The following is a 72,089-nucleotide window of genomic DNA, read 5'->3' on the forward strand; positions in this document are numbered from 1 at the left end:
AAAATCTTAATCAGATCAGAAAAAAAAATGTTCTATACTTACTTTATTATTTTATGTGCAATTTTTATTGTTAAATTTCTTTTAGTTATTTAATGAAAGTTACATATTATTAAAATTAACCTTATTATAAATTTAATATGACCCTATTTGATAAACTTTTCTTAAATTAGTATACATATATAAGGTTAAAATTTGATCAGATCAAACCATTAAGTGAGATCAAGAAAAATAAGTTAGGATTTGATTTTGGTCTAACTTAAAATTCACTTGGCCACAAAGTACACATGGGAGTATGGGACATTGCTTTTTTTTTTTTTTTTTTTTTTTTTTTTAACCGAACGTCCATGCAGCGTTGGATAAACATTCAAAATAGTCCTAAAGTGGTATTAATTTGGGAGTGCATGACAAATGCGTCGATAAGTGTAATTAATATTTATCTTAATTTAATATTTCTATTTTTAGTTGTCTTATCCACTTCCGGAGGATATTCGTTAGCTTTTAACGTAATTCAATTATTTAAATGTTGACACTTAATTAATTTGTGTTGACCAATAACATTATGGAAAACCATTACTACCACAAGGAATCCACTGGAAAGTAAAGGGATCAATCGAAAAAAAAAAAAGTATCAGGAAGACAAAATATAAGTATCATTCAAGATATTGTGGCTAGATATGATATGAACGAAGAATGCTCCTAGTGGATGTTTCTCTCTATCTCTTTAGTTTAGATTTTATTACTTTTGTGTGCTTTTATTATTATTATTAATGTTTTTTTTTTTTTTTTTTTTTTTTTTTTTTTTTAAAGGTAAGGAGAAAGACCCTGACTGTAGCTCAACCCTCACGGTTTTTATTATATTTTAGGATAGTTCTATTGCTTTCTTGATTAGTGTTTCAGAATACATAGATCCCGTCAAACAAACAAACAAAAAAAAAAAAAAAGGTTTACATAGATACAGTTATATAAAATTCAAAATCAAGTCAGTTACATCCTTGTGCCATTACTAATCATGATTTAATAACAGTTTTGATTCTTGGTTTATTGACCCCCAATGCAAGTCAACTCTGTCCAACCCAACAAAGGTGCTGCTGCCCCCTGTTGCTGAAGCAAAAACTGCTGCTGCAATGAAGTGGAGAAAGCCAATGCAAGGGTGCGTTAAGGTGAACTTGGCGCATGTCCTGGTGGGGGTGTAAGGGGGGGCTAGGGGTGGTATTAAGGGACACTGTAGGTCAGTTAGTTGCAGATGCAGTTAAGGTGGTTCATTGTACAGCTCTGGATGTGGCAGAAGCAATGGTGATCAGATATGGTTTGCAAGTGTCAAGTAGGCTCGGTTATAATCAAATTGAAGTGGAGAGCGATGCACTAAATGCTACTAGTATCTATGATGTGAAGATGGTGAATTGTGGAATGACTCCAATTCATTTAGTTTATGATGATATTAGAAATGATGGGATGTTATTTGATGTATGTATTTTTGCTCATATCAAAAGATCATGTAATACGGTTGCTCACCTAGTGATAAGGTGGAAAATCATTGGTAACTCTGAGCTTGTTCAGTTAGGCTCGTTCCCTCAAAGCATTATTTCTTTGACGGATTTGAATCTCTATTAATAATATAACATGACTATGTTCATTAAAATAAAAATAAAAATCAATGATATACAAGCATATATACAGTGAGCTCAATTAAAGTTTAGAGTATTTACACAAATGTCATGTCATACATTTTTATACATTTTCTAAATACACCATAGTAGTGAATTAGTGATGCTGCTTTCCTGCTTTGAGGGGATGGGGTATTGCTCTCAGACCACATCTCCAGCATGATCATTAATATACAAGAGCATTTGTATAATCATTATATACATATAAAAACACACAAAAGGCAACACCAACAACAAGCTTATTGTGCACGCTCAAGTAACATCCGGCTCTGGGATGTCCAGGGAACAGATAGTGGATGTGCTAAAGATATCTGGACGCGTATCACCTCATAGACAGCCCCTCTAGATAGCACCCCCAGAACATCTTCTTGTGTGTTTGTAGCAAGGTTGGCCAACGATACCACACGATAATGAGATTCATCTCGCAAGCGAAACCCGTTAGACCATTGTCCTACTTTCCACCATTTTATTGAAACTTGTCTCTCAGATATGTCGGAGCATTGAAGGGCATCCTTAACATATTGCAGCTGCATAACAGTACAATTCAAAATAAATGTATAAGAGCTGCATAGTAGCTAGCATGAAGGTGATGAAAAACTCAAATTCTAAATCAGAAAGTAGTTTTCTAGTTTCATACAAGATACAACTGCAATTTCACTTAGCAGCACGATGGCTCAATACAAAAAAGGCCATAAGACTCAGAATACAGCAAACCAGGTTACACACAAGATCTTGATCAAATAGATGTAATCCCCCCATCCCCCTTGTTTGTTTGTAGACGATTGACCACACAATGAGACTCATCCCTCAAGCATCACTATGACTCAATAAAAAGGCCATAAAACTCAGGATTTAGCAAACCAGCACATACACAAGATCAAATTGATGTAATCGATTCCCCCCTGCCTCTTTGTCCTCTATCTGTTACTAAATTAGTCAGTTAACCAGCACATAAAACTCAGGATTTAGCAAACCAGCACATACACAACATCATTAACTTACTGTTTCATATACACCGCAACAAAATGGTGTAACTGAAAGAAAGAATAGAACTGTAATGGAGATGGCAAGATCAATGCTCAAGGACAAGGGAATGCCTAACAAGTTCTGAGTAGAAGCAGTTTATACTTCCGTATATCTTCAAAATCAACTCTCAACAAAAGCAATAGAAGGTCGAACACCAATTGAAGCATGGACGGGATATAAACCACCTGTAAGTCATTTAAAAGTGTTTGGATGTGTATGTTATACCCATGTACCTGAACAAAAACGTCATAAACTTGATGATAAAGCTGAAAAAGGAATTTTCCTTGGCTATAGCTCTCAATCTAAAGGATATAGGGTATATAATCCATATACTCATAAAGTTCAAGTTAGTAAAGATGTAGTTTTTAATGAAAATGCATCATGGAATTGGGAGCAAAATGATATTGACAGAAGGTATGTTACGACACCAACATTTCATCAAGAGCATCCTACACCACCAATATCAACTCTAGGTGATCGAACAGGTCAACATTCGCAGGAGGAGACTGATAATAATACAAATGAATCTGATAGATACGACTATGATAGTTCTACAAATTCACCTCCTAGAAGAACTCGAAGAATTTCAGACATATATGATAAATACTGAAAGAATTCCGGATCTTGATTTGGAACAATGTGAACTTTGTTGTCAAGCTACGCATGAACCAGTTAACTATGAGCAAGCTTGTCAATATGGAGAATGGAGAGCTGCTATGGAAGAAGAAATTCGCATGATTGAGAAAAACCAAACATGGGAATTGCAAGACAAGCCACCTAACAATGATGTCATTGGTGTCAAATGGATATTCAAGACAAAACTTAATCCAGATGGTTCGATTCAAAAGCACAAAGTCAGACTGGTAGTAAAAGGATATTCACAACAAATCGGAATCGATTATAATGAGACATTTGCTCCGGTGTCAAGACAAGATACAGTTAGAGTAATTCTTGCTCTAGCCGCACAACGAAAATGGAAAATTTATCAACTTGATGTCAAGTCTACCTTTTTAAATGACTTTCTTGAAGAAGAAATTTATATGGAACAACCTCCAGGGTTTGTAGTGAAAGGAAAGGAAGATAAAGTACTGAAGCTAAAGAAAGCGTTAAATGGACTCAAGCAAGCTCCACGCGCTTGGTATAGTCGAATTGATGGTTACTTTATTCAACAAGGGTTCAAGAGGAGTCCTAATGAAGCAACATTATACATAAAAAAGGATGGGACTAATGTCATAATCTTATCACTTTATGTGGATGATCTAATCACTACTGGAAATAATCCAACAATGATAGAAACATTTAATCAAGATTTGAAGAAGCAATTTGAAATGACTGATCTTGGTCTAATGAATTATTTTCTTGGTATGGAGATTAAACAAACCGAAGAAGGGATTTTCATAAGTCAAAAGAAATATGCTGAAAACATCTTAAGTTTAAAATGGAAAATTGCAAACCGGTGTCTACTCCTTTAGCTTAAAATGAGAAGTTAAGCAAGGAAGACGATTTTGAAGATGCTGATATTAAACAATATAGAAGCATAGTTAGAAGTTTGTTATATCTTCCAGCTACAAGACCAGATATGATGTATGTGGTAAGCATGTTGGCAAGTTTTATGCAAAAACCTAGCCAGATACACTCACAAGCAATCAAGAGAGTTCTTCGTTATCTAAAAGGTCAGATTATGGAATATGGTACAAGTCCATTAAAAATTCTGAACTAATTGGATAATCAGACAGTGATTGTGTTGGATCTATAAACGATATGAAAAGCACATCAGGTTATGTGTTTTCACTTGGAAATGGCGTATTTTCTTGGCTAAGTCAAAAGCAAGATACTGGGGCTCAATCAATTGCAGAAGCCGAGTATATTGCAGTATGTGCAGCAACAAATCAAGCAATTTGGTTAAGAAGAATCTTAGCAGAAATGGGTGAAGTTCAAAAACAACCTACAAAAATATTTTGTGATAGTAAATTTGCTATTGCTATTGCTAAGAATACAGTACTACATCGAAAGACTAAACATATAAACATTAAATATCACTTTGTCCGTGAAGTTGAAAGTGTAGGAAAGATCGGCCTTGTTCATTGTTGTACTGAAAAACAAATTGCTGACATATTTACAAAAGCACTTCCAAAATCAAGTTTCGACCGATTAAGGGGGAAACTTGGCATTCAAAGGAAGCTCTTCAAGGAGGAGTGTTAAAAATGAAAAATCTTCCTTCATTCTCTATAATTAACAAGCTATTTTTAGTTATTACTATATTACTATTTATTTCACTTTAATAATTATTCAAATTTTAAGTAAACTATTAACAATGTTTATGTAATTAATATTGCTGTAAAAGCATTGTAAAATCATAAGAATATATATCATATCAACAATAATAAAATTATACTTCCTTTAATTTTTTCCTTTTTATTATATATTATATTATGCACAATTAGCACTATATCCTAACATAGCCAAATAATTTTCTCAAAATTTTAACCATCCATAAAAAAAGATCACAGAAGGTGATGCAAGAATTATACTCCCTCCGATCCCATATGATTTTCAATGAAGGGGGTGCCTAAAATCCTAATCAAACTCAACCATAAAACACATGCAAAGTTTTAATCAAAACACATAAACTAATTAGGAAGTGACTTCCGATTCAAGACTTAAAAATTTCTCGTCACAAACAAGGCTGCACTTACTTTTTTTTTTTTTTCATTTTTATTAGGTGCAAAAGAGGCTGCACTTACTCTGATAACTCTGTTCCATGAGATTTATTTTAGGTTGGACGCATGAAAAAGAATCACATGAATGACCTATATAAGATTGCCAATAAGGGTTATAATTTAACAGATCACTGATATGAAAAACTGTATTGACTTAAATACTGGGAAACCTGGAATATATGATAATATATCAAAGATAATTGACTAATGATGAGAATATTATTTCTCAAAACTGGAATAAACAAAGAGGTTTTCTCATGCTACTTTAATAGTTCATCATTCTGAAATAAAAGAAGCTGTCAAGAGCTGTAAAATTTCCCTAGAATGAAATTGAATCACTACGACCCTAGAACATTGTTATATAATGACCACATGTCCACCTCTGCAACATCACTAGCTAATCAGCATAATATATTCACTGAAATTCCTGCATTATAGCTAACCTTTCATATTCAAGGGAGAAAAGTGAATTCATATTAACTCAATTTGTACATACAGGTGGAAGTCAGAGCTCTATTCATAGAAATGAATAATATAAGCTAGCAATATTGTACGGAGATTAAAAACTACAAAGGATGACACTTAACCTAACTACTGCGAATGAGTTTAAACCACTTGATGGATAAGGAAGAGCTGGCTTTTAAGTGCGGCAGCAGGCTAACTTGCTCTTAGTATGATCATAGTTGATTGTGTAGTCAATATAATAATTAACTACAGTTAGCTCCATAATCCATGTTTATTCTGTTAAATTTCTGTAATGTTCAGGTTCCTATTCATTACAACCTAAAATAAGCTAAACTTAGCTAACTGCATGACTAAACCACTTCCTAACAAGAAAGGTTACAAAAGATTTTACCTAAATCTATGATATGGGAAATATGCAGACACAAAATATGAATGTGACAGGTTAAAGAGAGAAATTAATAGTTTGTTAAGTTGGAGAGATAAGGAAGACTATAGTGAAAGCTTAGAACTATTTTGATCCCTTAGATTATCATGATAGAATGGTCTAGAAGCTTCCTGTATCATTACTGACACTTTCATAATTTTGCAATTGTCAATCTGGCTCCTGTTTTATTACTTTAAACACCGATTCCATTAACTTTTCACCTAATTTACTGATTATTAGTTTTTTCTTGACTTTTGAAATTATATTAACAAAAACTATCTAAAACTGAATTCAAGAATGAAAAGTTTGTTGTCAAAGTTTCTACTTGATTATTATTGTGTTTTCTTCATTGAGTTTAAGAAGTTGTGGATAAAGAAATGAATAATTTGGAATTTACTTTTGAATTAATGTTAAATGAGAATTATGGACAAGAATGGAAGTGATCTTACCGGCACTCCAAGCCAGTTGACACAATAGTGTAATCCTACCAAGTTCAGAAACACATTCAGCTCTTGCCTGAACAGAAACATCTGCACATCCATAAATTCAACCTGCATCGAACGGAGCTCTTCAATTGCTTTGAGATAGTCATGAACCTCCAGTGAAACAGAGAAGGAAAATTGCTCCACAAATTTCACAATTCTGCTTCCCAACTCACGGTGTCTTTTGACATAGAAATTTTTCCAACCCTATTAGGAATGTCAATCATAAAACAAAACCCATAAGATTGATACACGCATACACTGGAACCAAAAGCATCTCAAGTATAGCACTAATAGCAGGCTTTTGCATCATAAACTCCCATAGTAAGGCAACAGCTTCCCAAATAATCGAACTATAATTGCCTGACAGGACCAAGATGAGTTATGGACTTGTTAACAGCCAAAAGAACAGAAAACTGACACTTCACTACCTATATTTTGAGTAAAAAATAACCTATATCCAGTGGCATGTCAAGAAATCACAAAGTAATGAGGTGAATGAAATAGTAGAAACATTTTAAGTTTGTTTTTAACAAAATGCTGCAAGATGAATTCAAACCAATATGCTTTTGATCATCTTTAAGCTTCACAACAACAAATCATGATTATATTAAATTCTAAAAAAATCCCGGGTCATGATTAATATTTTCAAATGACTTTCAAAACAATGATAACAAATTGAGTTTAATTACAAAGGAAGAGGAAATGCATTACTGTTGATTATTTCTTAAGAGAAATAAAAGGGCTAAAGAAAAACATATCTCATTCCAGGATTGTCAACGCATTACCCTAATCACTAATATTTTTAAGTATCAATATGTAGAAATTATAAAAATTTGATATTGTGCAAGAATAAATTAAGCATAAATATGTCTGTTAGCTATATTGTGGAGAGGAAATGCATGACTGTTGATTATTTCTTAAGCCAAATCTTAAAAGAAGATTGATCATACGGGAATAGACACAAGTATAGATTATCAAGAAGTGAATTGCTATTTGCCACAATGAAATTACTCAAGCTATAGTATTAAAAGACTTTTATGCCCCTCATATTTTTGAAAATAACATAATAATCCAACCATTACTAACTACTAACTTTGTCCCACCTTGACCATACTCAAGCCTTAGCTCCACCTTGATCATCAGCTCCACCACCCATACCACCACTCACCTTGACTGTCCACCACCACGACTCCACCTTAACAACAAACTTGACCGATTCCACAACGGTTGACCACCAACATTGTACTTGCCGTCCAATAAAATGAGTCGACGACGGTATGTGTTCATATCGGAGACACTTGGTGCGGACGACGAACCTTCGACGCCGCCGAGTCCGGTATATGTCGGACTTTTTTTTCAATTTTCATTGTACCCGGTCGCATGTTATACGCGACTACACCATGGTATAGTCGCATGTAGCATGCGACTCTACCATGGTATAGTTGCATGTAGCATGGGACTCTACCGTGGTGTAGTCGCATATAACATGCGACTCTACCATGGTATAGTCGCATGCTATATGCGACTACACCATGGCGTAGTCGCATGCTAAATGCGACTATGCCGCGGTATAATCGCATATAGCATGCGACTATGCGCACAACATGAAAATAAAAAATAAACTTACCGTCGAATTGGCCGGCGATTTCCCCGCGTTTCCCGGCAAACGAACCCCCTTTCCACGCCGCGATTCCATTGTCGTCAGCCTCTTGCTTTTTCCGGTTGATTTGGTGTGGTAGGTGGTTGATTTGGTGTGATAGGTGGTGAGAAACTTGGATGATTCTGGCAATAGGTGGTTGATTCCGGCTACCTTCGTGGTGTACGTCGGAGGTAAAAGTTACAGCCTTTGGTGTTTAGGGTGATGGTGGTGGAAGGGGCATGATTGGTGAGAAAATTGAATGAGGTCAAACATTGAATTTATAAGGGTAGATAGGTCATTCAATACCGCGGCATGAGTAATTCTATTGTAGCATTTAGTTACCCCCATCAAGAATTCAGCATAATCAGATTTCACAAATTTCAAAGTTGCCAACTCTTTTAAAGACTTCCTAAATTAATGTTTTCTGTTTCAAATTAGATGACACGGTTTTTTAATCACATTTGTCGATACGCAAATTCAATCATAAATATCTTTAATCATCAATAAGTAAAATTTAAAAAGTTGATGTTTTGAAATACACCTGAAAAGAGATGACTTCAGCATATTTTTTCTTATTTATAAAATTACAAAAGCTAATTAAAGTAGAGTTTCTGAATAGTGTCTAAACATGTCATTGAATTTGGAACGGATGAAGTACAAACCGTACCCCATATTCTCTATCCAAATTTCGCAGTTGCAAACACGTTTTAGCATGAAAAAAAAAAAAAGAAAAAAAAGTTGTAATAAAAATAAAAAGCAAAATAAATTACCCTTAAGTATGATTCAGAAATTGAATTATCAGAGATTAAGGAATGATCAGATAAATTAAGGGAAGGCCATCTCCCTTGAGTCAGCAAAACCCATAGTTGATCCGCTCCACATAATTCCCTCCAGAATTTCGAGCAACTTCCAAGAGCACAAACATCTCGAACCTATTATATCAATCATATTATATACAAAGCAATTTAAATTGATCAAATATTTTAGAATTATCAAGAACACCAAATTTAGAACTAACATATGACTAGCAACTTAAGGAAAAAAAAAAAAAAAATGAAAGAATCAAAGTTGAATTAATTAGAGAAAAGAGAATTGTATTAGAAATTACTGGTAAGAAAGAAGCGACTTTGAAGGCGATGTCGTAAGGAGGATCAAAGCTAAGGGTGCAGGACAACTGCTTCATCTTCTTCAGGTTTAAGAAATGTCAAAATGGTGGACTTTCCATGTTGAGGGAATGAAGTTCCCAAATAAAGTGGGATATTTAATCGTCCTTTCTTACCGACTAGGACTTTTTTTTTTTTTTTTTTTTTTTTTTGGTGGAAAAAATAATACTCCGTATTTTCTAGCCCTATTTAGCGGTAGTGTTCTAAGTAGTTGTTAGTGTTTGGACCAAATTTAAATTTAAACGGTAAAAATAAGAGGGCTTTCGGTTCACACGGGTTAATAGAATAGAATCTGTAAAGGGTAAGAGAGAAAACTAAAGTAAAACCCTTTGATCTAAATTATTGTTTAAGAAATTTTTGGTATTTCACCTCTTTTTCTCCATTTATCAATGCACCACCATCTTATCACACATCCATATGCTGCCACTACCACCTAACCTGGTTGCCGCCTTGCCACCACCCTGCCTGGTCGTCGCCTTGCCGCCACTTTGCCTGGTTGTCGCCTCCACACTAGTCTCTTCCTTTTTCTTGCCGGCAGCTACTTTTCTCTCCTCTTATTGTTTCATCACCACCGTTAAAACCCAAATTCAAGGTTTTCATATTCATAGATCTAGAGTTTTTAAAGTCAAATTTTAACTTTTAAAGCTATAATCTTTTGGGTGTTCCACCCGGTTAACCCTTTGGGTTAATCCGAATTTGGGGATCAGTTTTGGGTGGTTAGGTTACACTCCCCTCCCGATTGTTGTTGTGGGAGATCGAACACGGGTCATCCCTACTAAGGGTAGTCCCAATCACCACTGCACCAACAACCAATTGGTACTTTTAAAGCCATAATTGAAGAGAGTACATCTCAGCGCATAGTTCCTATGTATTTACAAAATATATAGGAGGGTAAAAATGTAAATTTGGCAAGCTTTTGGAAAAAACTGACTCTACAGTGGTATATTATAAATTTATAATGTACTATTATATAGAATTATGCATGTGTAATGTACCATTAAAGTATAAGCTATCTGAATAGTACTTTTGTGTACTATTTTGCATGTAGTGGTACTTTTTACCATCCTATAAATTAAATATTTTCCCCTAAAATACTTACCACCTGCCACCTATTATAGATATAATGGTACATTATTCATCCTCTATGTTTGCTAAATCAATAGGAGTTATGCACTAAGGGTTAACCAATTGAAGATAACAAAAGGTAATGAGTCCTCCTAGGCGCATAGGGCCTATTTGTTTGGCTTGTAAATAGGAGGGCAATTTGGGATTCAATGGTACATTTTTTTCCCTTTTAATGGTATAGTGGTACATTTTTGTGTACTATTATGCATGTATAATGTACCATTAAAGCATAAAGTTGTTTGGATAGTTCTTTTTGTGTACTATTATGCATGTAGTAGTAAATTTTGCCATCATATTTTCAAATCTCATGTTCCCATTCTTTACAACAATGCCATCCTACATGCATTGCTTGTAAATAAGCCCTATGCAATAGGAGTTCTCCAAAAGGTAATACCTCTTTTTAGTTTTTACTCATTTTCTTTAAATTTTTTAGAGGGGCTTGGTTTTTGAATGTTAGTTTTTATTGTCAAAAGGGGTGAGTTTTTAAGGTGTGGGGTTTTTTCGGGAGGGTAGGTGATATGAAATAACCATGCATGGAAGATTGGAAGGAGGGGAATATCAACAAACAACAATTCCAATGCAACAACATAAGATAACCAATCAACAAGATCTATGAAATATGGGTTTTAGTCAGAGCTAACACCAAGTAAAGTTAGGATTAAAGTGTAACCACAAAGATTACAAAGAAGCAATCACAAAGAATACAAATAATCACCAAGATTAAGGGGAGAGAGAGAGAGAGAGAGAGAAAGAGAGAATCTTATTAAATTTAAAATTAAACAAAAGTCTCTTAGAACAAAAAGCTTAGGGCTTGTTTGAAATTGTTTTTTATTTTTAGTTTTCAGTTTTTTTTTAAAACAAAATACCAAAAAAAAGAAATAAGAAAAGGTGTTTCTACTTTTCTGTTGTCAGTTTCCAAAATAATCATGATTTTAATAAGTTTGACTAATTTTTTATTCATTATGACATATATCATATGATTTTAAAAAACATGAAACTAAAAAACAAAACCACAGTGATGCCAAATGAACCCTTAACATTATTTTTAGGGATTATAAACAAACCTAGAGTTCATAAACTTACAACCCTATGATTATAAGATGAATGGCCAAGATTAAACATTGAAAGTAAGAGGATAAATATAACACTCGTTTGCATGCAACAGAGCCTTTAGAGCGCCCGCTCCTCACCACTGTCACGACAACTCAGAAACAAATGCTCATAATTTCTTGATTTCTAGATCAAATTGGGCATATGACCCGCCAATGGAAAGATCTCAGACTCTACTTTCATATGCAATTTGAATCGTCTTCAAATTCATTGTTGTGAAGAAGGTATGACTAATTGAATTTGTTTAATGTATATGTGATCAAGTACAAGCCTTTCTTTAATTTCTCAACCTAGCTTGATGCGGGTGCATGGAACTTGGTGGAGGAAGTTGAAGACGTGCCACGTGTTGTGACACGTAGCCATGCTAAACTCCTTGGTGGTCACCTCTCGGGGTTGACTATCATCAAACTTGAGTAAGTTTGTTTTCTTAGAATAAAGCTCCAAGGATTCCATGTGTTAGCCAAGAAAGAAACTTATCAATGTATGATGTAACTACTTCATTCAGCCATATCTCATTCGTTACAAGGAATTTTTAGCTGATTCAAGTTGGATGTGAAAGTAGAATTCAAGAGCTTTCCAAAGACAGGTCCACATGCCAAATTTAAACAAAAAACGAAGAATTTATGAACGTTTGAAGTTGAGCTGTCCAGGCAGTCGTGAGAAGCGACTGCTCCCGATGCCCTGTTTCGAGCGGACACTTCTTTTCTTTTGTGCTTCATTTTGCTATATTTTAATCTTGCCTTTCATTTGTAATCCAAGGGTTGTAATTTAAGAACTTTATGATTTATTTGTAAAGTCTTTAAATAGGGCTAAGCTTTCTTTTGGGAGAAACTTTTGCTTAATTTTTAAATCATTGAGATTTTCTCTCTCTACCCATAATCTGATCTTTGTGATTATTTGCTTTCTTTTGTGATTGCTACTTTGTAATCTTTGTGGTTACACCTTAATCCTAGCTTTAATTTGTGTTATCTTTGATTAAGAACCCCTATTTCATATATCTTGGTGATTGTTGAGATAGGTTTGTCTTGTTTTGTTGATTTGAAATTGTTGTTACTTGATTCTTACCCTACTTTTCTTGGTTATTTCATATCAATTTGGTATCTGTAGACACCTAAAAATGTCTTCCTAAAACCAAACCCGATGATGAACAACCTTTCATCGCCATTATTGTTCAAGTTGAATATTTAACCTTTGGAGTACTAAAATCCATATTTATTCCCAATCCAATTCCTAGCTCATTTCCCTAAACCATAACTTACTTTCCACTTTTCGTGTCCACATCACAAAACCGAGAGAAACTGATTTTGTGGCCCTATAACTTGGATCCAATTATTATTTGTTTGATAGGTCTTGAAATAAGTTGTCCAAAAATATATCATAAGCCCAATTCAAATTTAAAACGAAGAAGATATGATCAAAATACTAAACTCGACCCAAAACCGACACCCTTTCACTAAAACAACCATATCTTATAATTTATAAATTATTTTATCCTGATTTTAATTGGGTTGTAAAGTACACTTGATAAGCTTTTCAATGATATATTATATGCATTATTCCGAGTTACGGATCAAAAGTTATCATAGTTTTAAAAACGCGTAAAAAAATTGAAATTACCTCGCAGCAGCTAAAATGCCGCATCACGGCAAAAGCTGACATGGCACGGTGCCTGCTGCCGTGACACGGTATTCTTCACCGTGTCACGGTGCTTTTTCGTGTATTTTCCGAGTTTTCTCATGCGCTTATGAACTTGGACGCAAATCTGGAAAAATTGTACACCGTGACACGGTGCCACGTGCCGCGCCACGGTGGACATTACCACGTAGCGGCATTTTTTGTCGTGTCACGGCACACATGCCGTGACACGGGAGTTTTTCGTGTTTTCTCCGCGTACACAACTGCACGTGCTTTATCATTTTAGGGAAAAATAATGCACCGCGACACGGTAATCTGTACCGTGTCACGACACCCTCTGACTGTGTCACGGCAGACACTGACCGTGTCATGGCCGACACTGACGGTGTTGCGGCGCCCCAAATTAAGGTTTTTATCTTTTCTAGGGTTCCGTGTGATCCCCTACTCATTTCCTCTGTAAATACGAGCCTGCTTTCTACAGTTCGGGGCACCAAATCATTTTCTCTTCCTCTCTTCTACACCAAAAAAATCATTCTCTTCTCTCTCTCTCATACTTTAAGCCTTAAATCTATATTCCTAATTACATCATTCCTTCCTTAAGAACTCCAAGGAATCCATACTTAACCCGAGGTTCCGTCCTTAAACCAAGGTGTGAAAGGTATAATTAACTGAGGGTTTGGGTCAAATCAACTCTACTTTTAATTTAATTTAATTTCAATTTGATTTATATTTTTATTGAAGTTACTAACAATTTATTCATGATGTAGCAATTTTAAGGAACGCGCGTAATGTGAGTAATTAATTATTTTAATTATTTATTTTATTTTTATATTGCTAGTATCATGATTAGGTTAATTTATATTTGATTTGACTAACAATAATTTATTGTTGAATTTCTTCCAATATTAATGTTTAATTTATTGATAACCATATTGCATGTTAAAAGGGAATATGTAATTGAAAATCACGCCTAATAAGATAATTTGGATGACTGGCTTAGGTTCCTTTTTAATCTTGTTATTTAATGGAAGTGATCACAAATATTTTAGAATTATGCGTTGTGTTTCGGGGTTTTTTGAGTCCCTTGGGAGAGTTACAACACTTAGACTGGATGCTCTCTTGGATGCCTGTACCTGCAAAACAACGGAGCACCGAATGGTCGGTGGTCCGCCTCCGAAGCTTAAGTTAGTCTAAGTCCGAAGAATAAGGTACGGAATGAAAAGGTTATCTGCTCGGATTCCGAGCTCGGGTGTACTGTTCTCTTGAGAGTGACAGTTCTGACAATGATTAGTAATCACTGAATATTCCTCGTAAGGAGTGTAAAGGGTTTTGTTGTACGTAAAGACGTATTGAATGTAGCCATAAATGAGGAGGTCATCTCCTATTTATAGGCTTCTCGAAAAGCGTGCACTCCCTAGGGTTTCGTGCCCTAGGAAATATTCACGCAGCTTTTGCAGACCTCGGGATTTGGGCCTGAAAGCCGCCAATCCCAGGTCCTTTTATCTGTCTGCCACGTGTCGTTCCCTGGGAGGTCCAGGGTGGCGCCCCTTCCAGTGACACGTGGCGGACTCTGATTGGGCCAACTGGCCTAGGGTATTTTTACCCAAATCATTTGCCCCTCACAGGTGACACGCGCTTGCCACGTGTTGCCTGTGACAGGTGTAAACATCCGATTGGTCGGATTTCAAAAAATTACTGTGGAGGGAAAGTTTAGGGTTTTTAACCCTTCTATAAATAGAAAGTTTTCACCCCCTGAATTTTTTACACCTTTGCGAATCTTTGGAGATTATTGGACTTTTTGACCTTAAGAATCTCAAAATTCCCTATGTTTCTCTTCTTTCAAGCATCCGACACTCGGCCCGCTGTCCGACCGTTCTTCAGCCAACCAAGCGTCTCTCACCCTTCTTCTAAAGGTAACCCCTGTTTCTTCTTTTACTTTTCATTTTTTCTTTGTTTTCGAAAAAATGGTATCCCAATCGCATGCGGCACAACATAGGATAGTGATCAGCTGGTCACCGGGGACGGCTGAATCTAGAACTTGCAGTGCCGACTGCTTGGCCAGCGACTGTGCTTTGAGAACTTCTCCGAATCCGACTGGTTTCGTGTCTGTGCAGGACACTATGGCCAGAACCAAAAGAACAGCAAGAAAACCTAACTCCGATGGATCTTTCTTCCCGTCGGATGGTTCAACTCTTTATTCAGACGGCTCAATGAGGGTGCCTCGAAGTGAGGTGTCGGAACACCCTGATAGCCCTTCTTATCTTCCTCCTACCCCCACCTACTACCATTCGCCCACTTCAAGTGGTACTCCTAGTGATAGGATACTGGAGGAGGCGGATGAAACCTATGCACCCGGGCCTTCTGGACAGGCGCCGGAAGAGAGTCTAGGGGAGGACCCTGCTGGCACCAGTCGGCAGTCCCCTAGCTCTGATGAGAGCTCTGATGACGAGTCGGCCTCGTCATCTTCTTTAGATAATGCCTCCGTTTCTTCTGGGGAGGCAAGGGCCAGAATAGATACTACCAGTGAGTCCTTGGCAGTTGAGAGGGGGGAATCTTGGGCCGAGCCGAGTGCTTCCAGGCGCTTGGACAAAGCCCCCTACTATCATCATGTTCCGCAAAGCAGGCGGAACACCATGGCAACCGGCCTTGCAAGTTTTAGGTGCAAGGTTGTTTTGGGCCATGGCTTTACTCTGTGCGTCCCCAATAAGGACGACACCATTACTTGGCCGAGTATGGCCAGCTACGAAGACCGAGCATTCGGTTGCTATGAGGCGGCCTTCCAGGCTGGCTTGCGCTTCCCTCTCCATCCAGCCGTGGAGAGGATTTTGGATGGATACCAACTTGGTATCTGGCAACTTGTACCCAACTCCTGGATCAACATTCTGGGGTACGTTGCCGCCTGTGAGATGCTGCAGGTGGAGGCGAGTTTTGAAGCATTCGCCCACATGCATTATCTTAGCAGGGCGCCTGCTAGGGGTGGTGAGGACTGGTACACCTTGACTACTTGCAAGGGGTACATGATGGCTGTTGGCAAAGAGAACAAGTGGAAAGACTGGAGAACTAACTTCTACATAGTCAAAACCGCCAACAGCCGCCTGAACCAAAAGTATAACAGGTGAAACAAGGATCCACCTCTCCTAGCAGGCAGGAGTGCGTTGCCAGCTCTTCCTAGACGAGCAAAGGAGGAGATCATGGACGCCGGTTTGTTCACCGTGTCCGTGAGGACGAATGATGAGGGGGACAAGGAAGTCACCCCTCAATGCTATCTCCCTTTGTACAAATGGTTTGAGGAAGGGACGTTCTTGGCCGCTTGTGGGCTAAGTACTGAGATGCCGAGAGGTAGTCGACCGTCTGTTTTATATGCACTTTTATTTTGCTTGTCTCCACTTGTTAAATGATTCTAACACTTGTTCTTTTTCGCAGACAAAGCAATGGAGAAGCTCTCGGCCTCCAGGAAGCCGGCTGTATCTGCTGCTAGATACAGATTAAACGTCCTTAACAGGGCGGAGGCCACCACTACAAGGGTGGAAGAGCAGCGACCAGTCAGTACCCCAGGGGTGAGGCTTTTGTACTTAGCATTTTTCTGATTAATGCTGAGTTCGTCCGAATATTTTCTGACTTTGTGTTTTGTCTTTATTGATGCAGGGTACCTCCTCAAATTCCCCATCAAAACCATCCGACCCTAAGCTCCAAAAAACTAGGGTGGGTGATGTGAGCGCATCCGGCAAGGGCGGCCGGAAGCACATTGCTCACAAGCCCAAGAGAGCCCCAGACGCCTCTACCGGTGAGAAGAGGTTTCTGGGGGAAAAGCCCCCCTCTTCTTCTGGTAAGGAGAGGTTTTTGGGGAAAAGGCCCGCCTCTTCTGCCGGTGAGAAGAGGGTTCTGGGGGAAGAGGAGGAAGGAGAGGACGACGGTAAAGACCATTCGTCCCCCCTTTCTTTTCCTCCAAGTTATCCATACTTGAACATTTTTCTAACTCTCTTTCTTTTTTTTTTTTTTTTTTTTTTTTTTTTTTTTTTTTTGCAGTTCCTGTACAGAGGCCGACTATAGTTCAAATGGCCAAGTCCATGCTGAGGGCGATTGATCCGGATGATAAAGCATCCGTCAGAGGAGTCGGCACCCTAGACTTAGATGGCATTCTAGGGAACCTTTGTGAGGTATAGACTTAACCTTGAACAACTTTACATTCGTCTTTTTTTATTTTTTTTTTGTTCAAGTCTTTATCCGCCTGGTTTTTAACCATCCGGCTTCTTTTTGCAGGCCATGCTGCGCGTCCAAGGGCTCGGGAAACCCCTCAAGGACAAGTCCAAAAAGGTAAAGGCCGCTAAGGCTCAGGCCGAGTCCGCCTTGGATAGGTCTCAATTTGATATTGCTCAGAATGAATTTCTGACGCTTGGTATGATGTATTCACAGTCGGAGGCCAATCTGCGGGTGAAGAAGGACCTGGACTCGGCCCGCCTTCAGGTCTCCAACCTTAAGAAGGAGATCAAATCTCTTAAGGCCGAGCTCGAGCCCATTCAGGATGCCAAGGATGAGGCCGAGAGAGCCCAGAAGAGGGTGAGCCGCCTGGAGCAGCACCTCACAAACCAGGAGCACTAGCTGAAGGCCAAGTTTGAGTCCCGTGCTGAGCAGGATAGAGCTGATCTGGTCAAACAAATGATCAGTGACAATGAAGCCATCATGCGGGACACTTGGGCGGCTGTGAAGCCAGGCTCGGACTATCAAATTTGGAAATCCAAATTTGATGAGCTCAGCAAAGCTCTCGACGATCGCCTCCTTGAGGAGATGGAAGAAGCTACCAAGGCTGATGCCGAGGCCGAGGCTGACGAAGGCTCTGGGTCCGACTCTTCTGGGGAGTCGTCCTCTGGGGAGGAGGAGGATCAGGAGGAGGAGCGAGAGAAAAAAGATGAAGAGCAGTCGAAAGACAACAGGCCGGCTGCCAATGAAGATGCTCTCCCCTGATAACTTAAGCTTTTTATTTTTTCTGTTTCTGCGGCCGAATGGCCAAGTACTTGCTTTTTCGGCCTGTGTGCCGAGTATTTCTGTATTTTTACCGACCGAGGGGTCGGGTGATTTGACAATTCTTCTGGCTTTGCCAGAACCAGTCGCCTGGGGGCGATTGGTCTTTTTAATTTGAATCCTTCAGCCATTTGGCTGAAGTTGTGCATATTATTGTTCTTTGAATTTTTTTTAAATTTTTGCATGTTTTTTGGCTAAGTAATATAACCTGTATACCATGCGAATGTTCTTGCCCCTGGACGGATGTTGAGTGGTTTCGGTTTATGGGATTGATTGACTTAGAAATTATTGATACTTAGAAGAGTATTCATGGTTTCTGAGTCAATCAATCACTATGGTGATTGCCCCAAACCACTCGGCAGACGTCCATCCAGAATTGGCAAATATAAGTGTTCATTCGGCCATTGGCTCGAACTAAACTCAAATTTCCAACTTAGCTAAAATGCTAAGGAAAAATCCCCGCCTGTTCTGACTCATAGGCAAAAACAGGCGCATCCGGCCATTGGCCTCCTTGAGATAAAAATGCTAAGTTTGTAACTTAGCCAATTCTCTTTAAATTAATTGTCCGCCTGTCTTGCCCCATAGGTAAGGATCAGGCGTCATCCGGCTGATAACCTCAAATAAGTGCTTAGTTAACTTAACTCGTGTATGTAAAAATATTCCGCCTGTTTTGCCCCTGAGCTAAAACAGGCGCATCCGGCTTTATGCCTCGGTTAGCCTCTACTTATGAAACAGTGACCATTTCTGAACTGTGCTAGAACAGATAGAAAATTTTGGCCTTTTAGATTTCACTTTCGATTAGAACAAACAACTGCGAATGCTGCCTTAGCATTCGGTAGGGCCGCTTGTTATATTCGTAGAGCAATGTGCCACCCAAATGGGAGATGCTTCTCCTCGACGAATTCGCCCGAATGGACGTCGCCGGTTATCTGACTCATGTTGGAGCAGACGGTCATACTCATGTTGGAGTAGACTGTGACCATTCGGTCTCTTTTTGTTTTTACCTGGCCTTTGGCCTCTTAATTGATTAAGTAAATGTTGGTATAAACTTAATGAAATTTCGTAGGAACGACTGTTTTAGAACAATCGGCTCCTTCACAGGGTTTGGGGCGTCTGCTGTTGGGACAGACGCTTTCCAAGCATATTGGCCGTCTGTATCTGGTACAGGCGGTGCTAAAAAACTTTAAAAAAGACAAGTTGGAAAATGGAGGCATATTCTCATTAATAAAACTTGAGATAACAAAATTTGAAGTATTTACATTCGTACTTAGAAGTAGTACTTTTTCAAGTTGTCTACATTCCAAGTTCTGGGCAGCTGCCTGCCGTCTGGTTCTTCCAGGCGGTAGGTGCCGTCTCTTACTTCCTCATAGATTCGGTAGGGGTCTTCCCAATTTGGGGTTAGCTTTCCCTGCTCATTCGCCCTACCGACTGCTTCCATTTTCCGTAGCACAAAGTCCCCTACTTTGAGAGGACGCTTGTGTACTCTTTTGTTGTAAGCTCGAGTTATTCTCAGACGGTATATCTCATGGCGCAAGGCAGCATTGCCCCTGCACTCTGGTAGTGAGTCCAATGCTAGGCGCATGGCCTCCCAGTTCGCCTCTTCATCATATAACATGATTCGAAGAGTCGGCTCATAGTGTTCAATGGGAAGGACAGCTTCTGCACCATACACCATAAGGAATGGGGTTTCTCCAGTTGCCCCTTTAGCAGTCGTTCTGATGGACCAGAGGACGTGTGGTAATTCATCCGCCCAAAGGCCACCAGCCCGTTCAATTTTCTTTTTAATCCCGTCTGAGATTAACTTGTTGAAGGCCTCGACCTGGCCGTTTGCTTGAGGCCGGCAGACTGATGCAAAGAAGGTAGAGACCCCCTGGTCTCCCAGCCAAGTCTTGAGTTGAGGTGTTTCAAATTGAGGACCATTGTCAAAAACCATAGACATGGGCACCCCGGAACGAGTGATTATGTTCCTCCAGATGAAGGAAATGACATCCTTTGTCTTAATGTTTTTGACCGCCTCCGCCTCTACCCACTTGGTAAAGTAATCCACAGCCACCAATATGTAGCGTCTGCTGCCTGGTGCAGCTGTATATGGCCCCAAAATGTCCATGCCCCATTTGGCAAAGGGTATTGGGCTGTGGATGGCCGTCAGGTCTGTAGCCGGACGATGAATGAGCTTGCCAAATTTTTGACACTTGTCACATTTTTTCACCAATTCCATTGCATCCGACTCCAGGGTTGGCCAGAAGTAAAGCCGCCTGGCCTTGGCAGCGAGGGATCCGCCGCCTATATGGGAGGCGCAGAATCCCGAATGCAACTCTTCGAGGACTTCCTTACCCTTTTCGGGGGTAACACACTTCAACAGGGGTTTCAGAAAACCAGCCCTGAAGAGTTCTCCTTGTCGCAACTCGAAGTTAGCCGCTCGCTTTTTCAAAACAGCCGCCTCCTATGGTGAGTCAGGGAGCGTGCCGTCTGTAAGATAGGTCCGAATGCTGTCCATCCATGTTGAGCTTCGGTCAAGAACTCTAATGGGGTCTTTCCCAGATATACTTCTTTTTTCCATGACCTCCCAGAAGACTGACCGAGGCGTCTCATAGGAGGCAGACGATGCCAGTTTGGACAAGGCATCCGCCTCATTGTTGGATGACCTGGGCACTTGACTTAAAGTGAATTCTTCAAGTGTCCCAACTTCAGCTTTGACTGCCTGCAAATATTTTATCATGGCCAGATGAGTGGCCTCGTACGTCCCATTGACTTGGAGTACGACCAATTGTGAGTCCGAGCAGGTGTCAATTTTCTTTGCCCCTGCTGCCTTACAGTACCGAATGCCAGCAAGCAGGGCTTCATATTCGGCCTCATTATTAGAGACTTGGAACTTGAACCGTAGTGCATATTCATATTTGTCCCCTTCAGGAGACTGACAGATAATCCCTGCACCACAGCCGTTCGCAGTGGAGCTCCCGTCCACATACACTTTCCAAACCTGACTAGTATCATCCGGAACAACTGGCCTTGTCATTTCCACAATAAAGTCGGCGAATGCTTGCCCCTTTATTGCTTTCCTGGGTTCGTAAGTGATTTCCAATCCTTGCATTTCAATCACCCATTTGAGCATTCGTCCAGAAGACTCCAAGGTTGTCAGAGGCCGCTTGATCGGCTGGTCAGAATAGACCACTACCTCATGTGCCAAGAAGTAGGGTTTCAATTTCTTGATGGCCATGTAAAGAGCGAGGCCAAATTTTTCAACCAAGGGGTACCGAAGCTCAGCGTTCCTGAGAACATGGCTGATGAAATAGACCGGGAGCTGAGTGCCGTCTCTTTCAGCTAAGAGAACAGCGCTGAGGGCATGATCGGAGACGGCCAGATACATGAAGAGCGTCTCTTAGGGCGAAGGACTAACAAGCCTCGGCAAAGAGTCCAAATGAGTTTTTAACTTTTGAAAGGCCGCCTCTGCGTCATCTCCCCATTCAAAATTAGTCTTCTTCCTAATTGCCTGGAAGAAGTAGAGACACTTATCGCCTGACCGACTGAGGAATCTCCCCAAGGCCGCCAGACAACCTGTAAGCTTTTGAACCTCTTTCACAGTACGGGGCGACTGCATGTCGATGACCGCCTGTATTTTCTCAGGGTTGGCCTATATTCCCCTTTGATCAATCAGGAATCCGAGAAACTTCCCAGACTCAACACCAAAGACACACTTTTTTGGATTTAGCATGACCTTGTGCCGCCTGAGTGTGGCGAATGTTTCTCGGATATCAGCAAGATGATCCGCTTGTTGTTTGGATTTGACTATCATGTCATCAATGTATGCTTCTACATTCCTTCCAATCTGATTAATGAAGACCGTATTAATCATTCGTTGGAAAGTAGCAGGCGCATTCTTCAAATCAAACGGCATCACAGTATAACAGAACAACCCCTGATTAGTGACGAATGCTGTCTTTTCTTGATCTTTTTTCCACAGGGGGATCTGGTGGAAGCCTGAAAAGGCGTCCATAAAACTCATCAGGGCATGTCCGGCTGTTGAATCGACCAGACTGTCGATCTTTGGCAATGGATAACTATCCTTCGGACATGCCTTGTTCAGGTCGGTGTAGTCAACACACATCCGCCAAGTTCCATTCGGCTTTTTTACTAACACAACGTTAGCTACCAAGCCAGGGAAGTTACACGGCCGAATGAACTTGGCGTCCAGCAGCTTTTTAACTTCAGCTGCTGCCGCCTGACTTCTTTCTTCGCCGTGATTTCTCTTCTTTTGCCGAATGGGCTTCTTTTTGGGATCCACGGCGAGTTTGTGGACATCGTGATCCGGGCTGATGCCAGGCATCTCTTCCACTTCAAAGGCAAAGATGTCTTTGAATTCTTTCAGAAGCTGGTGTAAGCTGTCACCTAGCTTAGCAAATGCAACCGTCCCCACCTTAACAGTCCGCTCTGGCCGAGTGTTGTCCAGAGGGATATCAATGTGTTCACTAGTCGGCTGGGGACGGAGATCGTCTGACCGTTCCCCGGTCAGTGATTGCTATTGCTTCTCTTTTTTGACCACCACCAGTTGATCAACTTTTCTCTTTTTCTCGGCTGGTTGGGCCGCCTGGTCTTCCCTTTTGTCATCAGGGTCGACTGTTTGTTTGCCCCGGAAGGTTGCTGCAACCGCGGGCTTGACATCCAAGAGGTAGCACTCCCGAGCTGTCTTTTGGTCCCCGTTAAGGGAACCGACTATGCCATCATCCCTCTCATACTTAACAAGCATGAGAGCAGGAATGATAACGGCCTTGCACTCGTTCAGAGTGGGTCTACCAAAGATGAGGTTGTAGGCAGTAAGCTCTTCAACCACGAGGAAACGGATGGTCATATGCCGACCGTTTCCATTTTTCCCCAGACGGATGGGCAGATCTATCCGTCCGACTGGGTGCACAAGTCCTCCCCCAAACCCTACAAGGGTGTGGGAGACCTCCATCATGCTGTCTGGCTTGTACTTGAGATTGGACAAGCATTTGAGGCTGATGAGATCAGAGGAGCTGCTTGTGTCGATCAAGATTCGACCAACCAGCTGGTTGGCCACTTTGCATTCAATGACCACAGGGTCATCATGCGGCCGACGGACTTTGCCTCTGTCCTTTTCGGTGATGATGACCTCGGGGAAGGCGGATGTGCCTGCCGCCTCTCCCTCTTCAACAGAATGGATCATCTTTTTCAGATGATCCTTGGTGCCCCGAATGGTCGGGCCACCCCCGGCGAATCCGCCTGCTATGGTATATACCGGCTCTTCATCGGTGTCGGTACTAACAGTCGGCTGGGGAGCCTGCTTTTTGGGCTGCCCCTGATTCGCCTTTGAAGTCACTTTGGACTTCACATAGGACTTCAGATGTCCTTTGTCGGCCAGACGGTCAAGCTCTCGTTTGAGGCTGAAACAGTCGTTGGTGTCATGGCCGATGTCTTCATGGAAATGGCAATGTTTAGTTTTGTTCCGATTTTCAACGGAACCTCTCATTGGAGTCGGCTTCTCAAGGGTCAGCCGATCCTTTATTTCCATCAAGATGGAGCAGCAGTCCTTGTGGAACTCGTACCTTGGGACGTACGGTTTCCACTCTTTCTTCTTTTTCTGGGCCGGCTGATCAGAGTTATCAACGGCCCAGACTTGCTTTTTCTTTTTTTCTCTTCTGGCTTAGGAGCCGGCTGAGCAGGCCGACTTTCCTTCTATCGGTCGGACCTCTTAGAGTCCGACTGACTATTGGAGGAGCAGAGCTCGGTCGCCTGTATATAGGCTTTCGCCTCTCGCAGCACTCCCTGCAGGGTGAAAATTTGTTTTCAGACAAGTTCATACTTGAAAGTAGAACCGTCCTTCAGACCCTTGAAAAAGTCTGTGAAGGCGACCTCATCAGACAGCCCATGGATCTGGATTCGCACCAGATTGAACCGCCTGACATAGGAACGCAAGCCTTCTCTATCTCCCTGCTGCACATTGCCAAGATCAAGAGTTGTCTTCTTGGCAGGGATGTTCATAGAGAAGTTGGAAGCAAACAAGAATGCAAGCGTCTTGAAGCTATTGATGCAACCAGCCGGCAAATTGCCGAACCACTGCTGGGCTATGCCCTTCATGGTGGCTGGAAAGCAGCGGCACCATGCGGCATCATCCAACCTTTGTAAATACATGAGGTGGGTGTATGCTAGCAGGTGGTCTTCGGGGTTGGTAGTCCCATCATAGGTTCCAACCAACACATTTTAACCTTAGCCGGCTGTTCGGCGTCGGTTATTTCCTTAGAGAAGGCAGAGGGTTGATCTCCAAGGTGCTGCAGCCTAAGCTGCCAATCCATGGGCTGATAGCCGCATGCCGCCTGTCCTCCAAGGAAGGTAGGCTAGATGTAAGGTTGAGCAGGCGTTTGGTACAATGGCTGAGCCATGTACGGAGCCGGCTGAATTACATGAGGTCCAACTTGAACTCGGGGGCTGCTTATTGGAGTCTCATGCACAGATTGTGAATACCTCAAGGAGGTATTCTGGAAGCTGTCGCGATAAGTCGACGTTGAGGCCGACTCTGAAAGCTCATTCCTCTTCTGCTCGATGTAATGTCGAGCATCAGAGAATGTTTTCTTGTTACCATCCGGCTGAACATGCCGAATGGCTTTTCTTGCAACCGTTTCTGGGAAACGGAGTCTTGAAAGGTCAAACTGAGGCCGAGCCGTTTTCTTAGGATGAGGAGTCGGCTGACGGTCCCTGACCGATTTATGCTTGCCCGTCTGGGCTGACTTCTTGGCCGACTGCTCCTTGGCAGGAGTAGCCGACTTCTTGTTGGTGAGTTGTTTTATCTCCCCACGGAGAGTGCTCACAAGCTTCATGAGCTCGTCTCTGGTTACTGGGTCTGACCCTTCCGCCTGGGTAGGATCAGCCGGTTTCTTTGGATGTCCGGCTGGGTTGCTCGGAACATTATGAGAATGAGGACGCTCCCGCTTTTCCTTGCTGCGGATGCGCCTGGAGATGAGGGACCCATCTCTGGCAGTATGGGTTTCAACGTCATCGTCGTCACCTGAGTCATGGTCCGACTAGACCAATACTTCTTCCAGGGACCGATTGGTCTCTGGTGGCTGTATGGTCTCCGATGGCCGATTGGTTTCCGGAGGCCGATTGGTTACAGAAATTGGTACAGTTTCCAAAGAGGCCATCTTAGAGGTACTCTCCCCACAGACGGCGCCAAATGTTTCGGGGTTTTTTGAGTCCCTAGGGAGAGTTACAACACTAAGACTGGATGCTCGCTTGGATGCCTGTACCTGCAAAACAACGGAGCACCGAATGGTCGGTGGTCCGCCTCCGAAGCTTAAGTTAGTCTAAGTCCGAAGAATAAGGTGCGGAATGAAAAGGTTATCTGGTCGGATTCCGAGCTCGGGTGTACTGTTCTCTTGAGAGTGACAGTTCTGACAATGATTAGTAATCACTGAATATTCCTCGTAAGGAGTGTAAAGGGTTTTGTTGTACGTAAAGACGTATTGAATGTATCCATAAATGAGGAGGTCATCTCCTATTTATAGGCTTCTCGAAAAGCGTGCACTCCCTAGGGTTTCGTGCCCTAGGAAATATTCACGCAGCTTTTGCAGACCTCGGGATTTGGGCCTGAAAGCCGCCAATCCCAGGTCCTTTTATCTGTCTGCCACGTGTCGTTCCCTGGGAGGTCCAGGGTGGCGCCCCTTCCAGTGACACGTGGCGGACTTTGATTGGACCAACTGGCCTAGGGTATTTTTACCCAAATCACGTTGCATTAATATTCAACCAATTTAGCCTAATAATAGTTTGGAGCGAATAAGATATTTTGTTTGTATGCCTTTGAGATCGCAGGAATAACTTTTCACTATAAGAATCGAGTAGAGGCTAATACAGGATAATGTGACTCCATGACTCACCTCGTACCATCATCCCCGATCCTCCTTTCGTGGTTTCGAACCATATGGAATTAGTAATCTCATGGATTATGAATGGGGTGTAATCTTCACGGGTCAATCGTTGTTGCCTTTCGTTGTCCCTTATCGTGGTTGCCTTAAATGATCCGTGAACGGTTTACAAGTTCCTTAAAAACTTGTTGGCGGCTCCCTACTTTCCTTGTCCATAATCGTATATGTCAATTTCCACTTCCTATGAGTGCCAAGCATATTCGCAACATGCTTAAGGTAGGCGCACTTTAAACGACGCCTACAGTATCAGAGCTAGGTTATTAGCCTAGAAAGATTCTACGTACCTTTTGAATTTCTCTTTCCCCCTCTCAAAAGATCTCATCTTTTTCCAGAAATTTGAATTCTCTCTCAAAGATACAAGCTTTTTATTTACGGAAATTTCACCAAATGGCCCTAAGTTATTTTTTTATTACCATATACCATGAAAATTTTCAAAATTCACCATATACACTTGAGTTACACAAAAATGTCACCAAATAACCAAATGACTAATGGATGCTAACTTCGTTAGTCATTAAGGGGTAATTTTGCCACGTGGCAACCTTTGATTGCCTAACATTTATATTGATTAAATTTTAATACGTATTTTATTAATTATCAAAAAAATAAATATAATAAAAAAAAAAAAAAATCCACCCATTACAGCCCAGCCCCGCCACCACCTTGTCCCCGCTAGACCGCCACGCCCCGCCGTTGCGGATGCCGCCTAAACCCCCACGCCGACGCTAGCCTGAACCCGACACCCCACCTGCCAATGCCCCGTTTCATCCCCTTAACCACCTACTCCCTAATCTTAAACTTCTCTCCCTAAAAAACCCCTACTTCTCCCCATCGTCGACGTCTAAACTCCCATCCCCGTTCCAATGAGTTAAATCGTCGTTCCCCCTACTATCTCCGCCCTAAACGACCACTTGAAAGCCCTAAATAAAAAACCCCCAAATTCGAAACCCTAGATTTTGATTTTAAGGGTTTTGATTTTGGGGTTTTAAGGTTTTGGGGTGGTGGTTTTTGGTTAAAGTGGGCAGAGGCGGTGTGGGGGAGGGTACCTAGGATGTCGGCGAAGAGGCATTGGGTGGTTTCCTGACGTTCGGCTATGGTGGAAAGGTGGGGAGGGGTTTTTACTATTCAAGAGAAGGGAGGGGGTAAGGTGGTTCAGGGAAATGGGCGGGCATTTGTTCAGGATTGAGGGGAATGGCGCCGCCGCCGCCGGCGCGTGTTGGAGGGGGTTTAGGCGCTAGTGGCAGGAGGTGGCTGGGTGGCGATTATAAGGTAGTGGCAGCTAAGGTGGCTGGCTGGTGGGGGTTATAGGTGGTGTTTTATTTTTATTTTTTTTAAAAAAATTTAAAACTATTTTTATTAAAACTAATTAATTAATTTAAATAAGAACCAATAACATACTGCCATATGTCATAATTAACTCTAATGACAAACGGAATTAACTGTCGTTAGTCATTAAGGGCATTTGGTGACATTTTTGTGAAACTCAAGTGTATATGGTGAATTTGAGAATTTTCATGGGTATATGGTGAATTAAAAAATAGCTCAGGGGCATTTGGTGAAATTTCTGTTTTATTTAGAAACATGGATGATAGGTACTATTATGAAGATGATGAAATTTACAAAGAGCACTCTAGATTGGATGCTCTAGAAAGGAAGTATTATAGACTTCTTAAGGTCTTGGAGAATAGAGAAAGTTCTAGAAGAATAAGAAGCCCAAGTGGAGAAGATGGTTCTCACTCTCCTCAATAGAGACGGGAACACCACCAACGACACCATGAGGACAACCGTGACCGAAACATCAAGTTGGAATTTCTGGCTTTTTAAGGTAATCTTGATCCTAATGAATTTCTTGATTGAGTTAGAAGTATGGAGAATATGTTTGAATACAAGGGTTATAATGATGAAAAACGTTGCAAATTGGCCATCTTTAAACTTACAAAACATGGTTCTTAGTGGTATGAGAACTTAAAGAATCGTAGGAGGAAAGATGGAAAATCAAAAATCACTTCTTGGGAGAAATTGAAGAAACATATGAATAGGGCTTTTGTTCCTAGAGATTATTTTCAAGATGCATATCTTAAATTGAATTCTCTCAAGAAAGGGGTTATGTCGGTAGAAAAGTATACTAGGGAGTTTGAAAAACTCTCTATTATGAGTGGAATTGAAGAAGCACCGGAGCATAAGATTGCTAAGTATATTGGTGGTCTTGAAAGAAAACTTCGTCAAAAGATTGATGTACATGCCCATGGAAGTTTTGATCAAGTTGTGCAAAAGGCTTTGAAGTTAGAGATGTATGACAAGATTAGTAGGTATTCTAAACCTACCTCCAAGAATCCTTTTACTCCAAAGAGTGAGACAAGCAAGACCATTGCTAAGGATGACAAAGGCTAGGCTCCTTTGCATTCTTATAGCAAAGATGACCATAACAAGATGGGCAATAGGAAGGCTTGCTACAAGTGTAGAGGCTATGGACATTTTGCTAATGAGTGTCCAAATAGTAGAGCTATGATGATTCGTGAAATGGATGATGATGAGTACGAAGATGAGAAGAAGGATTTTGAGGACCCTATATATGATAAGGAGGATGAGGTTTTAGTAGAAGCCGATGAGGGTCAAATCCTTGTTGTTAGAAGGGCACTTCACTCTATTTCCACTCCTTTGGCGGAAGAGCAAAGGGAGAACATTTTCCATACTCGTTGCACCATCAAAGATCAAGTTTGCAACCTTATCATTGATAGTGGCTCTTGTACTAACGTGGCTTCAACAACATTAGTGAGCAAGCTCAATCTTGACACTACTGATCATCCTACTCCTTATAAGCTTCAATGGCTTAATAATCACAATGAGGTGAAGGTAACAAAACAAACTCTTCTTTCTTATTCAATTGGAAAATTATATGAGGATGAGGTGCTTTGTGATGTGTAGCCTATGGATGCTTGTCATGTTTTACTTGGAAGGCCTTGACAATTTGATAGAAATTTATTGCATGATGGAAGAAAAAACACTTATTCATTCATGATAAATAAGAAAAAGGTTGTACTCAACCCCTTGTCCCCCACAATTAAACACAAAGAACCCTTGGATACGGGAAACACAATCAAAGAGAACCTTCTCATTGGAGAAAATGAGATGGGAAAGGAGATAAATCAGGGACAAATTGTCTTTATTTGTCTTCTTAGGGAAACACAAGAGAGTGAGCGAGTGAACCCAATCCACCCCCTTGTCAAGGAAGTGTTGGTTGAGTACCATGATGTTTTCCCCGATGATCTCCCACCCGGATTGCCACTTATTAGGGTAATTGAGCATCAAATTGAACTTATTCCCGGATCACAACTTCTTAATAGACCGGCTTATAGATGTGCTCCCGATAAAACAAGAGAACTTCAAAGACAAGTTGGTGAGTTGATGGAAAGAGGATTTTTGAGGGAATCCCTTAGCTCTTGTTTGGTTCCGGCTCTTTTGGTTCCAAAATAGGATGACACATGGAGGATGTGTGTGGATAGTAGGGAAATCAATAATATTACCGTCAAGTACCGATTTCTTATTCCCCGACTTGATGATATGCTTGATGAATTACATGGTTCCAAGTTATTTTCAAAGATTGACTTGAAGATGGGGTACCACCAAATTCGCAAGGCTTGTATGAGTGGCTTGTAATGCCATTTGGGCTCTCAAATACTCCTAGCACTTTCATGAGACTCATGAATGAGGTACTTTGCCCCTTCATTGGTAGATTTGTTGTTGTTTATTTTGATGATATACTTGTTTTTAGAAAATGTGAAGTTGATCATGCTGAACATTTGAAGCAAGTATTTGAAATTAAACATTGAGAAGTAGGAGGCTTTTTGCCAAGTTAGAAAAATGTACTTTTATGGTAGATAGTGTTGTTTTTCTTGGCTATGTGATTTCTAATGTAGGGATCTCAATGGACCCTAGTAAGGTGGAAGCCATTCAATCTTGGCTTATTCCTACCACTCTCACCCAAGTTAGGAGTTTCCATGGTATAGTTTCTTTCTATCGAAGATTTGTGAAAAAATTTAGCACTATTTTGGCTCTGGTAACCGAATGTATGAAGAAAGGTAATTTTGAGTGGACACCATCGACTCAAAGGGCTTTTGAGACTCTCAAGAAGAAGTTGTGTGAGGCTCCAATCTTAGCTCTTCCAAATTTTGATCAACCCTTTGAGGTTGAATGTGATGCTGGTGGAGTTGGAGTTGGGGCAGTACTTGTTCAAGGAGGGAGGCCGGTTGCTTATTTTAGTGAGAAACTTGGTGGGGCAAGAATGAGATACAGTACCTATGACAAGGAGTTCTATGCCATTGTGAGGGCTCTTGATCATTGGTCTCATTACTTGAGGCCTAGACCATTTGTACTATATTCCGATAATGAATCTCTCAAGTACATCAATGGTTCTCATAAACTCAATGCAAGACATGCCAAATGGGTTAAATTTCTCCAATCTTTCACTTTCGCTTCTAAGTACAAAGAAGGGAAGAGCAATGTTGTGGCCGATGCTCTTTCTAGGAGGCATTGTATGATCACTATTCTCGATGCGATGTTTTTAGGGTTTGAGTTGCTCAAAGAGTTGTATGGTGATGATGAGGATTTTGGTGAGTTGATGAAGAAGTGTAAGGATGGGGTCAATGGCTCTTTCATGATGCAAGAAGGTTTCCTTTAGGGAAATAAGCTTTGTGTTCCAAAATGCTCTCGTCGAAGGAGGCCTAGCCGGACACTTTAGGGTTGCAAAAACGTATGACATCCTTCAAGAACATTTTTATTGGCCTAAAATGTTTGGTGATGTGCAAGACGTAATAGCTCGTGGGGCTTGTCATAAGGCTAAGAGTCAATTCCATGAAGGACTCTACTTTCCTCTTCCCATTCCTAGTCACCCATGGGATGATCTTAGTATGGATTTTGTAGTTGCTCTCCTTCGCACTTCAAGGTAAGATGATTCCGTGTTTATTGTGGTTGATCATTTTAGCAAGATAGCTCATTTCATTCCACCGTTCTCTGAGCTATCATTAGCAAGCTCATGAAAGATTGGAAATGTTAAACTTCCTCAAGTTAAATTTTCTTACAACCTCTCTCATTCCATAGCTACCGAAAAAACACCATTTGAAATAGTGTATGGCTTCAATCCTCGCTTACCACTTGACTTGTTGCCTATTATTCCTCAAGAGGAGTTGAGTTTTGAGGCAAAAGATAGAGTTGAAACGATGAAAAAGCTTCATGAAGATGTCAAGAAGAGGATTGTGAAAGCAAATGAGAGTTATAACGCAAGAGCAAAAAAATTCAAGAAGCCAAGGGAATTCTATTGGGTTTTGATGAGTCTAACTCACCTCGGAACAAAACTCGACCCCATGACCTACTCACAATTAATATAACTAAAACGACATAAATAACAAGAAAAAGAGAAAAAGATGATCTTACCCTTGCCGCGTGCTTTGCTCTCACTCGGAGCTCTTACTTCAAAGCCAAGTCTTGCAAGCGCAGAGACCTCTTACGGTATCCACCCGCAACTTGACCCCGACAGTCTCTTACTTGGAGTTTAGCCAAGTCGGACCAAAACACTACTCGAGTATTATATGAACTTAAAGGTTTTCTCTCAAGTGGAGATGCCTTATTGAGTTCCTACTCAAGTGACTTTCTCCAAATCCCAAGGTGGGTATCTATAGAGAATGTCATGAGAGAATTCCACTCTCCCATCAATGTGAGAGAGTTGGTAAAATCAAGTTTCCCTTTTTTTTATTTCAATAAAAAATAAAAGAAAATAGCAAACAACTAATTAATCAACAAGTGGCATTCCAATAGGAGAGGTTAGGTAAGGACCACAAGGGGTGGGGGGACCAAAACTTGATCCCTAAGGCTCCCAAAACCCGCCCCTCACTTCTCTCGGCTTCAATGAGCGGCTACCATGCGGCAGGCCATGCCTTAGTACCCAAGCAGCCTTATTGGCGCTTAGTGCGCGCGACTAGGTCTGCTGCTGCCTCAGCCCAGCACGCCTCGCAAGCTTGTAGGCTGCTGGCTGAGGGCACTGCGCGCCACACTGCTAGCTTATTGCTGCTGTTGCCTGCACATGCTAGCATGACTTGTTAGCCATGTGCTAACAGTGGTGTGCTAGCATGCCGCAGCACCAACTAGCCAGCCTAGGCTCGGTTTGGTGCGCATGCTAGCCACCATGCTATACCAAGTGCCCCTAGCACTCGGTTTGCTCGGGGCATTCCGATGCCAGGGGTACTTTGGTAAATTGTTGATTAACTATTGATTTTACCGTCTAGTCTTTATTAATTCGACTCGACTTGCGACGCTCGGTTTCAATGCTCCTAGCTCAATTTTCGAAGTCTAAATATTTAATACTCGAGCGACTCATTAATTCCTTCCGAATTAATTCATCGACTTTCTAATAATTCTAAACCCTATATCAGAATAATACACTTGTTCGAAGGACACCATTCTTATCAAATTTAATGTAGGAGATCTTGTGTGGCTTCATTTTCGAAAGGAAAGGTTTTCGACTAAGAGAAAAAACAAGCTCATGCCAAGATCCGAAGGCCCCTTTGAAGTTGTGGAGAGAGTTGGATCTAATGCATACAAGCTCAAACTTCTGGGAGACTTTGGAGTTCATGTTACCTTTAATGTTGGTGATCTTTCTCCTTTTCTTTTTGAGAAAGATGTTGGTGATAATGATCTGGAATTGAGCGTAATTCCTTTTGAAAAGGAGGGGTTTGATGCGGGTGCATGGAACTTGGTGGAGGAAGTTGAAGACGTGCCACGTGTTGTGACACGTAGCCGTGCTAAACTCCTTGATGGTCACCTCTCGAGGTTGACTATCATAAACTTGTGTAAGTTTTGTTTTCTTAGAATAAAGCTCCAAGGATTCCATATGTTAGCCAAGACAAAAACTTATCAATATATGATGCAACTACTTCATTCAGCCATATCTCCTTTGTTACAAGGAATTTTTATGTGATTCAAGTTAGAGGTAAAAGTAGAGTTCAAGAGCTTTCCAACGACAGGTCACATGCCAAATTTGAGTAAGAAATAAAGAAGTTATGAACGTTTGAAGTAAAATTGTTCAGATAGTCACGAGGAGCGCCCGCTCCCCTTAAAAGGAGCGCCTACTCCCCCAGGAGGAGTGCCCGCTCCTCACAATGGAGTGCCCGCTCCTATGGGCGTCATTTGAAGTTTCAATAGTGAGGAGCGCCCACTCCTACCCTTTAGAGCGGCCGCTCCCGAGGCCCTATTTTGAGCAGACAACTTCTTTTCTTTTGTGCTTCTTTTTGCAATCTTTTAATCATGGACTTTCATTTGTAATCCAAGGGTTGTAATTTAAGAAATTTATGGTTTATTTGTAAAGTCTTTAAATAGCGCTAAACTTTCTTTTGGGAAAAACTTTTGCTTAATTTTGAAATCATTGAGATTTTCTCTCTCTCTACCCATAATCTTTGTGATTATTTGCCTTCTTTGTGATTGCTACTATAATCTTTGTGGTTACACCTTAATCCTAGATTTACTTTGTGTTAGCTTTGATAAAGAACCCCTATTTCATATATCTTGGTGACTTTTGAGATAGATTTGTCTTGTTTTGTTGATTTGAAATTGTTGTTACTTGATTCCTACCCCACTTTTCTTGGTTATTTCATATCATAGCTTGTTTCCATGATTACATCTTCAACCATCAATTCTAATACTAAGGCACAAGGGTCGGTCTTATCCACCTAAGCCATGTCATAAGGTAGAGTATTTATCCAAAAAGTAGATTAAATCCTTAAATGTCACTAAATGCATCATATAGTCATACAATTCGTAGGTTTTAAGTATGCTCATGCATTAGAAAGTAATTGACCCCAATTCTTAAAGGTGAAATAAAACTCAAACCAATCCAATTCCTAGCTCATTTCCCTAAACCATAACTTACTTTCCACTTTTCGTGTCCACATCACAAAACCGAGAGAAACTGATTTTGTGGCCCTATAACTTGGATCCAATTATTATTTGTTTGATAGGTCTTGAAATAAGTTGTCCAAAAATATATCATAAGCCCAATTCAAATTTAAAACGAAGAAGATATGATCAAAATACTAAACTCGACCCAAAACCGACACCCTTTCACTAAAACAACCATATCTTATAATTTATAAATTATTTTATCCTGATTTTAATTGAGTTGTAAAGTAGACTTGATAAGCTTTCAATGATATATTATATGCATTATTCCGAGTTACGGATCAAAAGTTATCATAGTTTTAAAAACGCGTAAAAAAATTGAAATTACCTCGCAGCAGCTAAAATGCCGCATCACGGCAAAAGCTGACATGGCACGGTGCCTGCTGCCGTGACACGGTATTCTTCACCGTGTCACGGTGCTTTTTCGTGTATTTTCCGAGTTTTCTCATGCGCTTATGAACTTGGACGCAAATCTGGAAAAATTGTACACCGTGACACGGTGCCACGTGCCGCGCCACGGTGGACATTACCACGTAGCGGCATTTTTTGTCGTGTCACGACACACATGCCGTGACACGGGAGTTTTTCGTGTTTTCTCCGCGTACACAACTGCACGTGCTTTATCATTTTAGGGAAAAATAATGCACCACGACACGGTAATCTGTACCGTGTCACGACACCCTCTGACTGTGTCACGGCAGACACTGACCGTGTCATGGCCGACACTGACGGTGTTGCGGCGCCCCAAATTAAGGTTTTTATCTTTTCTAGGGTTCCGTGTGATCCCCTACTCATTTCCTCTGTAAATACGAGCCTCCTTTCTACAGTTCGGGGCACCAAATCATTTTCTCTTCCTCTCTTCTACACCAAAAAAATCATTCTCTTCTCTCTCTCTCATACTTTAAGCCTTAAATCTATATTCCTAATTACATCATTCCTTCCTTAAGAACTCCAAGGAATCCATACTTAACCCGAGGTTCCGTCCTTAAACCAAGGTGTGAAAGGTATAATTAACTGAGGGTTTGGGTCAAATCAACTCTACTTTTAATTTAATTTAATTTCAATTTGATTTATATTTTTATTGAAGTTACTAACAATTTATTCATGATGTAGCAATTTTAAGGAACGCGCGTAATGTGAGTAATTAATTATTTTAATTATTTATTTTATTTTTATATTGCTAGTATCATGATTAGGTTAATTTATATTTGATTTGACTAACAATAATTTATTGTTGAATTTCTTCCAATATTAATGTTTAATTTATTGATAACCATATTGCATGTTAAAAGGGAATATGTAATTGAAAATCACGCCTAATAAGATAATTTGGATGACTGGCTTAGGTTCCTTTTTAATCTTGTTATTTAATGGAAGTGATCACAAATATTTTAGAATTATGCGTTGTGTTTCGGGGTTTTTTGAGTCCCTTGGGAGAGTTACAACACTTAGACTGGATGCTCTCTTGGATGCCTGTACCTGCAAAATAACGGAGCACCGAATGGTCGGTGGTCCGCCTCCGAAGCTTAAGTTAGTCTAAGTCCGAAGAATAAGGTGCGGAATGAAAAGGTTATCTGCTCGGATTCCGAGCTCGGGTGTACTGTTCTCTTGAGAGTGACAGTTCTGACAATGATTAGTAATCACTGAATATTCCTCGTAAGGATTGTAAAGGGTTTTGTTGTACGTAAAGACGTATTGAATGTAGCCATAAATGAGGAGGTCATCTCCTATTTATAGGCTTCTCGAAAAGCGTGCACTCCCTAGGGTTTCGTGCCCTAGGAAATATTCACGTAGCTTTTGCAGACCTCGGGATTTGGGCCTGAAAGCCACCAATCCCAGGTCCTTTTATCTGTCTGCCACGTGTCGTTCCCTGGGAGGTCCAGGGTGGCGCCCCTTCCAGTGACACGTGGCGGACTCTGATTGGGCCAACTAGCCTAGGGTATTTTTACCCAAATCATTTGCCCCTCATAGGTGACACGCGCTTGCCACGTGTTGCCTGTGACAGGTGTAAACATCCGATTGGTCGGATTTCAAAAAATTACTGTGGAGGGAAAGTTTAGGGTTTTTAACCCTTCTATAAATAGAAAGTTTTCACCCCCTGAATTTTTTACACCTTTGCGAATCTTTGGAGATTATTGGACTTTTTGACCTTAAGAATCTCAAAATTCCCTAAGTGTTTCTCTTCTTTCAAGCATCCGACACTCGGCCCGCTGTCCGACTGTTCTTCAGCCAACCAAGCGTCTCTCACCCTTCTTCTAAAGGTAACGCCTGTTTCTTCTTTTACTTTTCATTTTTTCTTTGTTTTCGAAAAAATGGTATCCCAATCGCATGCGGCACAACATAGGATAGTGATCAGCTGGTCACCGGGGACGGCTGAATCTAGAACTTGCAGTGCCGACTGCTTGGCTAGCGACTGTGCTTTGAGAACTTCTCCGAATCCGACTGGTTTCGTGTCTGTGCAGGACACTATGGCCAGAACCAAAAGAACAGCAAGAAAACCTAACTCCGATGGATCTTTCTTCCCGTCGGATGGTTCAACTCTTTATTCAGACGGCTCAATGAGGGTGCCTCGAAGTGAGGTGTCGGAACACCCTGATAGCCCTTCTTATCTTCCTCCTACCCCCACCTACTACCATTCGCCCACTTCAAGTGGTACTCCTAGTGATAGGATACTGGAGGAGGCGGATGAAACCTATGCACCCGGGCCTTCTAGACAGGCGCCGGAAGAGAGTCTAGGGGAGGACCCTGCTGGCACCAGTCGGTAGTCCCCTAGCTTTGATGAGAGCTCTGATGACGAGTCGGCCTCGTCATCTTCTTTAGATAATGCCTCCGTTTCTTCTTGGGAGGCAAGGGCCAAAATAGATACTACCAGTGAGTCCTTGGCAGTTGAGAGGGGGGAATCTTGGGCCGAGCCGAGTGCTTCCAGGCGCTTGGACAAAGCCCCCTACTATCATCATGTTCCGCAAAGCAGGCGGAACACCATGGCAACCGGCCTTGCAAGTTTTAGGTGCAAGGTTGTTTTGGGCCATGGCTTTACTCTGTGCGTCCCCAATAAGGACGACACCCTTACTTGGCCGAGTATGGCCAGCTACGAAGACCGAGCATTCGGTTGCTATGAGGCGGCCTTCCAGGCTGGCTTGCGCTTCCCTCTCCATCCAGCCGTGGAGAGGATTTTGGATGGATACCAACTTGGTATCTGACAACTTGTACCCAACTCCTGGATCAACATTCTGGGGTACGTTGCCGCCTGTGAGATGCTGCAGGTGGAGGCGAGTTTTGAAGCATTCGCCCACATGCATTATCTTAGCAGGGCGCCTGCTAGGGGTGGCGAGGGCTGGTACACCTTGACTACTTGCAAGGGGTACATGATGGCTGTTGGCAAAGAGAACAAGTGGAAAGACTGGAGAACTAACTTCTACATAGTCAAAACCGCCAACAGCCGCCTGAACCAAAAGTATAACAGGTGAAACAAGGATCCACCTCTCCTAGCAGGCAGGAGTGCGTTGCCAGCTCTTCCTAGACGAGCAAAGGAGGAGATCATGGACGCGGGTTTGTTCACCGTGTCCGTGAGGACGAATGATGAGGGGGACAAGGAAGTCACCCCTCAATGCTATCTCCCTTTGTACAAATGGTTTGAGGAAGGGACGTTCTTGGCCGCTTGTGGGCTAAGTACTGAGATGCCGAGAGGTAGTCGACCGTCTGTTTTATATGCACTTTTATTTTGCTTGTCTCCACTTGTTAAATGATTCTAACACTTGTTCTTTTTCGCAGACAAAGCAATGGAGAAGCTCTCGGCCTCCAGGAAGCCGGCTGTATCTGCTGCTAGATACAGATTAAACGTCCTTAACAGGGCGGAGGCCACCACTACAAGGGTGGAAGAGCAGCGACCAGTCGGTACCCCAGGGGTGAGGCTTTTGTACTTAGCATTTTTCTGATTAATGCTGAGTTCGTCCGAATATTTTCTGACTTTGTGTTTTGTCTTTATTGATGCAGGGTACCTCCTCAAATTCCCCATCAAAACCATCCGACCCTAAGCTCCAAAAAACTAGGGTGGGTGATGTGAGCGCATCCGGCAAGGGCGGCCGGAAGCACATTGCTCACAAGCCCAAGAGAGCCCCAGACGCCTCTACCGGTGAGAAGAGGTTTCTGGGGGAAAAGCCCCCCTCTTCTTCTGGTAAGGAGAGGTTTTTGGGGAAAAGGCCCGCCTCTTCTGCCGGTGAGAAGAGGGTTCTGGGGAAGAGGAGGAAGAAGAGGACGACGGTAAAGACCATTCGTCCCCCCTTTCTTTTCCTCCAAGTTATCCATACTTGAACATTTTTCTAACTCTCTTTCTTTTTTTTTTTTTTTTTTTTTTTTTTTTTTTTTTTGCAGTTCCTGTACAGAGGCCGACTGTAGTTCAAATGGCCAAGTCCATGCTGAGGGCGATTGATCCGGATGATAAAGCATCCGTTAGAGGAGTCGACACCCTAGACTTAGATGGCATTCTAGGGAACCTTTGTGAGGTATAGACTTAACCTTGAACAACTTTACATTCGTCTTTTTTTATATTTTTTTTGTTCAAGTCTTTATCCGTCTGGTTTTTAACCATCCGGCTTCTTTTTGCAGGCCATGCTGTGCGTCCAAGGGCTTGGGAAACCCCTCAAGGACAAGTCCAAAAAGGTAAAAGCCGCTAAGGCTCAGGCCGAGTCCGCCTTGGATAGGTCTCAATTTGATATTGCTCAGAATGAATTTCTGACGCTTGGTATGATGTATTCACAGTCGGAGGCCAATCTGCGGGTGAAGAAGGACCTGGATTCGGCCCGCCTTCAGGTCTCCAACCTTAAGAAGGAGATCAAATCTCTTAAGGCGGAGCTCGAGCCCCTTCAGGATGCCAAGGATGAGGCCGAGAGAGCCCAGAAGAGGGTGAGCCGCCTGGAGCAGCGCCTCACAAACCAGGAGAACTAGCTGAAGGCCAAGTTTGAGTCCCGTGCTGAGCAGGATAGAGCTGATCTGGTCAAACAAATGATCAGTGACAATGAAGCCATCATGCGGGACACTTGGGCGGCTGTGCAGCCAGGCTCAGACTATCAAATTTGGAAATCCAAATTTGATGAGCTCAGCAAAGCTCTCGACGATCGCCTCCTTGAGGAGATGGAAGAAGCTACCAAGGCTGATGCCGAGGCCGAGGCTGACGAAGGCTCTGGGTCCGACTCTTCTGGGGAGTCGTCCTCTGGGGAGGAGGAGGATCAGGAGGAGGAGCGAGAGAAAAAAGATGAAGAGCAGTCGAAAGACAACAGGCCGGCTGCCAATGAAGATGCTCTCCCCTGATAACTTAAGCTTTTTATTTTTTCTGTTTCTGCGGCCGAATGGCCAAGTACTTGCTTTTTCGGCCTGTGTGCCGAGTATTTCTGTATTTTTACCGTCCGAGGGGTCGGGTGATTTGACAATTCTTCTGGTTTTGCCAGAACCAGTCGCCTGGGGGCGATTGGTCTTTTTAATTTAAATCCTTCAGCCATTTGGCTGAAGTTGTGCATATTATTGTTCTTTGAATTTTTTTTAAATTTTTGCATGTTTTTTGGCTAAGTAATATAACCTGTATACCATGCGAATGTTCTTGCCCCAACGGATGTTGAGTGGTTTCGGTTTATGGGATTGATTGACTTAGAAATTATTGATACTTAGAAGAGTATTCATGGTTTCTGAGTCAATCAATCACTATGGTGATTGCCCCAAACCACTCGGCAGACGTCCATCCAGAATTGGCAAATATAAGTGTTCATTCGGCCATTGGCTCGAACTAAACTCAAATTTCCAACTTAGCTAAAATGCTAAGGAAAAATCCCCGCCTATTCTGACTCATAGGCAAAAACAGGCGCATCCGGCCATTGGCCTCCTTGAGATAAAAATGCTAAGTTTGTAACTTAGCCAATTTTCTTTAAATTAATTTTCCGCCTGTCTTGCCCCATAGGTAAGGATCAGGCGTCATCCGGCTGATAACCTCAAATAAGTGCTTAGTTAACTTAACTCGTGTATGTAAAAATATTCCGCCTGTTTTGCCCCTGAGCTAAAACAGGCGCATCCGGCTTTATGCCTCGGTTAGCCTCTACTTATGAAACAGTGACCATTTCTGAACTGTGCTAGAACAGATAGAAAATTTTGGCCTTTTAGATTTCACTTTCGATTAGAACAAACAACTGCGAATGCTGCCTTAGCATTCGGTAGGGCCGCTTGTTATATTCGTAGAGCAATGTGCCACCCAAATGGGAGATGCTTCTCCTCGACGAATTCGCCCGAATGGACGTCGCCGGTTATCTGACTCATGTTGGAGCAGACGGTCATACTCATGTTGGAGTAGACTGTGACCATTCGGTCTCTTTTTGTTTTTACCTAGCCTTTGGCCTCTTAATTGATTAAGTAAATGTTGGTATAAACTTAATGAAATTTCGTAGGAACGACTGTTTTAGAACAATCGGCTCCTTCACAGGGTTTGGGGCGTCTGCTGTTGGGACAGACGCTTTCCAAGCATATTGGCCGTCTGTATCTGGTACAGGCGGTGCTAAAAAACTTTAAAAAAGACAAGTTGGAAAATGGAGGCATATTCTCATTAATAAAACTTGAGATAACAAAATTTGAAGTATTTACATTCGTACTTAGAAGTAGTACTTTTTCAAGTTGTCTACATTCCAAGTTCTGGGCAGCTGCCTGCCGTCTGGTTCTTCCAGGCGGTAGGTGCCGTCTCTTACTTCCTCATAGATTCGGTAGGGGTCTTCCCAATTTGGGGTTAGATTTCCCTGCTCATTCGCCCTACCGACTGCCTCCATTTTCCGTAGCACAAAGTCCCCTACTTTGAGAGGACGCTTGTGTACTCTTTTTTTGTAAGCTCGAGTTATTCTCAGACGGTATATCTCATGGCGCAAGGCAGCATTGCCCCTGCACTCTGGTAGTGAGTCCAATGCTAGGCGCATGGCCTCCCAGTTCGCCTCTTCATCATATAACATGATTCGAAGAGTCGGCTCATAGTGTTCAATGGGAAGGACAGCTTCTGCACCATACACCATAAGGAATGGGGTTTCTCCAGTTGCCCCTTTAGCAGTCGTTCTGATGGACCAGAGGACGTGTGGTAATTCATCCGCCCAAAGGCCACCAGCCCGTTCAATTTTCTTTTTAATCCCGTCTGAGATTAACTTGTTGAAGGCCTCGACCTGGCCGTTTGCTTGAGGCCGGCCGACTGATGCAAAGAAGGTAGAGACCCCCTGGTCTCCCAGCCAAGTCTTGAGTTGAGGTGTTTCAAATTGAGGACCATTGTCAAAAACCATAGACATGGGCACCCCGAAACGAGTGATTATGTTCCTCCAGATGAAGGAAATGACATCCTTTGTCTTAATGTTTTTGACCGCCTCCGCCTCTACCCACTTGGTAAAGTAATCCACAGCCACCAATATGTAGCGTCTGCTGCCTGGTGCAGCTGTATATGGCCCCAAAATGTCCATGCCCCATTTGGCAAAGGGTATTGGGCTGTGGATGGCCGTCAGGTCTGTAGCCGGACGATGAATGAGCTTGCCAAATTTTTGACACTTGTCACATTTTTTCACCAATTCCATTGCATCCAACTCCAGGGTTGGCCAGAAGTAAAGCCGCCTGGCCTTGGCAGCGAGGGATCTGCCGCCTATATGGGAGGCGCAGAATCCCGAATGCAACTCTTCGAGGACTTCCTTACCCTTTTCGGGGGTAACACACTTCAACAGGGGTTTCAGAAAACCAGCCCTGAAGAGTTCTCCTTGTCGCAACTCGAAGTTAGCCGCTCGCTTTTTCAAAACAGCCGCCTCCTATGGTGAGTCAGGGAGCGTGCCGTTTGTAAGATAGGTCCGAATGCTATCCATCCAGGTTGAGCTTCGGTCAAGAACTCCAATGGGGTCTTTCCCAGATATACTTCTTTTTTCCATGACCTCCCAGAAGATTGACCGAGGCGTCTCATAGGAGGGGGACGATGCCAGTTTGGACAAGGCATCCGCCTGATTGTTGGATGACCTGGGCACTTGACTTAAAGTGAATTCTTCAAGTGTCCCAACTTCAGCTTTGACCGCCTGCAAATATTTTATCATGGCCAGATGAGTGGCCTCGTACGTCCCATTGACTTGGAGTACGACCAATTGTGAGTCCGAGCAGGCGTCAATTTTCTTTGCCCCTGCTGCCTTACAGTACCGAATGCCAGCAAGCAGGGCTTCATATTCGGCCTCATTATTAGAGACTTGGAACTTGAACCGTAGTGCATATTCATATTTGTCCCCTTCAGGAGACTGACAGATAATCCCTGCACCACAGCCGTTCGCAGTGGAGCTCCCGTCCACATACACTTTCCAAACCTGACTAGTATCATCCGGAACAACTGGCCTTGTCATTTCCACAATAAAGTCGGCGAATGCTTGCCCCTTTATTGCTTTCCTGGGTTCGTAAGTGATTTCCAATCCTTGCATATCAATCACCCATTTGAGCATTCGTCCAGAAGACTCCAAGGTTGTCAGAGGCCGCTTGATCGGCTGGTCAGAATAGACCACTACCTCATGTGCCAAGAAGTAGGGTTTCAATTTCTTGATGGCCATGTAAAGAGCGAGGCCAAATTTTTCAACCAAGGGGTACCGAAGCTCAGCGTTCCTGAGAACATGGCTGATGAAATAGACCGGGAGCTGAGTGCCGTCTCTTTCAGCTAAGAGAACAGCGCTGAGGGCATGATCGGAGACGGCCAGATACATGAAGAGCGTCTCTTAGGGCAAAGGACTAACAAGCCTCGGCAAAGAGTCCAAATGAGTTTTTAACTTTTGAAAGGCCGCCTCTGCGTCATCTCCCCATTCAAAATTAGTCTTCTTCCTAATTGCCTGGAAGAAGTAGAGACACTTATCGCCTGACCGACTGAGGAATCTCCCCAAGGCCGCCAGACAACCTGTAAGCTTTTGAACCTCTTTCACAGTACGGGGCGACTGCATGTCGATGACCGCCTGTATTTTCTCAGGGTTGGCCTATATCCCCCTTTGATCAATCAAGAATCCGAGAAACTTCCCAGACTCAACACCAAAGACACACTTTTTTGGATTTAGCATGACCTTGTGCCGCCTGAGTGTGGCGAATGTTTCTCGGATATCAGCAAGATGATCCGCTTGTTGTTTGGATTTGACTATCATGTCATCAATGTATGCTTCTACATTCCTTCCAATCTGATTAATGAAGACCGTATTAATCATTCGTTGGAAAGTAGCAGGCGCATTCTTCAAATCAAACGGCATCACAGTATAACAGAACAACCCCTGATTAGTGACGAATGCTGTCTTTTCTTGATCTTTTTTCCACAGGGGGATCTGGTGGAAGCCTGAAAAGGCGTCCATAAAACTCATCAGGGCATGTCCGGCTGTTGAATCGACCAGACTGTCGATCTTTGGCAATGGATAACTATCCTTCGGACATGCCTTGTTCAGGTCGGTGTAGTCAACACACATCCGCCAAGTTCCATTCGGCTTTTTTACTAACACAACGTTAGCTACCAAGCCAGGGAAGTTACACGGCCGAATGAACTTGGCGTCCAGCAGCTTTTTAACTTCAGCTGCTGCCGCCTGACTTCTTTCTTCGCCGTGATTTCTCTTCTTTTGCCGAATGGGCTTCTTTTTGGGATCCACGGCGAGTTTGTGGACATCGTGATCCGGGCTGATGCCAGGCATCTCTTCCACTTCAAAGGCAAAGATGTCTTTGAATTCTTTCAGAAGCTGGTGTAAGCTGTCACCTAGCTTAGCAAATGCAACCGTCCCCACCTTAACAGTCCGCTCTGGCCGAGTGTTGTCCAGAGGGATATCAATGTGTTCACTAGTCGGCTGGGGACGGAGATCGTCTGACCGTTCCCCGGTCAGTGATTGCTATTGCTTCTCTTTTTTGACCACCACCAGTTGATCAACTTTTCTCTTTTTCTCGGCTGGTTGGGCCGCCTGGTCTTCCCTTTTGTCATCAGGGTCGACTGTTTGTTTGCCCCGGAAGGTTGCTGCAACCGCGGTCTTGACATCCGAGAGGTAGCACTCCCGAGCTGTCTTTTGGTCCCCGTTAAGGGAACCGACTATGCCATCATCCCTCTCATACTTAACAAGAATGAGAGCAGGAATGATAACGGCCTTGCACTCGTTCAGAGTGGGTCTACCAAAGATGAGGTTGTAGGCAGTAAGCTCTTCAACCACGAGGAAACGGATGGTCATATGCCGACCGTTTCCATTTTGCCCCAGACGGATGGGCAGATCTATCCGTTCGACTGGGTGCACAAGTCCTCCCCCAAACCCTACAAGGGTGTGGGAGACCTCCATCATGCTGTCTGGCTTGTACTTGAGATTGGACAAGCATTTGGGGCTGATGAGATCAGAGGAGCTGCTTGTGTCGATCAAGATTCGACCAACCAGCTGGTTGGCCACTTTGCATTCAATGACCACAGGGTCATCATGCGGCCGACGGACTTTGCCTCTGTCCTTTTCGGTGATGATGACCTCGGGGAAGGCGGATGTGCCTGCCGCCTCTCCCTCTTCAACAGAATGGATCATCTTTTTCAGATGATCCTTGGTGCCCCGAATGGTCGGGCCACCCCCGGCGAATCCGCCTGCTATGGTATATACCGGCTCTTCATCGGTGTCGGTACTAATAGTCGGCTGGGGAGCCTGCTTTTTGGGCTGCCCCTGATTCGCCTTTGAAGTCACTTTGGACTTCACATAGGACTTCAGCTGTCCTTTGTCGGCCAGACGGTCAAGCTCTCGTTTGAGGCTGAAACAGTCGTTGGTGTCATGGCCGATGTCTTCATGGAAATGGCAATGTTTAGTTTTGTTCCGATTTTCAACGGAACCTCTCATTGGAGTCGGCTTCTCAAGGGTCAGCCGATCCTTTATTTCCATCAAGATGGAGCAGCAGTCCTTGTGGAACTCGTACCTTGGGACGTACGGTTTCCACTCTTTCTTCTTTTTCTAGGCCGGCTGATCAGAGTTATCAACGGCCCAGACTTGCTTTTTCTTTTTTTCTCTTCTGGCTTAGGAGCCGGCTGAGCAGGCCGACTTTCCTTCTATCGGTCGGACCTCTTAGAGTCCGACTGACTATTGGAGGAGCAGAGCTCGGTCGCCTGTATATAGGCTTTCGCCTCTCGCAGCACTCCCTGCAGGGTGAAAATTTGTTTTCAGACAAGTTCATACTTGAAAGTAGAACCGTCCTTCAGACCCTTGAAAAAGTCTGTGAAGGCGACCTCATCAGACAGCCCATGGATCTGGATTCGCACCAGATTGAACCGCCTGACATAGGAACGCAAGCCTTCTCTATCTCCCTGCTGCACATTGCCAAGATCAAGGCTTGTCTTCTTGGCAGGGATGTTCATAGAGAAGTTGGAAGCAAACAAGAATGCAAGCGTCTTGAAGCTATTGATGCAACCAGCCGGCAAATTGCCGAACCACTGCTGGGCTATGCCCTTCATGGTGGCTGGAAAGCAGCGGCACCATGCGGCATCATCCAACCTTTGTAAATACATGAGGTGGGTGTATGCTAGCAGGTGGTCTTCGGGGTTGGTAGTCCCATCATAGGTTCCAACCAACACATTTTAACCTTAGCCGGCTGTTCGGCGTCGGTTATTTCCTTAGAGAAGGCAGAGGGTTGATCTCCAAGGTGCTGCAGCCTAAGCTGCCAATCCATGGGCTGATAGCCGCATGCCGCCTGTCCTCCAAGGAAGGTAGGCTGGATGTAAGGTTGAGCAGGCGTTTGGTACAATGGCTAAGCCATGTACGGAGCCGGCTGAATTACATGAGGTCCAACTTGAACTCGGGGGCTGCTTATTCGAGTCTCATGCACAGATTGTGAATACCTCAAGGAAGTATTCTGGAAGCTGTCGCGATAAGTCGACGTTGAGGCCGACTCTGAAAGCTCATTCCTCTTCTGCTCGATGTAATGTCGAGCATCAGAGAATGTTTTCTTGTTACCATCCGGCTGAACATGCCGAATGGCTTTTCTTGCAACCGTTTCTGGGAAACGGAGTCTTGAAAGGTCAAACTGAGGCCGAGCCGTTTTCTTAGGATGAGGAGTCGGCTGACGGTCCCTGACCGATTTATGCTTGCCCGTCTGGGCTGACTTCTTGGCCGACTGCTCCTTGGCAGGAGTAGCCGACTTCTTGTTAGTGAGTTGTTTTATCTCCCCACGGAGAGTGCTCACAAGCTTCATGAGCTCGTCTCTGGTTACTGGGTCTGACCCTTCCGCCTGGGTAGGATCAGCCGGTTTCTTTGGATGTCCGGCTAGGTTGCTCGGAACATTATGAGAATGAGGACGCTCCCGCTTTTCCTTGCTGCGGATGCGCCTGGAGATGAGGGACCCATCTCTGGCAGTATGGGTTTCAACGTCACCGTCGTCACCTGAGTCATGGTCCGACTGGACCAATACTTCTTCCAGGGACCGATTGGTCTCTGGTGGCTGTCTGATCTCCGATGGCCGATTGGTTTCCGGAGGCCGATTGGTTACAGAAATTGGTACAGTTTCCAAAGAGGCCATCTTAGAGGTACTTTCCCCACAGACGGCGCCAAATGTTTCGGGGTTTTTTGAGTCCCTAGGGAGAGTTACAACACTAAGACTGGATGCTCGCTTGGATGCCTGTACCTGCAAAACAACGGAGCACCGAATGGTCGGTGGTCCGCCTCCGAAGCTTAAGTTAGTCTAAGTCCGAAGAATAAGGTGCGGAATGAAAAGGTTATCTGGTCGGATTCCGAGCTCGGGTGTACTGTTCTCTTGAGAGTGACAGTTCTGACAATGATTAGTAATCACTGAATATTCCTCGTAAGGAGTGTAAAGGGTTTTGTTGTACGTAAAGACGTATTGAATGTATCCATAAATGAGGAGGTCATCTCCTATTTATAGGCTTCTCGAAAAGCGTGCACTCCCTAGGGTTTCGTGCCCTAGGAAATATTCACGCAGCTTTTGCAGACCTCGGGATTTGGGCCTGAAAGCCGCCAATCCTAGGTCCTTTTATCTGTCTGCCACGTGTCGTTCCCTGGGAGGTCCAGGGTGGCGCCCCTTCCAGTGACACGTGGCGGACTTTGATTGGACCAACTGGCCTAGGGTATTTTTACCCAAATCACGTTGCATTAATATTCAACCAATTTAGCCTAATAATAGTTTGGAGCGAATAAGATATTTTGTTTGTATGCCTTTGAGATCGCAGGAATAACTTTTCACTATAAGAATCGAGTAGAGGCTAATACAGGATAATGTGACTCCATGACTCACTTCGTACCATCATCCCCGATCCTCCTTTCGTGGTTTCGAACCATATGGAATTAGTAATCTCATGGATTATGAATGGGGTGTAATCTTCACGGGTCAATCGTTGTTGCCTTTCGTTGTCCCTTATCGTGGTTGCCTTAAATAATCCGTGAACGGTTTACAAGTTCCTTAAAAACTTGTTGGCGGCTCCCTACTTTCCTTGTCCATAATCGTATATGTCAATTTCCACTTCCTATGAGTGCCAAGCATATTCGCAACATGCTTAAGGTAGGCGCACTTTAAACGACGCCTACAGTATCAGAGCTAGGTTATTAGCCTAGAAAGATTCTACGTACCTTTTGAATTTCTCTTTCCCCCTCTCAAAAGATCTCATCTTTTTCCAGAAATTTGAATTCTCTCTCAAAGATACAAGCTTTTTATTTACGGAAAATTCACCAAATGGCCCTAAGTTATTTTTTTATTACCATATACCATGAAAATTTTCAAAATTCACCATATACACTTGAGTTACACAAAAATGTCACCAAATAACCAAATGACTAATGGATGCTAACTTCGTTAGTCATTAAGGGGTAATTTTGCCACGTGGCAACCTTTGATTGCCTAACATTTATATTGATTAAATTTTAATACGTATTTTATTAATTATCAAAAAAATAAATATAATAAAAAATAAAAAAAAAATCCACCCATTACAGCCCAGCCCCGCCACCACCTTGTCCCCGCTAGACCGCCACGCCCCGCCGTTGCGGATGCCGCCTAAACCCCCACGCCGACGCTAGCCTGAACCCGACACCCCACCTGCCAATGCCCCGTTTCATCCCCTTAACCACCTACTCCCTAATCTTAAAATTCTCTCCCTAAAAAACCCCTACTTCTCCCCATCGTCGACGTCTAAACTCCCATCCCCGTGCCAATGAGTTAAATCGTCGTTCCCCCTACTATCTCCGCCCTAAACGACCACTTGAAAGCCCTAAATAAAAAACCCCCAAATTCGAAACCCTAGATTTTGATTTTAAGGGTTTTGATTTTGGGGTTTTAAGGTTTTGGGGTGGTGGTTTTTGGTTAAAGTGGGCAGAGGCGGTGTGGGGGAGGGTACCTAGGATGTCGGCGAAGAGGCATTGGGTGGTTGCCTGACGTTCGGCTATGGTGGAAAGGTGGGGAGGGGTTTTTACTATTCAAGAGAAGGGAGGGGGTATGGTGGTTCAGGGAAATGGGCGGGCATTGGTTCAGGATTGAGGGGAATGGCGCCGCCGCCGCCGGCGCGTGTTGGAGGGGGTTTAGGCGCTAGTGGCAGGAGGTGGCTGGGTGGCGATTATAAGGTAGTGGCAGCTAAGGTGGCTGGCTGGTGGGGGTTATAGGTGGTGTTTTATTTTTATTTTTTTTAAAAAAATTTAAAACTATTTTTATTAAAACTAATTAATTAATTTAAATAAGAACCAATAACATACTGCCATATGTCATAATTAACTCTAATGACAAACGGAATTAACTGTCGTTAGTCATTAAGGGCATTTGGTGACATTTTTGTGAAACTCAAGTGTATATGGTGAATTTGAGAATTTTCATGGGTATATGGTGAATTAAAAAATAGCTCAGGGGCATTTGGTGAAATTTCTGTTTTATTTAGAAACATGGATGATAGGTACTATTATGAAGATGATGAAATTTACAAAGAGCACTCTAGATTGGATGCTCTAGAAAGGAAGTATTATAGACTTCTTAAGGTCTTGGAGAATAGAGAAAGTTCTAGAAGAATAAGAAGCCCAAGTGGAGAAGATGGTTCTCACTCTCCTCAATAGAGACGGGAACACCACCAACGACACCATGAGGACAACCGTGACCGAAACATCAAGTTGGAATTTCTGGCTTTTTAAGGTAATCTTGATCCTAATGAATTTCTTGATTGAGTTAGAAGTATGGAGAATATGTTTGAATACAAGGGTTATAATGATGAAAAACGTTGCAAATTGGCCATCTTTAAACTTACAAAACATGGTTCTTAGTGGTATGAGAACTTAAAGAATCGTAGGAGGAAAGATGGAAAATCAAAAATCACTTCTTGGGAGAAATTGAAGAAACATATGAATAGGGCTTTTGTTCCTAGAGATTATTTTCAAGATGCATATCTTAAATTGAATTCTCTCAAGAAAGGGGTTATGTCGGTAGAAAAGTATACTAGGGAGTTTGAAAAACTCTCTATTATGAGTGGAATTGAAGAAGCACCGGAGCATAAGATTGCTAAGTATATTGGTGGTCTTGAAAGAAAACTTCGTCAAAAGATTGATGTACATGCCCATGGAAGTTTTGATCAAGTTGTGCAAAAGGCTTTGAAGTTAGAGATGTATGACAAGATTAGTAGGTATTCTAAACCTACCTCCAAGAATCCTTTTACTCCAAAGAGTGAGACAAGCAAGACCATTGCTAAGGATGACAAAGGCTAGGCTCCTTTGCATTCTTATAGCAAAGATGACCATAACAAGATGGGCAATAGGAAGGCTTGCTACAAGTGTAGAGGCTATGGACATTTTGCTAATGAGTGTCCAAATAGTAGAGCTATGATGATTCGTGAAATGGATGATGATGAGTACGAAGATGAGAAGAAGGATTTTGAGGACCCTATATATGATAAGGAGGATGAGGTTTTAGTAGAAGCCGATGAGGGTCAAATCCTTGTTGTTAGAAGGGCACTTCACTCTATTTCCACTCCTTTGGCGGAAGAGCAAAGGGAGAACATTTTCCATACTCGTTGCACCATCAAAGATCAAGTTTGCAACCTTATCATTGATAGTGGCTCTTGTACTAACGTGGCTTCAACAACATTAGTGAGCAAGCTCAATCTTGACACTACTGATCATCCTACTCCTTATAAGCTTCAATGGCTTAATAATCACAATGAGGTGAAGGTAACAAAACAAACTCTTCTTTCTTATTCAATTGGAAAATTATATGAGGATGAGGTGCTTTGTGATGTGTAGCCTATGGATGCTTGTCATGTTTTACTTGGAAGGCCTTGACAATTTGATAGAAATTTATTGCATGATGGAAGAAAAAACACTTATTCATTCATGATAAATAAGAAAAAGGTTGTACTCAACCCCTTGTCCCCCACAATTAAACACAAAGAACCCTTGGATACGGGAAACACAATCAAAGAGAACCTTCTCATTGGAGAAAATGAGATGGGAAAGGAGATAAATCAGGGACAAATTGTCTTTATTTGTCTTCTTAGGGAAACACAAGAGAGTGAGCGAGTGAACCCAATCCACCCCCTTGTCAAGGAAGTGTTGGTTGAGTACCATGATGTTTTCCCCGATGATCTCCCACCCGGATTGCCACTTATTAGGGTAATTGAGCATCAAATTGAACTTATTCCCGGATCACAACTTCTTAATAGACCGGCTTATAGATGTGCTCCCGATAAAACAAGAGAACTTCAAAGACAAGTTGGTGAGTTGATGGAAAGAGGATTTTTGAGGGAATCCCTTAGCTCTTGTTTGGTTCCGGCTCTTTTGGTTCCAAAATAGGATGACACATGGAGGATGTGTGTGGATAGTAGGGAAATCAATAATATTACCGTCAAGTACCGATTTCTTATTCCCCGACTTGATGATATGCTTGATGAATTACATGGTTCCAAGTTATTTTCAAAGATTGACTTGAAGATGGGGTACCACCAAATTCGCAAGGCTTGTATGAGTGGCTTGTAATGCCATTTGGGCTCTCAAATACTCCTAGCACTTTCATGAGACTCATGAATGAGGTACTTTGCCCCTTCATTGGTAGATTTGTTGTTGTTTATTTTGATGATATACTTGTTTTTAGAAAATGTGAAGTTGATCATGCTGAACATTTGAAGCAAGTATTTGAAATTAAACATTGAGAAGTAGGAGGCTTTTTGCCAAGTTAGAAAAATGTACTTTTATGGTAGATAGTGTTGTTTTTCTTGGCTATGTGATTTCTAATGTAGGGATCTCAATGGACCCTAGTAAGGTGGAAGCCATTCAATCTTGGCTTATTCCTACCACTCTCACCCAAGTTAGGAGTTTCCATGGTATAGTTTCTTTCTATCGAAGATTTGTGAAAAAATTTAGCACTATTTTGGCTCTGGTAACCGAATGTATGAAGAAAGGTAATTTTGAGTGGACACCATCGACTCAAAGGGCTTTTGAGACTCTCAAGAAGAAGTTGTGTGAGGCTCCAATCTTAGCTCTTCCAAATTTTGATCAACCCTTTGAGGTTGAATGTGATGCTGGTGGAGTTGGAGTTGGGGCAGTACTTGTTCAAGGAGGGAGGCCGGTTGCTTATTTTAGTGAGAAACTTGGTGGGGCAAGAATGAGATACAGTACCTATGACAAGGAGTTCTATGCCATTGTGAGGGCTCTTGATCATTGGTCTCATTACTTGAGACCTAGACCATTTGTACTATATTCCGATAATGAATCTCTCAAGTACATCAATGGTTCTCATAAACTCAATGCAAGACATGCCAAATGGGTTAAATTTCTCCAATCTTTCACTTTCGCTTCTAAGTACAAAGAAGGGAAGAGCAATGTTGTGGCCGATGCTCTTTCTAGGAGGCATTGTATGATCACTATTCTCGATGCGATGTTTTTAGGGTTTGAGTTGCTCAAAGAGTTGTATGGTGACGATGAGGATTTTGGTGAGTTGATGAAGAAGTGTAAGGATGGGGTCAATGGCTCTTTCATGATGCAAGAAGGTTTCCTTTAGGGAAATAAGCTTTGTGTTCCAAAATGCTCTCGTCGAAGGAGGCCTAGCCGGACACTTTAGGGTTGCAAAAACGTATGACATCCTTCAAGAACATTTTTATTGGCCTAAAATGTTTGGTGATGTGCAAGACGTAATAGCTCGTTGTGGGGCTTGTCATAAGGCTAAGAGTCAATTCCATGAAGGACTCTACTTTCCTCTTCCCATTCCTAGTCACCCATGGGATGATCTTCAAGGTAAGATGATTCCGTGTTTATTGTGGTTGATCATTTTAGCAAGATAGCTCATTTCATTCCACCGTTCTCTGAGCTATCATTAGCAAGCTCATGAAAGATTGGGAATGTTAAACTTCCTCAAGTTAAATTTTCTTACAACCTCTCTCATTCCATAGCTACCGAAAAAACACCATTTGAAATAGTGTATGGCTTCAATCCTCGCTTACCACTTGACTTGTTGCCTATTATTCCTCAAGAGGAGTTGAGTTTTGAGGCAAAAGATAGAGTTGAAACGATGAAAAAGCTTCATGAAGATGTCAAGAAGAGGATTGTGAAAGCAAATGAGAGTTATAACGCAAGAGCAAAAAAATTCAAGAAGCCAAGGGAATTCTATTGGGTTTTGATGAGTCTAACTCACCTCGGAACAAAACTCGACCCCATGACCTACTCACAATTAATATAACTAAAACGACATAAATAACAAGAAAGAGAGAAAAAGATGATCTTACCCTTGCCGCGTGCTTCGCTCTCACTCGGAGCTCTTACTTCAAAGCCAAGTCTTGCAAGCGCAGAGACCTCTTACGGTATCCACCCGCAACTTGACCCCGACAGTCTCTTACTTGGAGTTTAGCCAAGTCGGACCAAAACACTACTCGAGTATTATATGAACTTAAAGGTTTTCTCTCAAGTGGAGATGTCTTATTGAGTTCCTACTCAAGTGACTTTCTCCAAATCCCAAGGTGGGTATCTATAGAGAATGTCATGAGAGAATTCCACTCTCCCATCAATGTGAGAGAGTTGGTAAAATCAAGTTTCCATTTTTTTATTTAAATCAAAAATAAAAGAAAATAGCAAACAACTAATTAATCAACAAGTGGCATTCCAAGAGGAGAGGTTAGGTAAGGACCACAAGGGGCGGGGGGACCAAAACTTGATCCCTAAGGCTCCCAAAACCCGCCCCTCACTTCTCTCGGCTTCAATGAGCGGCTACCATGCGGCAGGCCATGCCTTGGTACCCAAGCAGCCTTATTGGCGCTTAGTGCGCGCGACTAGGCCTGCTGCTGGGCGCACGCATGTGCGGCAGTGCTGCTGCCTCAGCCCAGCACGCCTCGCAAGCTTGTAGGCTGCTGGCCGAGGGCACTGCGCGCCACACTGCTAGCTTATTGCAGCTGCTGCCTGCACATGCTAGCATGACTTGTTAGCCATGTGCTAACAGTGGTGTGCTAGCATGCCGCAGCACCAACTAGCCAGCCTAGGCTCGGTTTGGTGCGCATGCTAGCCACCATGCTATACCAAGTGCCCCTAGCACTCGGTTTGCTCGGGGCACTCCGATGCCAGGGGTACTTTGGTAAATTGTTGATTAATTATTGATTTTACCGTCTAGTCTTTATTAATTCGACTCGACTTGCGACGCTCGGTTTCAATGCTCCTAGCTCAATTTTCGAAGTCTAAATATTTAATACTCGAGCGACTCATTAATTCCTTCCGAATTAATTCATCGACTTTCTAATAATTCTAAACCCTATATCAGAATAATAAACTTGTTCGAAGGACACCATTCTTATCAAATTCAATGTAGGAGATCTTGTGTGGCTTCATTTTCGAAAGGAAAGGTTTCCGACTAAGAGAAAAAACAAGCTCATGCCAAGATCCGAAGGCCCCTTTGAAGTTGTGGAGAGAGTTGGATCTAATGCATACAAGCTCAAACTTCCGGGAGACTTTGGAGTTCATGTTACCTTTAATGTTGGTGATCGTTCTCCTTTTCTTTTTGAGAAAGATGTTGGTGATAATGATCTGGAATTGAGCGTAATTCCTTTTGAAAAGGAGGGGTTTGATGCGGGTGCATGGAACTTGGTGGAGGAAGTTGAAGACGTGCCACGTGTTGTGACACGTAGCCGTGCTAAACTCCTTGATGGTCACCTCTCGAGGTTGACTATCATAAACTTGAGTAAGTTTTGTTTTCTTAGAATAAAGCTCCAAGGATTCCATATGTTAGCCAAGACAAAAACTTATCAATATATGATGCAACTACTTCATTCAGCCATATCTCCTTTGTTACAAGGAATTTTTAGGTGATTCAAGTTAGAGGTAAAAGTAGAGTTCAAGAGCTTTCCAACGACAGGTCACATGCCAAATTTGAGCAAGAAATAAAGAAGTTATGAACGTTTGAAGTAAAATTGTTCAGATAGTCACGAGGAGCGCCCGCTCCCCTTATAAGGAGCGCCTACTCCCCCAGGAGGAGTGCCCGCTCCTCACAATGGAGTGCCCGCTCCTATGGGCGTCACTTGAAGTTTCAATAGTGAGGAGCGCCCACTCCTACCCTTTAGAGAGGCCGCTCCCGAGGCCCTATTTTGAGCAGACAACTTCTTTTCTTTTGTGCTTCTTTTTGCAATCTTTTAATCATGGCCTTTCATTTGTAATCCAAGGGTTGTAATTTAAGAAATTTATGGTTTATTTGTAAAGTCTTTAAATAGCGCTAAACTTTCTTTTGGGAAAAACTTTTGCTTATTTTTGAAATCATTGAGATTTTCTCTCTCTCTACCCATAATCTTTGTGATTATTTGCCTTCTTTGTGATTGCTACTATAATCTTTGTGGTTACACCTTAATCCTAGATTTACTTTGTGTTAGCTTTGATAAAGAACCCCTATTTCATATATCTTGGTGACTTTTGAGATAGATTTGTCTTGTTTTGTTGATTTGAAATTGTTGTTACTTGATTCCTACCCCACTTTTCTTGGTTATTTCATATCATAGCTTTTTTCCATGATTACATCTTCAACCATCAATTCTAATACTAAGGCACATGGGTCGGTCTTATCCACCTAAGCCATGTCATAAGGTAGAGTATTTATCCAAAAAGTAGATTAAATCCTTAAATGTCACTAAATGCATCATATAGTCATACAATTCGTAGGTTTTAAGTATGCTCATGCATTAGAAAGGAATTGACCCCAATTCTTAAAGGTGAAATAAAACTCAAACCTAAACTTTCGGATAACGTGGCCTTTATTGAAAGCAATAAATCCTACTTGATTTTAAAATATCACAATCGGCCAACTTATCTACCTGTATTTAATACCAAGATGATGAGTTCAAGCAAAATTAGGAGTAAAATCAAATGAACCATTATACAGAAGAAGAAGAAGAAGAAGAAGAGAACAATATCACAATTCACATTATTGATTCTTTTACCCCAAGCAACCAAAACAAGTGAAATATGATAACCATGGAGATTGGCCAACACATGAAGACCCAACAAATAATGTAGAATCACATTGAAAATCATCATTGAAGGAAAATCCAACACCAAATGTTTAACACCCAAATTATTTTCTCTTATTCCAAACCAAATCTAATATATATAAATAAAATAGACTTTTTTCAAGAGCATTCAGCATGCCACATAAGCAAAGTTATTATTTCGACCAATTAAAATTTAGAAAAATTGTCAAGAATAAAACGACCTTTCAGCGGTCTTCCAAAAATAAAACAACCTTTTGATTATTCCGGAATAAAACGACCTTTGACATGCATCTTCTATAAATAGGATAAATAGTTGGTAACCTGTTTCAAAGGTTAACCAAGACACGTGTTGTATAGTGATTGCTTGGGATTTTTTATTTTAATTTTACAATTTTCTTTTAAGTAAAGTGTTTAAATTAAATAAAACTAAATTAAAAAAAAAAAACAAAAAATCTCTCTTTAACATCTATTTCGCTCAACCCATTTCCCAATTTCAACTGCCTCCTTCTTCTCCTCCGTGCAGCGCAACCGATATCGGTCCCCTCCCCCTCCCACAATACCACGCATCCCCCTTCCCATCCCGTTCCCCGCAGTGCCCCAAGCCCTCACGGTTCCCTAGAACAGTGCAACATCATATGGCTTTTTATGGCGGTGTTCTGGGCGGTTGGAGCTGGGGAAGCCATTTTGGTGGCCTGGTATTTGGGCGGCTGTTGTATGTTGTCGGTGATAAAAATGCGATTGGTGGTTTGGTATGTGTTGCATCTATTTGGTGGAAAGAGGTGATGTGGTGATATATGTTGATGCTGTTGTTAGGACTGGGGGTAGGCTAGGGTGGGGGTTTCGGCCAGAATGGTGGAGGCAGGGGTAGGATTCGATGAGGCTGTTGGGGGTGTGGGGGCTGCTAGTGGATTTTGGTGTCGGTGGTGGGTGGAGAAGAGGGGTTTTATTAGTTCCAGTTGGTGGTGGCTGGGCGGTGATGGGGTGGGGATGATGATTTTTTCTTTTTAATAAAATTATTATTTTTTTTATATGAATAAGTTTTTCCCAAAAAAAAATGTAAAAAAAATAAAAATAATTAGCCAATCACATGATGACATGTATCACAATTAACCTATCAAATAGGTTACCAACTGGTAATCGGTTACGTCCTTTTTTAAGCAAATTCATGTCAAAGGTCGTTTTATTGCGGAATAATCAAAAGGTCGTTTTATTTTTAAAAGATTGCTGAAAGGTCGTTTTATTCCTAACAATTTTTCCTGAAAATTTAGATTTGTATTTTATTTTAGAATTAAAAAAATCATTTGTCAACTAAGCAAAATTAATAAATTAGATTTAAGAAATTTTCAATGTAGGTGAAAATGATGAATAGTGATTTATTAGGATTTTGGAATATGTAAGAAAACTAAAAAATTATCTTTCTTTTTTAAGAAAAAAAAAACTAAAATTATCTTTAGATTTTAGATATTAGTATTTAGAAATTATATTTAGAAATAAAATATGTGAGACTTACGAAAAATATCTTTCGATATTAATGATTAAAGAGTAAAAAATAATCAAATAATTTAAAAACTTAAAAGAAAAAATTAGTAGACATAAGTTAATTGATAAAAATATAATAATTCATTTTTTATAAAGTAAAAAATTATCATTAACCAATTGTAAATAAATCCTAAAACAATATTATATATATTCCATATAAACTTAATTGATAAAATATAATAACATTATTAACTTCATTATACAATTAATGGAAAAACAGTATTGTAGACACCAAATTGTGTCTCCCCAAAACCAAACCCAGTGATGAATACCTTTCACGTCGAACCATAATCGAATAAGGTGAAAGTGTGAAAAGTCAAGTGATGCGGTTAGTTTTTATTTAAAATTCTCTTCTCTCTGTTTTCGAAAACATGCTCTATTTTATAAAAACGTCCAATCCAGTTTATTTTGGTCCATGATAAGGGTCCAATAATAGTGTAGTTGGATGGGGTTTGAAAAGAACTTTCCAACGATATATTATAAGCCCAATTCCGATGAATAATGAGGAAGTTATGGCCAAAATACTAAACTGGGCCCAAACCGGATTTTACCTACGACCCAATGATCATGAGGAGGGTCCAAAGGTTTAATCCTATTCCTAAACTAATTAGGATTGATTAGAATCTTCTATAAAGTTTCTAAAATATCTTAATTATCCTTTTTTGAAAAGATAAGATCATGGAATTTGATTTGAATATAAACTTTTCTTTTTCAAAACTTTCCTAATTCTATTCGGATTTGAACATGTTCAAAGATAGTCAGATATTATTTTCGTGCCTCATATTTTTTATCCAAATTTTATATGGTTGGATAGATCTTGAAATTATCTTTCCAATGACATATTATAATATTAAATCCGAGCTATAAAGAAAAAGATATTAAAGATATACGAAACTCTATCCAAAACTGACACCCTTTCACTATTTCGGCCATATCTTTTTATCTACAAAAGATTTTAATCTGATTCCAATTGCATTAGAAAGTAGACTTCAAGAACTTTCTAACGACATATTATATGACTTATTTGGACTTCTAGATCAAAAGATATGATAAAAACAAAATCCGTAAAAACTGTCTTTGTCGCCAAACGACAGTTTTGTCGCCTCGCGACAGACTGTGTCGCCTGGCGACAAGATAGATTTCTGGCGACAAGGTCGGTTTGTTAGCGACAGCGTGGAGTTTTATTCCTCTTCAAATTCTGACTATTTTCTTATAAATAGGGTCCTCGGATCCCCGTTTTCATTCATCAATTCATCAACTATCAACTTTCATCAATTCTCTCTATTCTCTCATCCTTAATTCTTTCTTTTTCTCTCTCTTTCTAAACTAGCTTTTACAAACACAATTCCGCATTCACAAGACTTAGAGTCTCTTAGCCAAATTCGAAGTTGCCTTCGCCCTAGACTTGAAAGGTTGATAATTTCTGAAAGTTTGGTCCAAATCTAGTCAAAACTTTGTTTAATTTGATTTTGACTTAATTCTTTAATTGTTCTTTATTATTTTCATTGAAGTTTACTAACTTGTGTATTTTGTTATTAGAAAGAGGTACGAGGCTTCAAAGTAAGTAGATTAACTTACTTCCTATTTCTTTCACAATGTAGATTGCATGCTTATTATTGTTTATAATTCCTAGTATCATGCTAGGATGTTATTTATGCTTTCTAGTATCATGTTTAGGGTGCCTCTATCCTTTCTAATATCATGTTAGTACCATGTTAGGTTTGAAGCTTTGATCTTTATTGTTTAGTGACATGCTAGGGTTTGTTATTAATCTTGTTAGTATCATGCCTAGGATCTTGCTATTATTATTAAGCTTTGTTATGCCTTATCATGCTATTATCACGTTTATTATTTTGATTTATTATGTTGCTTGATATTATTTATGTTTTATTGTTATTGCTTGATCACACCTTTTATGATTGTTAAAGGGAATTTGTACTTGAAATCACGCTTAATAAGATAATTATTAATTTGGTTTAGGCTAATGTGATTTTAACTCAAATGATCGCCAATAATAGTTTATTTGTGCATTAATTTCAACCAACATAGATAAACAGGGTAGGTTTAATATAATGTTTCTATGTTATTCGAAACGCGCGCATGAATACGAGCAGAACAAAGTAGAGGCCTATTTTATAGGGCGGGTCCTTTCTTTTGTAGATTGGATTTGTACCCTCATCCCCGGACCCTGTTTGGTTCAAGACCTTATGGAGTAGTTGATGGTCCTTTTGGATTGTCTTTTGGGTTTACAAGTTCCTAAAACTTGTTGGCGACTCTTTTTGCTCTTTTTCTTTCCCTTTGGAACGCCACCGTACTTTAGTGTATGATCACAGTGGGGTTCAAGTTTGGGATCATAATGCTTGAAATATTCCCTACAGTTTATGGCGACTCCACTGGGGAGGATTTCTATTTATATTCCTGAAATTTATTTTATTTTGGCAATTATTTAAAATGAGCGGATGAGACTCGAAAAATTCTAAGTATTTCATGTGCGTGATTTGATTAACATTATTGTCATATGCATTAAAAGGTCCTCATGGGAGCACCCCATGAGTCAATCCATAGGAATTTTACACGTAGGAAATTTGAGAAATATCTTTCATGACTAGAATCGAAAAGATGATGCGAAATCTGGAAAATTCGAAGAACACAGAAACTTGCCAAGGTATGTAGGAACTAGCGTCTAGAAAACAGGGCTTGTCGCCCGTAAAAAGTTTCTGTCGCCTGGCGACAGGAGCTTTTTTGCGGCGACAGTCCCTGTAGTCTGGCGCCAAGTTCTTCCAATACCGAGCCAGGGGTCTGCCTTCTTGCTTTGACCATTTCTAGCATTGTTGGCTTGATTTTGCTTATTGATTGAGTCATTTTCTCACTTTTCTGAACCCATATGTGTTCTACATATGGAAATAACCCTCTGGGGGTTCCTGCTTCACCTGCCCAATGGAATATTCCACTATCATGTGCAAAGTTCAGATTTGGGTACGTGTAATGTTTGTGAATCCACCAAACCATGGAGTCCAGTTCGATTTCATCACGCACTCGCGGAATCCTGTCCATTCGCTCCAACCCTCCCGGTAGGCTTATGTGCAATGCATATGGATTCTTAACCATGGACCTTTTTGACTTAACCCATATCCTCGAATGATGAGTGGCATTTATGCCACAATTTAATGTACTCTTTACGGGTTTTTCCCACCCATTTGTAGCTTGTTTGCCCCCTTTTCTCTCCTTTTTGTTCCTCTTTTCCTTGTTTGCCTTTCTCCTTGTTTTCTTTGTTTTTGTTTTGTAGGAACCAAGGCATTGGAAGAAGAGCAATTCACACCCAATCTCCCCTGTGTGCGGGCGCGCAGCACTGGGAGAACCCGCGCAGGATGGCTCCTTGGCAGAACACAAACAGAAGAATTGTGCGCCATGTGTGCGCTCCGTGTGCGGGCGCGCGACTGATGTGCGCGGGCGCGCAGCTCTGGGAGAACCCGCGCACAGCACAGCAACAGAAGCAGAACCAAAACAGAGTGTTGCGTGCGCCATGTGTGCGCCTTGTGTGCGGGCGCACACCCCTCAAGAGCGGGCGCGCAGTATTGCTGAGAGAAGGCGCGCATCCATGGGTCTCATCCTCCGTACCCACAGATCTGCGGGCGCGCAAGATCTGCGAAGGCGCACACCCAGCTTCTGCGCGGGCGCGCAGTATATTTGCGCGGGCGCGCACCGCTGAACTGCAGTTTGTTTTATTTCGTATTTTGTATCTTTTGGGGGGACCTATATATATAGGCCGTAGAGAAGTTTAGGGGATGTCTATCATTACTTAGAAACATTTTTAGCCCTAATCTAGTGAGAGAAACTTCATTAGTAGAGAGAGAAAGTGTGGATTTCCATTGATGAACTTGGATATTGAAGAAGGAGCTTGCTTGAACCTTTGTAAATCTTCATCTTCAATTAATGAGCAATTTCTTACTCTCTTTCTTTGCTTTTGTATTTAGTTTTATTTGCTTATTTTGATTTTCCTTAATTGCTTATTGATCATGTTGATGCTTATTGATTTGATGATTGATATTGCCTTCAATATGATTTGTGAGTAGTCCCCTAGCCAAGGGTGTGGGGATGGTGTAGTTGTTGATTGATTCATGCTTATGATGTTGGGGTTTTGTTAATGGTGATTAAAGTCTTTGTGTGTTTGATGTTCTTTAATCTTCTTGCAAGTGCACATTGTTAGTTGATTAAAGGTGAATCTTTGCTAACAAGAAACGGAAGTTGACTTAGTTAAGATTCATTACTATCGATAGTTCTTTGATTGCACCTTCTAATATATGGTTCTAGTGTGGAAACATAGAGGCTATGTTAGGAGAATTTGATTGACCCCGGAAGGCGGTTAGATTAAGCTTTAATTCGATATTCTTACATGCTTAGTTTACCATTGCCTTGCCTCCGTGTTATTGCATGATCAATTGGCCACTACATCTACCTACTTCCCTTGGTGCTTAGTTATATTGGTTTTAATCGTTCTTAATCTCTAGTTTAATTTCTTAGCTTTTCACACTTCTTGTACCAAGGTAGCTTAAGTATTGAGTAGTGAATGTGGTGTTTATGCATGTCTCCTTGTGGTTCGACCCCTATACTTGCCTTATACTTGTATTAGGTTTGTTTAGGTGTATAAATTATATTTGATCTAGGTGTAGTCGTTTGACGACGCGATTATTACCTTGTCAAATTGGCGCCGTTGCCGGGGAGACGGCTTCCATTAATTTTTCACTACTTCATTTGAGACTATCTCATTCCTTGTCTTTTAGTATTTGTTACTTCTTGTTACTTGTCAGTGCTTACGTTCTCCTTAGCTTTGTTGTATGAACAGAGGACGAACTCGCTCAAGGTCTTTGGTCCCCATTGATCCGGAGTTAGAAAGATCTTTGTCCTTACTTCGAAGAGAAGCGAGAGCGAGGAGTAGAAATTCTTACACCCCAACGAAAGAAGGAGTAAGAGAATTGGAAGATACTCCACCATCTTCACCCTCAAGTGAAGACTTAGATAGCCCTAATTCGCTATCAAGTCCCGATATCAACCCCTTTTCAAACTTTAAGTCCGGAGGTGAAGACGGTCCTAAAATGGGAGAGAATACACCTTTGAGTCGTCTTGGGGCTCCCGAAGCCTTTAGAGCCCAAAGTGGGATCCTAACTCCTACCACTCAAGCCAACAACTTCGAAATCAAGCCCAATTTGATTGCTTTGATAGAGAGGAAACAATTCTCGGGTGGGAAATTTGAGAGCCCTCATGAGCATTTAAAAGAATTTGAGAAATATTGTGACACAATCAAAGCCAACGGGGTGACTCAAGAGTACATCCGTCTCAAGATGTTTCCATTTTCTTTAATTGGGAGAGGTCTAGAATGGCTAGAGAACGAGGTGCCCCCTAACTCTCTCACAACTTGGGACCAAGTGACTACGGCTTTCTTGAGGAGATTTTATAACCATAGGAAGACCGCCGAGGCTCGATCGTTGATCCAAGGCTTTCGTCAAAAGAGTGGTGAGACTCTAAGTGCGGCATGGGACCGGTACAAGGATCTTCAACGCCAATGCCCACATCATGGGATACCCAAGTATCAACTCATCCACACTTTCTATGGAGGTCTCTCACCTCAAGGGAGAACAAGCCTAGATGCCGCCGCCGGCGGTCCAATCATGAACAAGGGAGAGGATGAAGTGGAATGCATCATAGAGGAGGCCGCAAAGCACTATGATGATTGGTACGAAGGAGAAAGGGAGGCCACTTCTAGCAAAGGTGTCTATGCATTGGAGCAAGCCAACGCAATCAACAACCTTTCTTCCCAAATCTCCAAGATGGCCAAGCAAATGGATGAAATGATGAAAGAAAGGTCCAATCCTCATGGTAATACCTCCCCTTCAACCAAGGGAGGCAATGGTATGGCCACTTCTTCCCCCTCTTCTTATAATAAAATGCCTCAAGGATGCATGTTTTGCTCAAATTGTGAAACCTATGATCATGATACCTCCCATTGTGTGTATGTTTGTGAAGTTCAATCCCCTCCCTATGAACATGATGATAGTGTAGAAGATGTCAATGCCATGAATTTTTCTCCTAGAATGGAAAATGTAGGGAACTTGAGGCCAAACCCTAATCAAATGGGGAATTGGAATCAAGGTGGAAACCGTGGTTGTAATCAAAGTGGTGGTGGTTATGGTAACCAATATCATGGTGGGGGAGGCCCTTCCAATTTCAATGGAAGAGGCTACTCTAACCAAAGAGGGTATGGCTACCAAAACCAACAACCCAACTCCCGATACCAAGACCATCAAAATCAAAATTTTGGTGATCAAGGTAACATGGGAAATAATCGACAAGGTAATGTTCCCAACCAAGGAGCCGGAGGCAATAGGGGCCAAAATGTTTCTAACTATGCCCAAACCAATAGGCCTCCGGGTTTCCATCAATCCCAACTTCCTCCACCTCAACAACCTCTTCAAATTGAGGCCCCTCCTAATGATCCCGTGATGGCTAAGCTAGATGCCATCATGAAGATGCATGAGGAGGAAAAGAAGAGGAATGAGGAAGAAAAGAAGCGAACCAATGCTCATATGAAAATGCTTGAAACCCAAATTGCCCAACTTGCTTCCAATTCATCCTCTTCTTCTTCTTCCTCTATCCCTAGTCAAGGAGTCAACCCAAAACCTTTGTATGCCGTGACAACAAGGAGTGGAAAGGTAGTAGGGAGTGACCCCTTAGTTGAGGAAGAACCTCGAAATGAAGTAGAGTTGGAGAGGGGGAGTGAGAGAACCAAGGAACCTTCTAATGTTGAGAGGGAGAGGGATGTCGAGGTGCAAAAGGAAAAAGAGACCACCCCCTTGCCCCTAAATCTCCAACCTAGAGAGGAGAGGCTACCTTTTCCCCAAAGATTTGTGAGAGCTAAGCTTGATGCTCAATTTGGGAAGTTTTTGGATGTGATCAAGAACTTGCATGTTTCCCTCCCTTTTATAGATGCTATGAAACAAATGCCCCATTACTCTAAGTTTTTGAAAGATCTTTTGAGTGGGAGAAGGGAGTGTGAAACGGTGAGCTTGACCGCCAATTGTAGTGCAATCCTTTCCAACAAACTTCCCACTAAGTTGAAGGATCCGGGTAGTTTTTCCATTCCTTGTTCTATCAATGGGATTGAGTTTGACAAAGCTTTATGTGATTTAGGAGCGAGTGTGAGCCTCATGCCCTACTCCGTCTACCAAAAGCTCAATGTAGGAACCCTTTCCCCCACCAACACCACTCTCCAACTAGCGGATCGGTCTATTAAATTTCCCATGGGGAAGGTGGAGGACATCCCCCTTAGGGTAGGGAAGTTTACATTCCCCGTGGACTTTTACGTGCTAGAAATGGATGAGGATGAAAGGATTCCTATTATCTTGGGTAGGCCGTTCTTAGCCACCTCTAGGGCCATTATTGATGTGAAGGAAGGCAAAATATCTTTGAAAATTGACAATGACTCAATTGAGTTTGATTTAAATAGTGTCATGCAACAACCTTCCTCAAGTAGTGAATGCTTTAGAGTAGATGTTCTAGATTCCATGCTTAGTGAATTCTCTCGTTCCCATTTGTATGCTTCTAACGATCCCCTAGAGAATGTATTGTTGAATGATTCTAAGCTAGGTGTTCGCAAGGACGACATTCAATTCTATGAGGATTTGCTAGAGGAGAGCAAGAGCAAGTGCATGGATGAGAGCATGGAGGAGGAGGCTTTTCACACCCATGACCTCTTTCAAGTTGAGGAAAGAGAAGAGGGCACCAATGGTAAGGGAGCACCAAAGGTAGACTTGAAACCTCTACCTTTGGGCTTGAGGTATGTATTTCTTGGTTCTAATGAGTCTTTCCCCGTGATTGTTAATTCCAACCTAACGGAGGAGCAAACCTCCCTCTTGATCAATGTTTTGAAAAAGCACAAGAAAGCTTTAGGCTATACCATTGATGACATCAAAGGTATAAGTCCTTCCTTATGCATGCACAAAATTGATCTAGAGGGAGATGCCAAACCCGTTAAGCAAAGGCAAAGGAAGCTTAACCCTTCCATGCAAGAGGTTGTGCGGAAGGAAGTGGCTAAGGTTCTTGATGCGGGAATTATATACCCAATTGCTCATAGTGATTGGGTATCTCCCGTGCAAGTTGTGCCTAAGAAAGGGGGAATGACGGTAGTGAAAAATGATCATGATCAACTAGTTCCCACTAGGCTTGTAACCGGTTGGCGCATGTGCATTGACTATCGCCAACTCAACACAAGTACATGCAAAGATCATTTTCCATTACCGTTCATTGATCAAATGTTGGAGAGGCTTACAAAGCATTCCTTCTATTGTTTTCTTGATGGTTATTCGGGGTTTTTCCAAATCCCGATTGACCCCAAGGATCAAGAGAAGACGACTTTCACTTGTCCCTACGGTACTTATGCGTATCGTAGGATGCCTTTTGGGCTTTGTAATGCTCCCGCAACATTCCAACGTTGTATGATGTCCATTTTTAGTGATATGATTGAGGATGAGATAGAGGTCTTTATGGATGACTTCTCCGTTGGAGGAGCCACCTATGAAGATTGTCTATCTAATTTATCTCGTTGCTTAGAAAGATGTGAGAGGGCTAACCTCGTGCTAAATTGGGAAAAGTGCCATTTTATGGTAGAAAGTGGGATTTTTCTTGGGCACAAAATTTCCCATGCCGGCATTGAGGTTGATAGAGCCAAGGTAGAGGTCATTGAGAAACTTCCTCCCCCCACCAACGTGAGGGAAGTGAGGTCTTTCCTTGGCCATGCCGGGTTCTATCGGCGTTTTATAAAAGACTTTTCTTTGATTGCAAAACCTCTCACATCCCTATTGCAACAAGATAAAGAGTTTATATTTGATGATGCTTGTCATGAGTCTTTTTGCAGGTTGAAAGAGGCCCTTTGCACCGCCCCTATTGTCCAAGGCCCGGATTGGTCTCTTCCATTTGAGCTCATGTGCGATGCAAGTGACGAGGCTATTGGTTCTGTTCTTGGGCAACGAAAGGATGGGAAGCTTCATGTCATACATTATTTGTCCAAAACTCTCAACGACGCTCAACGAAACTACACAACCACCGAGAAGGAATTCTTAGCGGTTATTCACTCATTTGAGAAGTTTAGAACCTACCTCATTGGTTCTAGGACAATTGTGTACACCGACCATTTGGCTCTCAAATATTTGATAGGGAAGAAGGAAGCTAAACCAAGGTTGTTGAGATGGGTTTTAGTTCTCCAAGACTTTGACTATGAAATGAGAGATAAAAAGGGTGCCGAGAACGTGGTAGCGGATCACCTTTCAAGGTTGGGCGGTGCAAGGTTCAAGGATGATGGTTTGCCAATTGAGGATGCTTTAAGGGATGATGTGCTATACGTTCTTGAGGTGAAGTCGGCTCCATGGTATGCGGATATTGTGAATTACTTGGCTTGTGGTGCCATACCTCCGGATTTCACTTCACAACAACGTCGAAAACTCAAGCACGAGGCCAAGAGATATATTTGGGATGAACCGATTTTGTTGAAGAGAGGGGTTGATGGGTTGTTGAGGAGATGCGTTCCCGATGAAGAGTTTCAAAGTGTTCTCCACATGTGCCATTCCTCTCCTTGTGGTGGGCATATGAGTGCTCAGAAAACCGCCTCAAAAGTTCTCCAATCAATGCTCTTTTGGCCTTCCTTATTCAAGGACTCATGGGTATTTGTCAAGACCTGCGATAGATGTCAAAGGGTGGGGAATATTTCGAGAAGGGATGAAATGCCACAAAACCCCATCCTTGAGCTTGAAGTTTTCGATGTATGGGCGATAGATTTCATGGGGCCTTTTGTCTCCTCCAATGGGAACAAATATATTTTGGTAGCCGTTGACTACGTGTCCAAATGGGCGGAGGCCGTGGCATCTCCAACAAATGACTCAAAAGTGGTGGTCAACCTCTTCAAGAAAGTGATTTTCCCAAGATTTGGTGTTCCGAGGGCAATTATTAGTGATGGGGGGTCGCATTTCAAACACCACACCTTCGTGCGACTACTTGAGAAATATGGGGTATCTCACAAGCGGGGGCTTGCTTACCACCCCCAAACAAGTGGTCAAGCGGAGGTCACGAATAGAGAGCTCAAAGTGATCTTGGAGAAAACAGTTGCCAGAACGAGGAAGGATTGGTCCTCTAAGCTCATTGATTCTCTATGGGCTTATAGGACCGCTTTCAAGACGCCAATTGGGACCACCCCCTACAAGCTTGTATATGGGAAGAATTGCCATTTGCCCGTGGAGATGGAGCATCGTGCTCATTGGGCGATCAAGCAAATCAACCTTGATCTCCATAGTGCGGGGGAGCAAAGACTTTTAGAGTTACATGAGCTAGAGGAATTGAGGTTGAGTGCTTATGAGAATGCAAGCATGTATAAGGCAAGATCAAAAGCGTGGCACGACGCTCAAATCATCAAGAAAGATTTTGTGAAAGGGCAAAAGGTGCTCCTCTTCAATTCAAGGTTGAAACTCTTCCCGGGCAAGCTCCGATCAAGATGGAGTAGGCCTTACATTGTTACGGAGGTGTTTCCATATGGTGCTTATGAAATTTTCCAAGATGGGCACTCCCCCTTCAAAGTCAACGGCCACCGCCTCAAGCCTTATTTTGAAGGATCCCCAAGTGATGAACCAATTTCAGTTACTCTAATTGATGTGCATCGTCAATTCCACCCTCCTTAATCATCTCGAAGAACGTCGAGCTAACGACGCTAACCAAAAGCGCTTCCGGGAGGCAACCCGAGTTTCTAACCCTCTTCTACTTTCTTCTTTTCTTGTTAGTTTTTCATTTTACAACTTTGGATTATTGGGATTTTTGAGTTTTTTTATTATAATTGAGTCTTTGATAAACGGTGCGTCTAGCATGATACATGACTATTTTTTGTAGGCCGTTTGGTGTTATGTTTGGAGCTAAGTTGAGGTTTGGAGACTTGAAAGTGAGCGAGGAGCCTTACACAAGAGGATTTGATGAAGACCCTGTGCGCGGGCGCGCAGGCCTGGGAGAACCCGCACACAGGGAAGCTCAAATTCCAGAAAGTTTTGCGCGACGTGTGTGCGACATCTGTGCGGGCGCACATATCAAAACTGCGCGGGCGCGCAGGCCTGAGAGAACCCGCGCAGGTGTGCAGGCAAAATTTCAGATTCTGGCAGAATGTTTTGCGCGACGTGTGTGCGCCTTGTGTGCGGGCGCGCAGTCAACTTGCGCGGGCGCGCAGTATACCTACGCGGGCACGCAGATCTGGGTTTATCGGGGCTAAAATCTCATTTTTCCCGATTTCATCCTCATTTCATCCTCACCTCCTCACGATTCTCACTCTCTCTCCTCAAAAACACAAACCCTAACTTCCCAAATCACCTCTAATCTCACTTGTTTCCTTGAAATCTTAACAAATCCCTTACATTCCCTCAATTTCCTCACAAATTTATCACTTTTCCCTCTCAAAATCACCCATTTTTCACCAATTTCGGAATTGCTCCTTGGTGGCCAAAGTGGTGGTGCGTGAGTGGTCGTGGTGGTCTTCATGCTCTTCAATTGTGGTATAATCCTAAACTTTGACTACTTTGTAGCTTTAATTCACTAGATAATACCATGTTTTAGGATTGTTAAGCAAAAAAATTGAACTTGCATGAATTTTGTGTGATTTTGAGAAAGTTTAGCTTATAATTGTGGTTTTTGTTGGGATTTTCTTGGTGATTTGTGTGTATTGTTGATGACAATTGTTGTTCTCATGAATCTTGGCTAGCAATTACTTGGCTTGAATATTGAGAATTGTGTGTATAATCACTAGTTTGATTTTGAGCATTGAAAATTGTTAATGTATGAGGATTGAAAATGCATGTTGATTGAAAGTTTTGATGCTTGATTTTGAAACTTGCCTAGTGATTCTTCATTTAGCGATTGAGTATTGCGAATTTTGGCCTGGATTTTCGTTATTCATAGTTGTTTCTTGCTTGTGATATTTGTGTCTGGAAAGGTTGTTGCTCCTAACCCCTTTTCAGGTACCAGAATCAAAGGTTTCTTTTGTTGTTGTTGTTGTGGGAAGGTTTTAGTATTTCTGAGTGTTGGAGTCACTCCCTGGTGTTCTTGGTTTTCTTGGGTTGTTGAGTAAGTTGGTAAAGATGAGCGGTAGGAGAAGGAGTAGAAAGGAGCCTAGAATGTCAGTTGACGAGCCTCAACCCTCCTCCCAAAATCAAAACCAAACACAATCCTCTCTTCCCACTCTAAAGTTTGTAAACCGACACCATGCACCCTTCCATCAAACACTCCTCAAACGCAAGCTTAACCCCACCCGACACTACTATCAACGCTCAATGCGTGATTTGGGGATAGATGAGGACCTTCGGTCCCTTCTCGACAATCTTGGGATGAGTGAGTTCATCAATCACCAATACCCAACCTTCAAAGAACCCACCTACGAGTTCCTCGCTTCCTTTGAGAAGGAACCCGTTGGAAACAACGAATTCCAAATCTCCTTCCAACTTTTCAATGCCCGCCATGTCGTCTCTCTTCGGCGTCTAAATGAACTCTTAGACTTTAACCCCGACGCCGACCTTCTTGCCCCATCCACCGAGCTCTTCCCCGAGTACGATGCTTTCCGTTGGTGGCGGACAATTACCGATTCGGAGGAGTTTAGTACTCGGTACTCGGTGGCAAGCCAAATCATCCACCCGGTACTCCGCATCCTTCACCGCATCTTGGGGTTTGCGGTGTTTAGTAAGCAAGACTTGAGTAAACTCTCTCACGAGGAGCTTTTCACTCTTTGGGTCGCCACAAAGGAGGAGTTGAGTGGGCGGCTCAACATGGGGTATTGGTTTGTGCTTTGTTGCGAGGCAATCAAGAATGGGAACAAGACGGGAGAGATTGCCTTAGGAGGGATGATTTCAAGGATCGCCTCGAAGTTAGGGGGTGAGGTTCTCTTCCCTTTTTGTACAAGGGTGGGAAGAGAAAGAGACATATTCGTGGATATCTCCTATATGAGGAAGTCGGTTTTCATCCAACCAACCGACGATGTGAACAACTTCCATGATTAGTGCGTTGAGAGGGAGCACCATTGCATTCTTCCATTTCCGAGCCGCACTTCCTTGGAGAGGAACGCAAGGAATGTGTGGAAGGTTCCTAAGGACAATGGTGTCCTTCCTAACGCTCTTGGAGGTGAGCGAAATATGATCATCCGTGAGCGGCATCAGCAGCATCAACATCAACAACAAGAAGAACAACAACAAGAAGAACAACAACAACAATTCCAGCAACAACAGCAATTTCAGCAACAGCAATTTCGTCAGCAACAACAACAACAAGGATTTCAACTTCAAGGTTTCCAGCATGGGGAGGGATCCCAAGGTTTGCGCGTCCCCTCCTCTAGTGAGGGAGGTATGGCCTCTTCCTCTTCTTCTTTTAACCTTGAGCAAGCTTTCCAAAACCTGTCAATGCAGGTAAACCGGTTGACGGAGGCCTCCGATGGGTACTCGGTTTACAATGCCAACATTTATGATTGGCATGTAAACCAAGGACATTTTACCCCACCGGTGAACTATCCGTATTTTCCACCCCAACAGGGGCCGGTTCCTTCTTACGAGGAACCGCATTCTGACGGCACTCCCCGTCAACCGGTTTGGCCCTATTGGTCCGGGCCTTCATCTCAAGGGACCCCCCGAGTGAACTACCCCACCTCTGAGGGGTATGATTACAAGGCACCGGGGGGGTGTGATTACCGTGGGGACCCCAACTACCCCATGTACACATCCGAGCCCCTTGAGATGCCCCCTCCCTATGACCCTCTTCCGGATTACCAGCAAGAGTTATACCGGAACCGTGGTTTTCCACCGGGTTACACCGGTGGTTGGGACCCCCATGGCCCTCCTATCGACGTCGACTACGAGTGGCGTCCTTATGGAGGGAGCTCTAGTTCTCACATGGAGGACTAGGGCCCTCGGGCCGAGTTTAGCCCTTCCTCCCACCCCATTCTCCACTTTGTTCAAACCGAGGACGGTTTTCCGTTCTAGTGTGGGGGGGTGCTTGTTTATTGTTCCATTTAAGGGCTTTGTTTTTATGGGGCGTGATTTTGGGCCAATAGGTGTCTTTTTGGAAAATTCCCTCCTCTCTTTTCAACAAAATGATGATGATGATGTTTTAATGAAACCTTGTGTTGTTTTTGGCTCCCTTTCTTTTCAAAAATCCAATTTCCCCTTTAATCCAAACTTTTTCTTGTGTTATTTTTGCTTTGTATATATTTCTCTTGCTACTAACCAAATATTTGCCGAGTTGTGTTGGATTTTGACATTTTGTAGGGCTTATTGGCGCGTCCCCCAAAGTTTTCCAAGCAATGGAGCTTCATTGATAGTGGACTTGCGTTCTCTAAGCATATTTGGGTGACAAATTTCCCTTCTCAACTCTTTAAATATTTGAATGGTTGCATAGTTTAGTTTAGATTAGGAAGAAGTTGAATGGTTCGAGGTTGTTTGATTTGGTTCTAAGGAACCTGGGATCGTTGATGTTGTATTCAACGATCATTGTATGTCGATTGGGATTTATGTGATCTACATGCCTCTCTTATGAACCGTTTTGATTTCTTCCTTTTTCCCTTGTGGGTTGTTTTTCTTCTTTCTTTTTGTGACATTCATAATCATGACAAGAGAAAATAATTTTTGGAAATTGAGAATTTGCTCGTTCATTTGGAAATGTGGACCTATATGCTTTTGTTATGACATATTTTTGAATGCTTACC

At 42.2% G+C, this 72,089-nt stretch overlaps 1 protein-coding gene and 1 non-coding gene across 2 annotated transcripts; both read right to left on the reverse strand.

The window, feature by feature from the left end:
* Window positions 1-1,629: 1,629 nt before the first annotated feature.
* Window positions 1,630-9,718, reverse strand: LOC145582117 (uncharacterized). Its single transcript, XM_081639140.1, has 4 exons — window positions 9,532-9,718; window positions 9,194-9,355; window positions 6,749-6,988; window positions 1,630-2,191 (listed from the first exon to the last, which is right to left on the reverse strand). Exons 1-4 carry the CDS (start codon window positions 9,604-9,606, stop codon window positions 1,904-1,906), a joined length of 765 nt encoding a protein of 254 aa, XP_081495266.1. The 5' UTR covers window positions 9,607-9,718; the 3' UTR covers window positions 1,630-1,903.
* A 53,082-nt stretch (window positions 9,719-62,800) lies between these two features.
* Window positions 62,801-62,906, reverse strand: LOC145583579 (small nucleolar RNA R71). The gene has a single exon (XR_014100213.1). It is a non-coding gene; the product is annotated as a small nucleolar RNA R71 (small nucleolar RNA).
* Window positions 62,907-72,089: the final 9,183 nt, after the last annotated feature.

The sequence above is a fragment of the Chenopodium album genome, chromosome 15 (assembly GCF_948465745.1).
Source record: "Chenopodium album chromosome 15, dcCheAlbu1.1, whole genome shotgun sequence".
Lineage (NCBI taxonomy): Eukaryota > Viridiplantae > Streptophyta > Magnoliopsida > Caryophyllales > Amaranthaceae > Chenopodium > Chenopodium album.

What these genes read in the sequence shown, in the direction of transcription:
- LOC145582117 (XM_081639140.1), bottom strand. Translation starts at nt 9,606, where the DNA reads ATGAAGCAGTTGTCCTGCACCCTTAGCTTTGATCCTCCTTACGACATC. An exon ending in AAGTCGCTTCTTTCTTACCA is followed by an intron (nt 9,356 to 9,531) that starts GTAATTTCTAAT and finishes TTGATATAATAG; the next exon opens with GTTCGAGATGTTTGTGCTCT. An exon ending in TCAACTGGCTTGGAGTGCCG is followed by an intron (nt 2,192 to 6,748) that starts GTAAGATCACTT and finishes ACTGTTATGCAG; the next exon opens with CTGCAATATGTTAAGGATGC.